The sequence below is a fragment of the Mytilus edulis genome, chromosome 7 (genome assembly GCF_963676685.1).
Source record: "Mytilus edulis chromosome 7, xbMytEdul2.2, whole genome shotgun sequence".
NCBI classification, from domain to species: Eukaryota; Metazoa; Mollusca; class Bivalvia; order Mytilida; family Mytilidae; genus Mytilus; species Mytilus edulis.
Genome location: NC_092350.1, coordinates 86,213,295 through 86,285,383, shown reverse-complemented (window position 1 = coordinate 86,285,383; position 72,089 = coordinate 86,213,295). Strand labels below are relative to the sequence as shown.

General features: G+C 33.3%; 3 protein-coding genes across 3 annotated transcripts; 1 reads left to right on the top strand and 2 right to left on the bottom strand.

Annotated features, from left to right (window-relative positions):
* Window positions 1–31,257: 31,257 nt before the first annotated feature.
* LOC139483471 (uncharacterized) lies at window positions 31,258–31,869 on the bottom strand. Its single transcript, XM_071267493.1, has one exon. The coding sequence runs from the start codon at window positions 31,867–31,869 to the stop codon at window positions 31,258–31,260; it is 612 nt and encodes a 203-aa protein (XP_071123594.1).
* A 146-nt stretch (window positions 31,870–32,015) lies between these two features.
* On the bottom strand, window positions 32,016–33,830 carry LOC139483470 (uncharacterized). Its single transcript, XM_071267492.1, has 3 exons — window positions 33,590–33,830; window positions 32,906–33,364; window positions 32,016–32,332 (listed from the first exon to the last, which is right to left on the bottom strand). Exons 1-3 carry the CDS (start codon window positions 33,828–33,830, stop codon window positions 32,016–32,018), a joined length of 1,017 nt encoding a protein of 338 aa, XP_071123593.1.
* Window positions 33,831–46,817: 12,987 nt separating this feature from the next.
* LOC139483469 (uncharacterized) lies at window positions 46,818–59,693 on the top strand. Its single transcript, XM_071267491.1, has 5 exons — window positions 46,818–47,930; window positions 48,407–48,437; window positions 51,604–51,878; window positions 52,161–52,188; window positions 55,699–59,693. The coding sequence occupies exons 1-5, from the start codon at window positions 46,818–46,820 to the stop codon at window positions 56,007–56,009; spliced, it is 1,758 nt and encodes a 585-aa protein (XP_071123592.1). The 3' UTR covers window positions 56,010–59,693.
* The last annotated feature ends 12,396 nt before the right edge of the window (window positions 59,694–72,089 follow it).

Below are 72,089 nucleotides of genomic sequence, written 5' to 3'. Positions count from 1 at the left end.
AATTTGAAGATGATGGCTGATTTAACTTACGTTTTGTAATGTTTGTAAAAACACAATTGCAAATTTAAAAAAAAAAGTGTTCTTAGTTTAAACTGAAACTGTTATTTGATAGGTATAAAGGTTTAGGTATAACTATAAAACTACATAGTTTCTAAATATAGAATATCTCAACAATGTATAGAAACTTTGAAAATGCAAATATTCCTATCCGGGTTTCAATTAAGGACCAACACAATTATGTTTGAGACAAAGTGTAGTTGTTATATTCATACTCAACTCATACACCTGTGAAAATGAAGTATTTGTAGCCAAAATCAAAATTGCAAATCTTCTCAATTTATTGTTGAAATCTCATCCTGAAATCTGAACCTAAAAAACGGAGCATGAATTTCTTGTAAAATTAATATAATATTAGAATGTTTGAAGTACACTGTCTGTGATCAATCCAGTTATCAACTATTGAACTATCATATACCATGGCTGGCAAATAAAATAAGACTTAATCAAGTCAAAGGAATGTATTATTTAGATGAAGTCAAAATCTGTTCAAAATACTTTTGAATAAGAATACTAGTATATCAAAGACAGCAATTAACTGACAAGGTTAATGCCATACATCATCTTTTGAGTTGAAATTTTAAGAGATCAACCATATATTGTTTTAAAAACATATAGTTTTCATTGTGACGTTTTATAGACCTTTGTTTAGATGATGATTTTGAAAACAAGGGATGAAACTCTTTAAAACTTATCATTGATGGCTCTGTTTCCTTTAAACATAATCTCCCCAGCAAAATAAAATTGCAAGAAAAAAATCCGTGTTTAAATTAAGATGGACGATCAACAGCTTTACAAATGTTGTTAGGAAATACACTAATTTAAACATACCTAATGGACTTTCTTTCGTTTTCATTTTTGTATTGTGTTGTCGTTCAGTTTGTTTATGATTGGTGATTTCCCTTAAATACGTAAATTACAGTAGCATTATTTTCTATAAACCATTAAATGATTTAAGTCTTTTAAATTGTAAAATGAAAAAAAAAATTCGCACCTTTGGTCGGTTTCATAACCACTATCTGGCTTCAAATAAACAATCACTTACATTAAAACAATGATAATCAAACCAAAAACAAAATCATTTAGAAACATACAAAAATGTGGTAAAGGACTTTATAACTAAAATACATTCTTTTTCATCATAAGAAGAAGCAAGATTGAACTATACATTCAGATCACATTTCACCATTGCCATTTATGTTGCTTGTACAAAAATTATACAGATTCTCTCTAATATTGTGAACATTATTAAAGAAATATGCATGCTTTGTTGCGGTAATATTTTTCTATATTGGAAAGTATTCAATTTTTATCATCAGATGCTTTGCATACAGAATAAGAAAATTACTTTGTTTTGAAATAGGACATTTAATTGAATTATCAAGATTAGTTTGTTTTCCTATTCTGATCTAGGTGGACGATTTAGAGAATTAATACCTTATAATGTTAATATATTTTTGACTTAAATCTAAAATCTTAATTTAAAATCTTAAGATATTCTTTTTTTATTTTCATTTTCATAGATGTTGAATTCTGGCCAAAAGAAGAGAAAACAAGGAAAACCTTCAAAAAGATGTCTATAAATGGAATGATACAAAAATTAGACCTCTACCAGATTTGGGAGCAAGAAGAATTCCGTCAGATTTTACCATTTAAAGAGTACATATTTGATATGCTGATACACCTAGATATCGTATCTGAGCAGCGTAGATATGATTCAAAAAGAGGAAGTCGTCTACCAGTGGAACACTTCTTTGTACCCTGTATGCTAACACAAAGACACGATACAGATTACTTGACACACGAATGTACACCAGAGAGGACTCTCAGTTTAGCTTTTGTTTTCAAAGGAACCATCATACCTCCAGCCTTACCAAACCGTCTAATATGCGCATGTCTCAGTATGTGGACATTAAAACAATACCGTGGTAGGAAACTTATGTTTTCTGGGTTTGTTGGGTTATCAGTTGATAAAGAGCATGACATTGTTATCTGTGTAGAAGGAAACAAGATCTTATTGTACCTAGTCCACAAGCGCTCCAAGGGGTTGATAATACCTGAAATAGCCACTAGTGTCAGAGAATGCTTGTTTATTACTTTGGAGAGAATTTCAGAATTTTATCATTCCACTATTCATTGTAAAACTAGCAACAAGCTACCATTTCATACAGATTATTCCTGTTCAAAATTAAGCTGTTTCACTCCAGATGAAAAGATAGGTGTTGAAACAAAAGAATGTTTTTGCAAACATGGTGAAAACATAAAACACTATTGGAGTATCTGGAACCAGAAAGAGGTGAGTGGATCTGTAAGATAAGTAGCTACAGATACATCAACATGGCCAGCGTTATAAGCTGATTTTTAAAAAAAGTGGTTGCCCTTACTGACTGATAAAATTGAGAATGGAAATGGGGATGTGTCAAAGAGACAACAACCTGACCTTTCAGCAGACAACAGCTGAAGGCCACCAATGGAGCGAGAAAATCCTGCACCCGGAGGAGTCCTTCAGCTGGCCCCTAAACAAATATGTAACTAGTTCAGTGATAATAGACGTCATACTAAACTCCGAATTATACACAAGAAACTAAAATTAAAAATCATACAAGACTAACAAAGGCCAGAGGCTCCTGACCTGGGACAGGGGCAAAACGTGGAGGGGTTAAATTTACCTTATTTATTTGGCTCCATCACTTCAACTATAAAATCTAGAGAAAAAATTGAATTAGCATAACAGTAGTTAATTGATTTAAATTAGTAAGATGTTGATCTTACAGATTTTCAATGAATTCCAACTGAATAAAATGTTCACTTGCATATTTTCTTAGGTTTGGAAAAACGGCTGTTATGCCAGTTTTCAAATTGGTCCTAATATTGGTCCAAAATCAAGCTGTGTTTGATATGAGAAGAAATTGAATAATTGGGGTTCTTTGATATGATGAATATAGCCGCTGTTAATTTAGACTTTGGATATTTGACCATATTAGATATATACCAATTTCAAATTTTTCAGTTCTTAAACCCCATTCATTTTGTGTCAGAAACCTATGATGTGTCAAATAATTACTCACAATGCAAATTCAGAGCTGTATCAAGCTAATGAAGAGTTATACATAATTGTCTGTGTTTAGGGTTCAACCTCTGCGGTCGTATAAAGATGCGCCCTAGTAAACATTATAATAGTTTTAATAACAGTACCCTACATGACAAATGTAAAAAAGTGCAAACACAAGATAACATCGTGATTAATGTACATAACAATAAACCAAAACCACATATGATATACAGCACAAACAACAAACTATAAATTAATTCAAGGCTCCTGACTTGGGACAGAGTTTTCTGGGATTAAACATGTTTGCTGTTACCAAACTCTCCCAGTAACCTTGGATAGTTATGTAACAGTACAACATAATAACAAACTATCAAAATCAGTAGAAAAGGACTAAACTTGTCAAAGCAGTACAAAGGAGAAACACAACTAACAAAAACGCAGAGTGTAAAAAGAATATTTCTGGTTATATTAACACCTCTTTTCTAAATCGGAAAACTAGATGATGTGGTGATTTTGTTATTCACTAATCACTGTGAATGTGAAAATGAATTGTTATTACAAATACATTTAGTTTTTTTTCCTTTTGTGTTATAGGAACAAGTGCAGTGTGATTCTGATTGTCCAGGTAAACATTTAATTTGCTAATTTTGATCAACCACCGAAGACTACATAATTCATTTTATAGTCATATTAACTTTGGGAGGTCTGATTTCTGCAGAAGTAATATATAAAGTAAAATCACATTAATTTTACTTTCTAGTATACCTCCTTACTATTCATGCTATTTATGTTATTCTTTCTCACAAAAGTACACGTTTGTTTACACTTCATATTAAACAATTATTAACACAGTTTGTCATCCCTTTACATTGCTTCACTTGTCCAACAACATTTAAACGACCACTGATGATGATTCCGCAGATTAAGCAATTATTATACATCTGCCTCTTATGAACTTCAACACAATGTTATGGACCATAGAATACACGTCACTTTCGATTTGCTTGATTTTGACACCTACCTTTCAAGTGCTATGCCAACAGGTAATTGCCTCTGAAAAACCCTTTAATATAGGATAGGCTATATAAAGGAGGCCAGTTTTCCATGGCTAGTACATTGAATAGATTGATTGTTTGTTGATGTTTAACAATACCTTCACCACTCTTGGCTATATAAAGGAGGCCAGTTTTCCATTGCTAGTACATTGAATAGATTGATTGTTTGTTGATGTTTAACAATACCTTCACCACTCTTGGCTATATAAAGGAGGCCAGTTTTTCCATGGCTGGTACATTGAATAGATTGATTGTTTGTTGATGTTTAACTATACCTTCACCACTCTTGGCTATATAATGGAGGCCACTTTTCCATTGATAATACACTGAATAGATTGATTGTTTGTTGATGTTTAACAATACCTTCACCACTCTTGGCTATATAATGACGGCCAGTTTTACATTGGTAATACATTGAATAGATTGATTGTTTGTTGATGTTTAACAATACCTTCACCACACTTGGCTATATAAAGGAGGCATGTTTTTCCATGGCTGGTACATTGAATAGATTGACTGTTTGTTGATGTTTAACTATACCTTCACCACTCTTGGCTATATAATGGAGGCACTTTTCCATTGATAATACATTGAATAGATTGATTGTTTGTTGATGTTTAACAATACCTTCACCACACTTGGCTATATAAAGGAGGCCTGTTTTTCCATGGCTGGTTCATTGAATAGATTAATTGTTTGTTGATGTTTAACAATACCTTCACCACACTTGGCTATATAAAGGATGCCACTTTTTCCATGGCTAGTACATTGAATAGATTTATTGTTTGTTTGTTGATGTTAACAATACCTTCATCACACTTGAATAAAATACATTGAATAGATTGATTGTTTGTTGATGTTTAACAATACCTTCACCACTCCTGGTTATATAATGGATGCCAGTTTTTCTATGGCATTGCATTGGACACAACCTTTAATGTATCAGAGCAATGAAATTTAAAGTAAGCAAAAGTCGTACATAAAAATAGAGAATATAACTAATCCTTGATTACTGAAAACTGAGCATGCACATTAGTTATCAACCTTAACAGCCAAGCACTAAGAAACACATGCAAAGTTAACTTTTATATAATCTAATATCTAGTTCAAAAGTTTTTATAATAATTTTAGGTTTAAGTGTAGATGCTTTATGTCAGGCTCCAAGTAATCCAGAGTTGCTTCGTTTTTCTGTTAATTGCACTAAACGCATGATACATGATTTAGCGCTGCATCTTGGAATGGAAGAGATAGAATGGTGTGATATGGAAGACAACTACCCAGAGAATGCACAGATAGTCAAGTTTTTAACACTTGTAAATTTGAAAGAAAACTATTCAGCCAAGTTTGCAGACTTAGAGAAAGGTTTAAGAAAGTTAGAAATAACAACACACAAACTGTGTATGGTAAGCTATTAATACTATTGTTGCCTTGTACTTTTTATCAATTCATCTCTATGAGATTTTTCCTGTTTTTTATCCACGATTCATTCATATTTGCCTTTGGCAATTATGACTTCACATTTTGAGAAGGTTCATCTCATTTCACTATTATTAATTATTGAAAAAGTAGATTTGTAATATGAATATCATATATACAGCTTCCACAAAACCCCTAAAACCCAAACTGCTCCTAAATATATCATACACCCTTCAACAGTAGACAGATGTAGTAGACAGAGATGTGTATACAATATGACAGTAGTAATTGTAATTAGCAAAGCAAAAAAAGTGACAATGAAAAGACGAAGGAAAAGGAACGATAGTTAACAAATAGATATAAACGCACAGTCTACATAACAATTCCCCTTAAACTAAGCGACATGAATCCCAAAAAAACATGTGCGATCTCAGGTTCTCGTGAAAGAAGGGGCGAAAGATACCAAAGGGACAGTCAAACTGATAGATAAAAAATAAACTGACAACGCCATGTCTAAAAAACAAAAAAACACAAACAGACAAATAGTAGAACACAAGCCACAACATAGAAAACTAAAGACTAAGCAACACAAACTCCACCAAAACTGGGAAAGATCTCAGGTGCTCTGAAAGGGTAAACAGATCCTGCTCCACATGTGGCACCCGTCGTAATGCTTATGTTATTATATAGTCTAATTTGGTAGGTCATATTCGTGAAACGGGAAGGGAATTATAGTTATGACATAGGGAACATATCCGATATCATCTGTGAAACGGTTATTCCATAACGGTCAACCAACTCGTGAAGGCGTCCTAAAAATTTTACGAAAGAATGATTTCAATTTCATCATTTGGAATTCTTGGTTTGATAACTTCCTTGTAAGCAGCAACCCTCTTTCAAAAAAAACATGATAGGAAATCCAAGTGAAAGATTAGCAGATGCAGGTTTATTTGTATTCCCTTCATTTTGATGTTGCTAAGTACCAAATTGAAGATAAGACATTTGAAGAACAATGGCATACAATAACCAAACCAGAAAGCAGTTGATTATTAGCGATAATAGATATAGGGGGTTAACATAACAATGAAAGATAATTCATTTTACAATAATTTTGCCGCTTTGGTTATGGACCATTTTATGTTAATTCATTTATTTTCGTGGGTATCAACTCTTATAGATAGAGATACAAAGACGGTTCGTGGGATACGATAATTAGTGGATAGCTGTTTCAAAAATATCAAAAAAAGATGTATCAAGTACCTATTTTCTTGGATTTCTGTTTAAATGATGATATACAAAAGAGAGAAATCACTGTAAAGATTTTGAAATGTCAGATCCTGGCTTGGTAATTGCCAGTGAGAACAAAGTCAAATAGTTAGGTAAACAAAAACGCTTCTACAGCAATTTATTGAAATGTTGTTTGAAAAGCAATTTGTGTCCTAATTATCCTACCTTCTCCTACCTTAACCTACCTTATCCTACCATATCCTACCATATCCTACCTTATCCTACCTTATCCTACCGTATCCTACCTTATCCTACCTTATCCTACCTTATTAAAATTTTGTCAATAAATCAGAGTAATGAAAGGTATGATATTTAACAGGCAATGACTGGTTCTTATTTCTATTGGTATTTAATCAGCAAGCAAATTATGACACAGTAATAGACAGTTTGCGTTTAATATATACAATGAATGCATTCAAACAATTAAAAAAAAAATCTCACTGATATACTAAGAATTTGATCATTTTTTTATCAAAATATTACTATATTTTTATTTCAAAAACACGTTTTAACAACCATTTTGATTGCATGTCAACCAGATAAAATATCCAAGTCATTACAAAATTTTCGGTATTATTAAGTCTCCCAAACAAAGTTTGGAGACTTATTGTTTTTGCTCAGTTCTTATTATGTCACCCGATCGACAATGTCGGGTGACATATTGCTTTTCCTCTATTATTATTATTTTTCTTCCACCTAATTTTGTCCGGCAGTTTTCTCAGAGCCAAAGGAACCAATCTGAATGATAGTGCACTATAACAAGGAACCCTGACTTACCAGTTGCAGTGCAACTTTGGAACTAAAAAATGGCTGCCATCACCATGGAAACGAAAAAATGGTGAAAAAATATAATTTTGGAGTTAGGTGAATTGTTTGAGAATGCTTAACCTTAAAATCTTTAAATTTCAATACAATGTAGGTGCCCACTATATACTGCTTTGGGATGATTTTGGCAATCATTGGAACTGCTATGTTGCCATGGATGCTACACCAAAAATTTCCAAAATATGGAAATGCTCCAAATTTTATAAAACTTCACAGTAACGATGAGCAACATTGTAAGATGTGGAATTGGGCATTGGAATTTTGAAAATGTCTGCCGTTACCATGGAAACAATGCAAAACAGTCCAAAAACCTTAAAGTGGCAATAACTTTCTTAATATGGTAGGTCAAATGGATCGAAACTTTGATGGTATGGTCCCTCCCATGTACCAATGTGGTATATGCCATTAAATTTTGGGAATGGTCTCTGTTGCCATAGGAACCATCACAAATGTCAAAAATTTCAAAAATTTAAAAATGCTCCAAATTTGATGAAACTTTATACGATTGTAGACTGGCAAGTCTGGATGAGACTTTTGAAGTTGGAATTTCCAAAATGGCCACCGTTGCCATGGAAACTGCAAAAATGTCAAATATTTTCAAAATGCTCCAAACTTAATGAAACTTAATATTATTGTAAACTGGCATGTATAGATGAGACTTTTGAATTTGAAACTTTCAAAATGGCTGCCGTTGCAATGGAAACAGCAAAAATGTAATGTTTTTAAAAATGATCTAAATGTACTGAAAATTTACAGAAAAATGTATAGCCATGCAAATATGTCCATTCACTGTTAAAAGTTTTTGAAATGGCTGCCGCTAAGTGGCAATGGGGGGAAGGGTGACATCCGCTATTGCTTGCAATAGCAATTCTAGTTATTTTTATTATTATGTCACCCGATCGACAATGTCGGGTGACATATTGCTTTTCCTCTGTTTCTTTTTCTGTATTATTATTATTATTATTATACTTCCACCTATTTTGTCCGGCATGTTTTTTGGAGTGAAATGGAACCAATCTTAATGATAGTTCACTATAAGGTGGAACAAAAAATTTCGGGGTGCAGGTGGGTCTAAGACCATAAAAAATGGCTGCCGTTTCCATGGAAACAGAATAATTGTGAAAAATTCCAGTTTTTGGTTTTGGTGAATAATTTGGAGATTCTTAAACTCAGAATCATCATATTTTGATACAATGTAGGTGCCAGCCATATACTGGTTTTGGATGATTTTGGCAATCATTGGAACTACTATGTTGCCATGGAAACTGCACCAAAAATTTCAAAAATATCAAAATGCTCCAAATTTCTTGAAACTTCATTGTAACGATGAGCAACTTTGGTAGATGTGGAATCTGGCGTTGGAATTTCCAAAATGTCTGCCGTTACCATGGAAACAAGTCAAAAATGGTGAAAATGCTTCAAAAACCTTAAAGTGGCATTTACTTTCTTAAAATGGTAGGTCAAATCCATTGAAACTTTGATGGTATGTTCCCTCCCATGTACCAATGTGGTATCTGCCATTAGAAATTTGGAATGGTATCTGTTACCATAGAAACCAGCCAAAATGTCAAAAATTTCAAAAATTTCAAAATGCTCCAAAATTGATGAAACTTACTATATTTGTTGACTGTCAAGTCTACATGAGACTTTTGAAGTTGGAATTTCCAAAATGGCCACCGTTGCCATGGAAACTGCAGAAATGTCAAATATTTTCAAAATGCTTCAAACTTAATGAAACTTAATATTATTGTTAACTGGCATGTATAGATGAGACTTTTGACTTTGGAATTTTCAAAATGGCTGCCGTTGCCATGGAAACAGAAGAAATGTGAAACTTTTGACAATGCTCAAAATGTACTGAAAATTTACAGAAAGATAAATCGCAATGCGTTGATCTGCATTCACTGTTAAATTGTTTTCAAATGGCTGCCGCTTAGTGGCAATAGGGGAAGGGTGACATCCGCTATTGCTTGCAATGGCAATTCTAGTTCTTCTTCTTCTTCCTCTTCTTCCGCCACTTTAAAAATGAACTTGTCCGCAGCGTTTCTCCATAACCGCTTGTCAGATTGACCTAGAATTTCTTAAAATGGTAGACTAATATGTCTAGGTGAGCCATCAATCTTTCGTTTGTGCATTGGGGTCTATTAAGGGGTATTTTGGGGGATAGAAAGGAGGGAGGGGTTTACTATAGAACCCTATGGGATTTTATTTTCTAAAATTTTCAAATGAATATAACTTTAAAACTGTAAGTGATAGATACATGCAGTCTTCAGAATTGATTATAGGACAATTTCACAAATCACATGAAATATAGGGGGAGTCCCTGGGAGTTCATCCCCACCCCCTTTAATTTGAGAATATGCTTATATCTTGTAAATGGTCTAGATCCCCACCCCTAAACTATATATATTCTTAAATGGGACGATAAAACAAATCAAATGAAATTAAAGGGAGGTCCCCGGGGGTCATCCCCACCCCGTTCAATTTGAGAATGTACTATTATCTTGTAAACGGTCCAGATCCCCACCCCTAAACCATATATATTCTTGTAGGGGACAATAAAACAAATGAAATGAAATTAAAGGGAAGTCCCTAGGGGGTCACCCCACCCCCTCTTATTTGAAAACTTGTAAACGGTCAACATCCCCACCCCTAAACCATATATATTCTTGTAGGGGACAAAAAAACAAATGAAATGAAATTAAAGGGAAGTCCCTAGGGGGTCACCCCAACCCCTCCTGTTTCAAAACTTGTAATCGGTCAACATCCCCACCTCTAAACCATGTATATTATTGTAGGGGACAATAAAACAAATGAAATGAAATTAAAGGGAAGTCCCTAGGGGGTCACCCCACCCCCTCTTATTTGAAAACTTGTAAACGGTCAACATCCCCACCCCTAAACCATATATATTCTTGTAGGGAACAATAAAACAAATGAAATGAAATAAAAGGGAAGTCCGGAGGGGGTTACCCCACCCCCTCTTGTTTGAAAACTTGTAAACGGTCAACATCCCCACCCCTTAACCATATATATTCTTGTAGGGGACAATAAAACAAATGAAATGAAATAAGAGGGAAGTCCCAAGGGGGTCACCCCACCCCCTCTTGTTTTAAAACTTGTAAACGGTCAACATCCCCACCCCTAAACCATATATATTCTTGTATGGGACAATAAAGCTAATCAAATAAAATTAAAGGGAAGTTCCTGGGGGTAGCCCCACCCCGTTCAATTTGAGAATGTGCTATTATCTTGTAATCGGTCCAGATCCCCAACCTTAAACCATATACATTCTTGTAGGTCACAATAACACAAATCAAATGAAATGTAGGTAAATTTCCTGGGGGTCACCACCAACACCCCTTTCTGTTTGAATACTTGTAAATGGTGGAGATCCCTACTCGTAAGCCATATATATTCTTGTATGGGACAAAAAATCAAATCAAATGAACAAGGGACCATATGAATGGCGAGTTATGGGAGCTTTGTTTGGGAGACTTCGTAACAGCATCCTGTTACAATTACTTCTTGTTAAATTTGTGGTTTGCTGGGACTCAAGAAACCCACGAAAATTTGTATTATATTAGTACCATGAATAAAAATGAATCCACAGTATGGTATCGTTTGAATCTTGCCAATCTTGTTCAAAGACGGTTTTATTTGTCCTAAACAAATGGAGAAGGGGAAAGGGATAGGAATTCTTTATTTGAGTATTTTGTGATATGTTGTTAATCTAATTGGAATCTTTATTTTAGTACAAATTTCAATTTATACAACAATTGTCCTTAAAGTATTATGAAAAGTAGGTTCTGCTCGATCAAGTTCTGAAGATAACTAAAAAGTAAAATCATAAAAATCTGAGAAAATTTCAAAACGGAAAGTCCCTAATCAAATGGCAAAATCAAATCATATAACACATCAAACGAAACTAACCCAACAACTGTCATATTCCTGACTTGGTACAATGAAGCATGCACGCATTAATGTTTTGTATCACTTTATTTGCAGGTTAAGAGGAGAAAACGAGTAAAATCTAGTAAGTGTCTTATTTTTCATATAGTATTTCTAAATTATTCTGCCAAAGAATGCAAACTAACATAAAACATATATTAATTAATTAATTAATATAAACCCCTAACAGTTGAAAAGAGATATATAATTTTGTTTGCATGTTCCTTGTTTTAGGTGTTATCTTAATGCCCAGATCGATATTTAACAAACTGCAATTAAGACATTGTGAGTAAATGCATCATAAGTAATCACACCAATATTGTCTCCATGAAAGCATAAACAAACTTAGAGGTGTGTATACAGATTCATGTTCAACCTTTGTATCTACCAATTGTATTTGACAAGCATTTAGAATAATGTTTGAGTAGAATGAAAACATATCTACAAACATGATAATGTTATTTGGATACCAAACACTTGTGATACACCCATTGGCAAGTAAAACTATTATACTTTAAAACTGCATGTGTATCACCGTATATGACTTGATATATTCCCTGACATTTTGAGTATCATATTATGACTGTTAGAGATACTGTTTGATTTTTTCAATGTTGATAGTTATGCCTTATATTTGATGCCCCCTGCACAACGTGTTGCAGGTGGCATATACATTTCAGGCGTCCGTCTTTTCATCTGTCTGCATGTATGTTAGTGCGTATTTCTGTTTTGTCGTATGACAAATTCCTGTCTGATTTTTATCAAACATATATCATAGGTTTGTATCAGCAATTTCCCGTTAAAAGATCAGTGTCGATCCAATGCCCATTTGAAACATTAATTAGGTCTTTCCACTTTTCGTTGAAAGACCTTTTGTTTTTCTTCTGATTACACCTCATGTTTGCGGTATACCATCTTTTCCGCAAGTTTATTGTTTTCTGTATCAAATTAATTGACTTTTAAATCAGAAAATTTACTCTATTTTATAACATGTGTCAACTGTAAAGAAAACTACATAAGTTAAACGGGAAATAGTGTGAATTATTTTTTTTTTCTTCTTCTGCCGTCTGAGATGCTTTTTTGTCGTACAACATATCGAAAGGATTTTTTGGACAATAATGTTGTACAGTAATGGGGGTTTCAAAACTCACCCTGTGTGACCGAACACTTATTCTTATAGAAGTTATCTCCCCGCATCCCATTTGTCTTGTTATCGCTATATCTCTAAAACCGTAAAAGATTTTAGCAAACTGTTTTCACCAAATTGTTCGTCTACGCGTGAGAATGATTTGGTTTATTTTGACTTGAGTGATCGGAAGACATCTTATGGGAGTTATTTCCCTTTGAAAATTTAAGATAGGCGATTTGTTGGATAAATTCATACGTTATAAGTCGTAGAGGCCTACAGTCTTTTGATATGGAGACCTTGGTCCATTTGAAGGAACTTGAGGTCAAGGTCAAAGGTCAAGGTCATGTTATACATTTTTGAACTTTGCTTGTTATCGTTATTCAAAAGAAACTGTTACAGTTAATGATATGATTTGTTTGCCAAATTACTGTTTACAAAAAAGCGCAACTTCAACCTATTTCAGTTGAAGTGTTTTGGTTAACCCTAATAGGAGTTTTCTCCCCTTATGTATTTGAAATCATTATTTCTCCACAACCATACAAATGATTGACCTGGGGTCTTTTAATTTGAGATCACTGACCTATGACCTTGAAATTGAAGTCAAGGTCAAAGGTCAATTTGACGTTCTAGATGTTGACCTTTGCTAAACATTGTTTTCTATTCATAATAAAACAATTAAGTCTTCTGCATATATACCTATTAATCTTATTCTTTTATATCAATTTGAAGAACCAAATTACATCAACAAGGATTGATATTTTCTAACATCGTTTTTATACGACCGCAAAAATTTTAATTTTTTGGTCGTATATTGCTATCATGTTGGCGTCGTCGTCGTCGTCGTCATCGTCGTCGTCGTCGTCGTCGTCTGAATACGGTTAGTTTTCGCACTCTAACTTTAGTAAAAGTGAATAGAAATCAATGAAATTTTAACACAAGGTTTATTACCACAAAAGGAAGGTTGGGATTGATTTTGGGAGTTTTGGTCCCAACATTTTAGGAATTAGGGGCCAAAAAGGGCCCAAAGAAGCATTTTCTTGGTTTTCGCACTATAACTTTAGTTTGAGTAAATAGAAATCTATGAAATTTTGACACAAGGTTTATGACCACAAAAGGAAGGTTGGGATTGATTTTGGGAGTTTTGGTTCCAACAGTTTAGGAATTAAGGGCAAAAAAAGGGCCAAAATAAGCATTATTCTTGGTTTTCGCACAATAACTTTAGTATAAGTAAATAGAAATCAATGAAATTTTTACACAAGGTTTATGACCACAAAAGGAAGGTTGGGATTGATTTTTGGCGTTGAGGTCACAACAGTTTATGAATTAGGGGCCAAAAAGGGGCCAAAATAAGCATTATTCTTGGTTTTCGCACAATAACTTTAGTATAAGTTAATAGAAATCTATGAAATTTAAACACAAGGTTTATGACCATAAAAGGAAGGTTGGGTTTAATTTTGGGAGTTTTGGTCCTAACAGTTTAGGAATAAGGGGCCCGAAGGGTCCAAAATTGAACTTTGTGTGATTTCATCAAAAATTGAATAATTGGGGTTCTTTGATATGCCGAATCTAACTATATATGTAGATTCTTAATTTTTGGTCCCGTTTTCAAATTGGTCTACATTAAGGTCCAAAGGGTCCAAAATTAAACGTAGTTTGATTTTAACAAAAATTGAATCCTTGGGGTTCTTTGATATGCTGAATTTAAAAATGTACTTAGATTTTTAATTATTGGCCTAGTTTTCAAGTTGGTCCAAATGGGGGTCCAAAATTAAACTTTGTTTGATTTCATCAAAAATTGAATAAATGGGTTCTTTGATATGCCAAATCTAACTGTGTATGTAGATTCTTACTTTTTGGTCCAGTTTTTAAATTGGTCTACATTAAGGTCCAAAGGGTCCAAAATTAAACTAAGTTTGATTTCAACAAAAATTAAATTCTTGGGCTTATTTGATATGCTTTATCTAAATATGTACTTTGAGTTTTGATTATGGGCCCAGTTTTCAAGTTGGTCCAAATCAGGATTCCATATCAAGTATTGTGCAATAGCAAGAAATTTTCAATTGCACAGTATTGCACAATAGCAAGAAATATCTAATTGCACAATATTGTGCAATAGCAATTAATTTTCAATTGGAGTTATGTTTCTTTGTATAGAATAGTAGTTGATAATATATGTTGGAAATTTGCCAGACATGACTATGATGTCATTTTCTATTTTTATTTGCCAATAACTTTATGTAAATAACTTCATTGGAAATTTGCCAATATAAAATGTTGCTGATGAAGCTTTTTTTCCTTATCTTATCTAAAATGTTTTTAGATAGTGTATGTTGGACATTTGCCAGACATGACTATGATGTCATTTTCTATTTTTATTTGCCAATAACTTTATGTAAATAACTTCATTGGAAATTTGCCAATATAAAATGTTGCTGATGAAGTTTTTTTTATTGTTTTATACAATAAACAATGTATATTCACTTTTACTACCAACAAATCTTTACCATTCAGTGATAACAAGCACTTTATTTTACATTTTAATATTTTATGATGTATTTAAAAGAGTAGTTATTGTTGCAAACTCCATTAGAAATTTGAATTGATATCAGTTTTGGAAAAAGGGAAACGGGGATGTGAAAAAAAAAGGGGGGGGGGTTTAAATTTTTCTCATTTCAGATTTCATAAATAAAAAGAAAATGTCTTCAAACATTTTTTTGAGAGGATTAATATTCAACAGCATAGTGAATTGCTCAAAGGCAAAAAAAAAACTTTTAAGTTCATTAGACCACATTCATTCTGTGTCAGAAACCTATGCTGTGTCAACTATTTAATTTTAGATTTGAAAAGTTTGAAGAAGAAATCTTTAATTGATTTGTAAAATCTTGACACTTGTTTTGTGTAAAAAAAAACCATGTATTGTCAAAAATTTGATCACAATCCAAATTCAGAGCTGTATCACGCTTGAATGTTTTGTCCATACTTGCCCCAACTGTTCAGGGTTCGACCTCTGCGGTCGTATAAAGCTGCGCCCTGCGGAGCACCTGGTTTAAATTTCATTCTTATTATCGAGGTGGAAAGACCTTCAATTGTTCTCTGAAGAATTGGTTTTTAATTTTATGAAAAATTGCATCATTAGCGTTCTCATTTGTACACTTTTTGACAGATGACACTGATATTACAGCAGTGTGCCCTTTATGCAGAAAAGAGGGACGAAAGATACCAAAGGGACAGTCAAACTCATAAATCGAAAATAAACCGACAACGCCATGGCTAAAAATGAAAAAGACAAACAGAAAAACAATAGTACACATGACACAACATAGAAAACTAAAGAATAAACAACACGAACCCCACCAAAAACTAGGGGTGATCTCAGGTGCTCTGAAAAGTAAGCAGATCCTGCTCCACATGTGGCACCCGTCGTGTTGCTTATGTCATAACAAATCCGGTAAATAGTCTAATTCGGTAGGTCACATTCATGAAAGGGAAGGTGATTGTAGTTACGACGTAAGGAACATATCCGATATCATTTGTGAAACGGTTATTCCATAACGGTCAACCAAATCGAGATGGCGTCCGTAAAATTAACGAAGGGATGATTTCAACTTCACCAGTTGGAACTCTTGGTTTAATAGCTTCCTTATGAGCAGCAACCCTCTTTCAAGAAAATCATGATAGGAAATGCAAGCACGGGAATATCGTATCAATTTGGAGATATATACACCGTATTCAGGTGCTGCTGGAATGTTGCTACTTAAAAATGGAAAGTTCACAATTGGAAAGCTGAAATCATCTCTTTTGTCGTAAAGTTTTGTTTTCAACCGACCCTCATTGTCAATTTCTAAGTCAAGATATGAGGCCGACTTAACTGTATCTCTAGTATCCTTAATCTCTAGTTCGATGGGATAGAAACCGCCCTAACAGATTTATTAGGTAAAAGATAACAAATTACAGTCCGCAAATTTTATGGACACCATCACGAATTGGTTAATCTTTTACCACGTCTAAGATTGTGATTTGCAATGTATGTTGTCTAGTCTGCCTTGTACCAAAAAGGATTCTAAGTATGACTGTTTTGCTGAGTGTGAATTTGCATTGCTATACGACGTGTCTCTGTATTAATATCCAGCATCCATGTAACTATTTTTTTTATTTAGTTTTGATGTTTCTTTCTTGAAGTCCGATTAGATATTTTTGTATATCTTATGTTTGCTGTTAGAGATGATGTGGTTCAGTATTATTTATTTATCCCGCTTTTGGGGATTTTGTTGTTACTTTCTTATACGTCTAGGTCTGATAGGTTATTTCGTGCAGATATTTTGTCTTTTTTTTTTCTTGGTTTGAATTTAGTATTTGTGTTTCATTTTACATATGTCTTATTTGTCGGTATAGTCGAGTAACTCGTGGTTCCTCTTCGGTGTTGTGGGTTCAGGTTGTTTGTTTCCATGTAAATAAACTCATCATGGAAACCCGAATTGGAATTTTATATGTACGCCAGACACACGTTTCGTCTATAAAGGACTCATCAGTGACACTCTAATAAAAAAATGTTAAAAAGGACAAATAAAGTACGAAGTTAAAGAGCATTCAGGACCAAAAATTCCTAAAAGGTTTGCCAAATACTGCTAAGGTAATCTATTCGTGAGGTAGAAAAGCCCTAGCATTTCAAAAATTAAAAGTTTTGTTAACAGTAAATTTACAATTATGAACATATCAATGATAACTCAAGTCAACACAAAAGTGCTGACTACTGGGCTTGTGATACCCTCGGGGAATTAAAACTCCAACAGCAGTGGCATCAACCCAGTGGTTGTAAATAAACTCATCATAGATACCAGGATTGAATTTTTTATAAATTTCCTGTTTGGTCATACATGCTCAGCTACTTCATTTAAATGATTTTCGGTTTAGAACCACTATATGCTTAGGATGTTTTTGTTTGTTTATACACAGTTTTGAATTGGAAGAACAAGCAATTTGCAACATGGTTAGAAAATACAAATAATAACGTCATCACCAACACAATGATAATTTTAATATTATTGTAAAAAAAATATAATACTTATGAAAGTGTCTATAAAATAAAAACAAATCTACAATGTTTTTAAAAAAAAAAAATTCTTGGGGTAATAAAATCGTCACAAAAATTATTTCAGTATTTGTGGTGTTAATCTTTACATGTGACGCGCAGTTTATTTTTTGTTGTGGTGTCTTTGTAAATGAGTAATGCCCCTACAAAGGAAATTTTATTTCAATATACTCCTTAATATTGTGATGCCAAACTGCCAATAATACATTTCTTGATATATGTGCATGTTGCTTGTATTACTCTCATGAACAGGAGTATACCATGATATTCCCCTAATATTTAGATATGACATTTTACTTCATACATGTCATATTTTCAACAATAAAAAAATCATACTTAAGATTAATTTCTAATAAAAAGAATAATGACATTTCATGTTTTGATACTGACTTCATCAGCTGAAATGTCAGCTCACCCTAGCGAACACTAAATGCATTTAACTTTAGTGGAAGCTAAGATTTTAAACTTCTCCAACTGCTTGTCTGTCCTCATAAAATACTTTGAGATGTACCATGTGTATCTATTTGTTATTATGAACTATAAAATACTTTGAGATGTACAATGTGTATCTATTTGTTATGATGAACCATAATATACTTTGAGATGTACCATGTGTATCTATTTGTTATTATGAACTATAAAATACTTTGAGATGTACCATGTGTATCTATTTGTTATGATGAACCATAAAATACTTTGAGATGTACCATGTGTATCTATTTGTTATTATGAACCATAAAATACTTTGAGATGTACCATGTGTATCTATTTGTTATGATGAACCATAATATACCTTGAGATGTACCATGTGTATCTATTTGTTATGATGAACCATAATATACTTTGAGATGTACCATGTGTATCTATTTGTTATTATGAACTATAATTGTTCATAACACCGTAAAAGCATTCGAAATACTAAGATTGTCTTTCAGATTTTTCTTATATTTCGTCAATTTCTTTTTACGTCTATTATTTCAAAATTATTTGTTTGTGATCTTTGATGACTTTGTTATGTCCTCTCTTTAGAAATAATAAATCATTTAAGTAAACTATATACTTTCAATTAAACATCATGATACAGAAGTGTTATTATAGGTACTTGTATTATTTTCTTTGTGTGAAAACAATTTAACAAATCAATCAATAAGTTTTACACCTTTAATATTCAAGCTGGTCTGAATTTTTATTTGGAAATATTTTGAATATTTTTCTCTTGTAGGTATCCCTGGTGATATCTTAGATTGCATTCCTACAGATGAAATATTAGATAAAGTAGCACCATTGATTGGAAATATGGTCTTTCAGCTAGGAACAGAACTTGGATTGTTAATCACAGATATAGAGAACATAAAAGTGAAATACAATCGTGATTCGCCAGCCCAGAATAAAGAAGTATTATTTACTTGGAGGAAAGACAGAAGAGTGAAACCTATAATACGGGTGCTTGAAGAAGCTTTAGTAAATATTGGGAGAGGAGCAAACGGTTTAGAGAACGTTGTGAAGGATGTGGATCCAAAAACAATGAAAGATGTGGAAACTGTTACAGGTATTTAATAGTGGTATATAGTTGTGTCAAACTAATCATTCGGGAATTAACATCTATTAAGAGGATATTTAATAAATGATAGACTTAGAAATTAGATGCTTCCTACATTATCAAACTTGTACCAAACTTGGACAGAAGCTAGTTTATGATCAAAGCTAGTATCTAGAAGGAAATTTTGTAAAAAATAAATCCTTATTTTACTTTTAAATGGACTTAGATTTTCTGCCAGGAAACAACACATTCACTCTGTGGTTAAAGTTTTTGAAATTTTAATATCTTTCTCAAACTATCCTGGATTTTTACCAAACTTGGACAGAAGCTTGTTTATGATCATAAGATATCATCAAGATGTAAATTTTGTGAAAAAATAAATCCATTTTTTCCGTATTTTACTTTTGAATGGACTTAGATTTTCTGCCAGGAAACAACACATTCACTCTGTGGTTAAACTTTTTAAAATTTTAATAACCTTCTTATACTATTTTGGATTTGTACCAAACTTGGACAGAATCTTGTTTATGATCAAATACTAGTATCTAGAAGGAAATTTGTTTTATTCCAGTTAACATCACATTCATTCTGCAGTTAATGTTTTTAAACATTTATTAGATACATAAACTATCCTGGATTTTTACCAAACTTAGAAAGAATCTTCTAACAATCAAAAGATAGTATCAAGAGGAATATTTTAATTGATTTATTTCCTCATTTTTGTTGAACCTGCGATTAACAGAAAAAGTAGGCGAGACACTGGGTTCCGTGGAACACTTACAAATTTTTACGTTTAATACAAATAGTGGATTATTACTTACAGATCATTTTTCCTTTTCTTCATGTGAAATGTTGGTATACAGGTTTGAAAAAATCAAAAGTTTTGATGAAACTATGATATTTGAGATGAATCAAGTAAGAATGTTATTCAATTCCAATGCAAGATGGGAGACAAATAACAAACTGAACATTGGAATAAGTATCTGTTGTCATAGATGTTCAGGTGTATAGTATTATAATTTCAGTGGAATATTTAAAATATTTCAAGTTATTCTGGGCATTTTTACATAACAGTCATTACGAAGGTTACAGTACTTTTTATTTATTTATTTCAGATAAAATCAGAGATAATGCAGACAGAATCATACAGGATATACAAACCAGCCAGATTTTAGATCACATGATGACCCAATTGGTGATATCAGTAGATGACAGACGCCGTATTGAACGACATGCTGGACAAGATGATCAGAATAAAGCATTGCTTGATATTGTTATTAAAAGGGGAGAACCCGCTTACAGTGTGTTTGTTGTTGGATTACTTATTTATGGATACGAAGACATCGCTAATGATTTGAAGTGTGATTCATACGAAATCAGTCCAAGTCCAACATCGGCATCTGCTGATACTGAAGGTATGACTGGAGGGTTTATTATAAACACAAGCAAAGAAGGTTGTATACTGAATAATTATTAAATCTTTTTATACGACCGCAAAAATTTTAATGTTTTGGTCGTATATTGCTATCACGTTGGCGTCGTCGTCGTCGTCGTTGTCGTCGTCGTCCGAATACTTTTTGTTTTCGCACTCTAACTTTAGTAAAAGTGAATAGAAATCAATGAAATTTTAACACAAGGTTTATGACCACAAAAGGAAGGTTTGGATTGATTTTGGGAGTTTTGGTCCCAACATTTTAGGAATAAGGGGCCAAAAAGGGCCCAAATAAGCATTTTCTTGGTTTTCACACTATAACTTTAGTTTAAGTAAATAGAAATCTATGAAATTTTGACACAAGGTTTATAACCACAAAAGGAAGGTTGTGATTGATTTTGGGAGTTTTGGTCACAACAGTTAGGAATTAAGGGCCAAAAAAGGGCCCAAATAAGCATTATTCTTGGTTTTCGCACAATAACTTTAGTATAAGTAAATAGAAATCTATGAAATTTTAACACAAGGTTTATGACCACAAAAGGAAGGTTGGGATTGATTTTGGGAGTTGAGGTCTGAACAGTTTAGGAATTAGGGGCCAAAAAGGGGCCCAAGTAAGCATTATTCTTGGTTTTCGCACCATAACTTTAGTATAAGTAAATAGAAATCTTTGAAATTTAAACACAAGGTTTATGACCATAAAAGGAAGGTTGGGTTTGATTTTGGGAGTTTTGGTCCCAACAGGTTTTTAGGAATAAGGGGCCCAAAGGATCCAAAATTGAACTTTGTTTGATTTCATCAAAAATTGAATAATTGGGGTTCTTTGATATGCCGGATCTAACTGTGTATGTAGATTCTTAATTTTTGGTCCCGTTTTCTAATTGGTCTACATTACGGTCCAAAGGGTCCAAAATTAAACTTAGTTTGATTTTAACAAAAATTGAATCCTTGGGGTTCTTTGATATGCTGAATCTAAAAATGTACTTAGATTTTTGATTATTGGCCCAGTTTTCAAGTTGGTCCAAATTGGGGTCCAAACTTAAACTTTGTTTGATTTCATCAAAATTTGAATAAATGGGTTCTTTGATATGCCAAATCTAACTGTGTATGTAGATTCTTAATTTTTGGTCCAGTTTTTAAATTGGTCTACATTAAGGTCCAAAGGGTCCAAAATTAAACTAAGTTTGATTTTAACAAAAATTAAATTCTTGGGCTTATTTGATATGCTTTATCTAAATATGTACTTTGCTTTTTGATTATGGGCCCAGTTTTCAAGTTGGTCCAAATCAGGATTCCATATCAAGTATTGTGCAATAGCAAGAAATTTTCAATTGCACAGTATTGCACAATAGCAAGAAATATCTAAGTGCACAATATTGTGCAATAGCAATTAATTTTCAATTGAAGTTATCTTTCTTTGTATAGAATAGTAGTTGATAATATATGTTGGAAATTTGCCAGACATGACTATGATGTCATTTTCTATTTTTATTTGCCAATAACTTTATGTAAATAACTTCATTGAAAATTTGCCAATATAAAATGTTGCTGATGAAGCTTTTTTTCCTTATCTTATCTAAAATGTTTTTAGATAATGTATGTTGGACATTTGCCAGACATGACTATGATGTCATTTTCTATTTTTATTTGCCAATAACTTTATGTAAATAACTTCATTGAAAATTTGCCAATATAAAATGTTGCTGATGAAGCTTTTTTTCCTTATCTTATCTAAAATGTTTTTAGATAATGTATGTTGGACATTTGCCAGACATGACTATGATGTCATTTTCTATTTTTATTTGCCAATAACTTTATGTAAATAACTTCATTGGAAATTTGCCAATATAAAATGTTGCTGATGAAGTTTTTTTTATTGTTTTATACAATAAACAATGTATATTCACTTTTACTACCAACCAATCTTTACCATTCAGTGATAACAAGCACTTTATTTTACATTTTAATATTTTATGATGTATTTAAAAGAGTAGTTATTGTTGCAAACTCCATAAGAAATTTGAATTGATATCAGTTTTGGAAAAAGGGAAACGGGGATGTGAAAAAAAGGGGGGGGTTTAAATTTTTCTCATTTCAGATTTCATAAATAAAAAGAAAATGTCTTCAAACATTTTTTTGAGAGGATTAATATTCAACAGCATAGTGAATTGCTCAAAGGCAAAAAAAAAACTTTTAAGTTCATTAGACCACATTCATTCTGTGTCAGAAACCTATGCTGTGTCAACTATTTAATTTTAGATTTAAAAAGTTTGAAGAAGAAATCTTTAATTGATTTGTAAAATCTTGACATTTGTTTTGTGTAAAAAAAAAACCATGTAATGTCAAAAATTTGATCACAATCCAAATTCAGAGCTGTATCACGCTTGAATGTTTTGTCCATACTTGCCCCAACTGTTCAGGGTTTGACCTCTGCGGTCGTATAAAGCTGCGCCCTGCGGAGCACCTGGTTACATATTCATTCAAAATAGACATACTGTATTAAGGTAACCTTAGCCATATTTGGCACAACTTTTTTTTTTAATTTTGGGTCCTCAATGCTCTTCAATAAAAAAAAAATACCAATTTTCTTGCACCAGATGCACATTTCGACAATACATGTCTCGTCAGTGATGCTCGTGGACAAAATATTTGAAATCCAAAGCTTATATAAAAGATGAAGAGCTATAATCCAAAAGGTCCAAAAAGTATAGCCAAATCCGTGAAATTAATCAGAGCTTTGCATGAGGGAAATACATTCCTTAATTTATAATAATTTCTATTATTTTGTAACAGAAAATTTTAATAACACAAAAAATCCGTATTTTCATGCCAGTACCGAAGTACTGGCTACTAGGCTGGTGATACCCTTGGGGACTAATAGTCCACCAGCAGAGCTAGCTGCAACGACCTAGTGGTAGTAATAAAATAAACGGTCCCAATTTTCTTGCACCAGATACGCATTTCGACAATACATGTCTCTTCAGTGATGCTCGTGGCCAAAATTTTGAAATCCAAAGCTTATATAAAAGATGAAGAGCTATAATCCAAAAGGTCCAAAAAAAACTATAGCCAAATCCGTGAAATTAATCAGAGCTTTGCATGAGGGAGATACTTTTCTTAATTTATAATAATTTCTATCATTTTGTAACAGCAAATTTTAATAACACAAAAAATCCGTATTTTCATGCCAGTACTGAAGTACTGGCTACTAGGCTGGTGATACCCTCGGGGACTAATAATCCACCAGCAGAGGCATCGACCCAGTGGTAGTAATAAAATTAACGGTACCAATTTTCTTGCACCAGATGCGCATTTCGACAATACATGTCTCTTCAGTGATGATCGTGGCCAACATATTTGAAATCCAAAGCTTATATAAAAGATGAAGAGCTATAATCCAAAAGGTCCAAAAAGTATAGCCAAATCAGTTATAGGAATCAGAGCTTTGCATGAGGGAGGTACATTCCTTAATTTATAATAATTTCTATCGTTTTGTAACTGTTACAGCAAATTTTAAAAACACAAAAAATCCGTATTTTCATGCCAGTACCGAATTTTGTACTTGTTTGGCTTTACAACTATTTCGATCTGAGCATCACTGATGATTCATTTGTAGACGTAACGCGCGTCTGGCATATTAAATTATAATCCTGGTACCTTTGATAACTATTTACACCACTGGGTCGATGCCACCTGCTGGTGGACGTTTTTCCCCGAGTGTATCACCAGCTCAGTAGTCAGCACTTTGGTGTTGACAAGAATATCGTTTATATTGTCATTTTCATACGACCGCAAAAATTGAAAATGTTTTGGTCGTATATTGGTATCACGTTGGCGGTGTCGTCATCGTTCGCAAACATTTGGTTTTAGTACTCTTAACTTTAGTAAAAGTAAAATAGAAATCCATGAAATTTAAACACAAGGTTTATGACCACAAAAGGAAGGTTGGGATTGATTTTGGGTGTTTTGGTCCAAACAGTTTAGGAATTAGGGGCCAAAAAGGGCCAAAATAAGCATTTTTCTTGGTTTCGCACAATAACTTTAGAATAAGTAAACAGAAAACTATAAAATTTCAACATAAGGTCTATGACCACAAAAGGAAGGTTGGAATTGATTTTGGGAGTTTAAAGTCCCAACAGTTTAGGAATTAGGGGCCAAAAAGGGCCCAAAATAAGCATTTTTCTTGGTTTTTGCACAATAACTTTAGTATAAGTTAATAGAAATCTATGAAATTTTAACACAAGGTTTATGACCACAAAAGGAAGGTTTGGATTGATTTTGGGAGTTTTGTTCCCAACAAATAAGGGGACAAAAGGGTCCAAAATTAAACTTTGTTTGATTTCATCAAAAATTGAACTATTGGGGTTCTTTGATATACCGAATCTAACCATGCATTTAGATTCTTAATTTTTGGTCCCATTTTCAAATAAGTATACATTAAGGTCCAAAGGATCCAAAATTAAACTTAGTTTGTTTTTAACAAAAAATGAATTCTTGGGGTTCTTTGATATGCTGAATCTAAACATGTAGTCTACTTACTTTTTTTATTATGGGCCCAGTTTACAAGTTGGTCCAAATCAGGGTCCAAAATTAAACTTTTGTTTGATTTCAACAAAAATTCAATATATGGAGTTCTTCAATATGCTGAATCTAACCATGTATTTAGATTTTTAATATTTAGGACCGATTATCAAATTGGTCCACATTGAGGTCTAAAGGGTCCAAAATTGAATTTTTTTTGATTTCATCAAAAATTGAATTCTTGGGGTTCTTTGATATGATGAATCCAACCATGTATTAAGATTTTGGATATTGGAATACCACAAATGGATGGTAAGAAGTCTTTGGAAGTCATGGCTCAAACCGTTAAGGAATAAGGTGCTAAAAAGGGGGGAAAAGGGTTTCCATGTTAATGGACAATTACTTAAGTACAACACATAATTTAAAAGCAGTGTAAGGTTGGTAATTGAAACTCATTTGAATAGCTCACCTTAACTGCTCTTAAATTATGTATATTGGAAATTTGCCAAAAACTTTGTCATAAATAAATTCCATTGGAAATTTGCCAAAAACCTTAGTTTAATGAACTTCATTGGAAATTTGCCTATATAAAATGTTGCATTGGAGTTATCTTTCTTTGTCCATAATAGTAGTTAAACCAACTTAAATCATGACTGTATGACATTTTATATTTTATGATGTATTTAAATGAGTAGTTATTGTTGAAAACTCCATTAGAAATGAATTGAGATCATTTTTGGAATAAGGGAAAAGGGGGGGGGGGGGGGGTGAAAAAAAATTGGTGGGGTTCAATTTTTATACGATCGCAAATTTTAATTTTTCGTCGTATATTGCTATCACGTTGGCGTCATCGTCGTCGTCTTGCGTCTTCGTCGTCCGAATACTTTTAGTGTTCGCACTCTAACTTTAGTAAAAATGAATAGAAATCTATGAAATTTTAACACAAGGTTTATAACCACAAAAGGAAGGTTGGGATTGATTTTGGGAGTTTTAGTTCAAACAGTTTAGGAATTAGGGGCCAACAAAGGCCCCAAATAAGCATTATTCTTGGTTTTCGCACAATAACTTTAGTATAAGAAAATGGAAATCAATGAAATTTAAACACAAGGTTTATGACCACAAAAGAAAGGTTGGGATTGATTTTGGGAGTTGAGGTCTGAACAGTTTAGGAATTAGGGGCCAAAAAGGGGCCCAAGTAAGCATTATTCTTGGTTTTCGCACCATAACTTTAGTATAAGTAAATAGAAATCTTTGAAATTTAAACACAAGTTTTATGACCATAAAAGGAAGGTTGGGTTTGATTTTGGGAGTTTTGGTCCCAACAGGTTTTTAGGAATAAGGGGCCCAAAGGATCCAAAATTGAACTTTGTTTGATTTCATCAAAAATTGAATAATTGGGGTTCTTTGATATGCCGGATCTAACTGTGTATGTAGATTCTTAATTTTTGGTCCCGTTTTCTAATTGGTCTACATTACGGTCCAAAGGGTCCAAAATTAAACTTAGTTTGATTTTAACAAAAATTGAATCCTTGGGGTTCTTTGATATGCTGAATCTAAAAATGTACTTAGATTTTTGATTATTGGCCCAGTTTTCAAGTTGGTCCAAATTGGGGTCCAAACTTAAACTTTGTTTGATTTCATCAAAATTTGAATAATTGGGGTTCTTTGATATGCCAAATCTAACTGTGTATGTAGATTCTTAATTTTTAGTCCCGTTTTCAAATTGGTCTACATTAAATACCAAAGGGTCCAAAATTAAACTAAGTTTGATTTTAATAAAAATTGAATTCTTTGGCTTTTTTGATATGCTGAATTTAATATGTACTTAGATTTTTGATTATGGGCCCAGTTTTCAAGTTGGTTAAAATCAGGATCCAAAATTATTATATTAAGTATTGTGCAATAGCAAGAAATTTTCAATTGCACAGTATTCAGCAATAGCAAGAAATCTTCAATTGCACAGTATTGTGCAATAGCAAAAAATGTTCAATTGCACAGTATTGTGCAATAGCAAGAAATCTTCAATTGCACAGTATTGTGCAATAGCAAATATTTTCAATTGCACAGTATTGTGCAATAGCAAGAAATATCTAATTGCACAATATTGTGCAATAGCAAGAAATTTTCAATTCATTGGAGTTATCTTTCTTTGTCCAGAATAGTAGTTGAATCAACTTAAATCATTGTTTTATACAATGCACAATGTATATTAACTTTTACTACCAACTGATAAATTAAAACACTCTTTACCATTCAGTGATAACAAGCACTTTTTGTTACATTTTAATATTTTATGATGTATTTAAATGAGTAGTTATTGTTGCAAACTCCATTAGAAATTTGATTTGAGATCAGTTTTGAAAAAAGGGAAAGGGGGATGTGAAAAAAAATGGTGGGGGGGGGGTTATTTTTTCTCATTTCAGATTTCATATATAAAAAGAAAATTTCTTCAAACATTTTTTTTAGAGGATTAATATTAAACAGCATAGTGATTGCTCAAAGACAAAAAAAATATTTTAAGTTCATTAGACCACATTCATTCTGTGTCAGAAACGTATGCTGTGTCAACTATTTAATCACAATCCAAATTTAGAGCTGAATCCAGCTTGAATGTTGTGTCCATACTTGCCCCAACCGTTCAGGGTTCAACTTATGCGGTCGTATAAAGCTACGCCCTGCGGAGCATCTGGTTCTTATTTCAGATTTCAGAAATGAAAAAGAAAATTTCTTAAAATATCAAAGGATTAATATTCAACAGCATAGTGAATTGCTCAAAAGCAAAAAAAAACATTTTAAGTTCATTAGACCACATTCATTCTGTGTCAGAAACCTATGCTGTGTCAACTATTTAATCACAATCCAAATTCAGAGCTGTGTCCAGTTTGAATGTTGTGTCCAAACTAGCCCGAACAGTTTAGGGTTCGACCTCTGCGGTCGTATTAAGTTGCGCCCTAAGGAGCATCTGGTTATAAATGTTCTGTTACAAAACTTTGAATTTTTCAAAAAACTGAGGATTTTCTTATCCCAGGAATAGATTACCTTAGCCGTATTTGGCACAACTTTTTTTGGAATTTTGGGTCCTCAATGCTTCAACTTTGTACTTGTTTGGCCTTACAACTAGTTTGATCTGAGCGTCACTGATGAGTCTTATGTGGACAAAACGCGCGTCTGGTGTACTAAATTATAATCTTGTACCTTTGACAACTATTTGATTCTAAAGACTATCTACCAGATCATTGGCGTCGTATTTAATTTATCATAAGTATACTACTTTTCTTGCATACCAAAGTAGGTCACTATGATGAGTCTTTTATTACAAATTTCAGTTTGTGTTAAGTTACTATGATCTTAGACATTGTGACATTGACAATAATTTGAACGCATAATCTCAATTCAATATATGCAATTTGTTTGAAAAAAAAATCTATCAATATTATATTCTATTAAGGTATTCAACTTATAAAGGACGAATTTCAGTTTGTGTTAAGCAACTATTATCTAAGACATTGTGATATTGAGTAATTATGATTGCATTTTGATCAAGATTCTTTTCTACAGTTATAATGAAGTCATGTGGAAAAGTATCGTGAAATTATAAATTGCAAAGGCATAAGTTTTGGTCAACTATAACAACAAATCAAAGTGAGAGAAAATAGAATAACAAACAAATTGACAATTAACTATAAATTGTGAATATGTATGTTTACCAGCTCTCTTTAAAATGTCAAATGCTTATCATATGTGTTTGATAAATTAAGAGCATACATCTCAATTCAATCTATGCAAGTTGTTTGAAGAAATGTAAGATCTATCAATAATAAATTCTATGTAGGCATATAGCTTATTCCTGAAACATTAGATTAAAGGCAATGATAAATAAAACCGAAACAGTAGAAGTACGTACCTAAAAAGGACCTACAAAATAGCCAAAACCATCTAAGGCCAACTTTTTCTGACTGAGTTGAAATTGTAGTTTCTTCATAATTCTAAAATTTATCAAAAAATATTGAGAAAGGTTGTTATAAATCATGTCAGTACCGAAGTAATAACTATTGAGCTGATGATACCCTCGGGATCTGATAGTCCAGCTGAGGTATCCTTCCTGTGCTGTAAAAAATGAATACAGCATGTTACAAATTGTATGTGTCCGATTCGTATTTCTGTATATGTATTTACCTTCATTAGTCATGAAAGGTCAATAGTTAAGAAAAAAATCTCTTGATATTTTGTAGGCTTATCAGACTGGAATGTTCCATTGTATAAATGTCGACTACAGAAGAATTACCTCAAGGTTATCACTGATATACAACATGAGAGCATAGTAGATCATCTAATATCAAGAGAGGTAGTGTCGGTTGATGATGGGAAGAAGATAGAGTCTGGTAAAACCCCACAGGAAAAGAACAGGAATTTAATGGACATGATGTTGCGTAAAAATGAAATGAGTTTTAATGAATTTATCAAAGCCCTACGAAAAGACTCAGTTTATGCAGATCTAGCAGATCAAATAGAAAAGACTGACGTAACGAGCAGAGATATGGCAACCCTTCGTAAATGCTTGAAATAATATAAATGTAATATCTTTCAGAAAAAAACCAACTGTACAAGACAAGGTAAAGACAGCTTTGACAAACACCAGTAAACAATGAATATAAGAAGGTACTAGAACACACCCGTGATATCACGGGTCCGTGACTGAATTAAAGTATCTAACTATTTGTATGCCTTATTTTAGTATTAGTATTGTCATCTGATAAAGTCATGCCGATTATAAGATACACAGTTTTTCTCTGCTTTCAAGTCTTTCTGTTTGAACCCGTCGAACTGAAACAATAATATTAATTATTTGGAAAACAAAAGGTCCTGGAATGGAGTATTTTTTAATCAACAGCATTGTCCTATATAAGTTATAAATAAAGTTGAATTCTTTGCTTCGCTGTTTTACGTCATGCCCACTAACAAATTGAAAATTGTACCTATACGCCTTATTTTTAGTCCAGATTTTTAGTATTCGTATTGTTATCTTAGAAAGTCTTACTGATTAAAATACTACAATAGGTAACAATTTGACAATTTAGTAGTGTCAACCCTGTGGTTATGACCTGTGTATATAGCATATTAATCCTGAATACAACGTTTGGTGGTGCGCCTGTCAGATGCGGAACGTACAGATAAGGTACAATGTAATAAGTAACAGGTGAATATACTATTGGTATCGGTAGCGGACTCGACCCGGAACTTCTTAATTATTGTTAATATTAATTACGTGGAAAACAAAAGGGCCTGGAGTGGTGCAATTTTTAATCTACACCTTTGTACTATATTAGTTATATATAAAGTTGAATTCTGTGATTCGTCGTTTTTACGTGATGACGGCTGACAAATTGGACCTCGTAATTTTAGTATTATAGATAGTCAATCCAATGTTCAAAGATTTGGTCATTTAAACCATCAATGTGAATGAATCACAACATACTAGTGATAACAATCTTTTATATTATATTATGTATGTTAGTGTTTGTTTTTGTTTCAGTCCAGTGTTACTGTTGTTCTGTTGTTTTCCTCTTATACCTGATGTGTTTCCCTCAGTTCTAGTTTGTAACTCAGATTGATTTTCTCTAAATCAATGTATGACTTGTGGACAGCAGTATACTACTGTTGCCTTCATTTATATTAAATATATTTCAAATGTGAGACTAGTGTCATGCATGGCAAGGAAAAGGCTAACATTTGTACCAACTAAACATTTTCTTAGATATAGTAGTTAAACTCAATAATGAGTACTCAATACTGGTTCGTTACGTAGGTGTTGGTAATGTCTATTTACAATAAAAGATCAAAGATAAAAAAAAAAGAAAATACGGTGCTTGCTGTACAGTTGGTGCAGGATAAAAACATTCCACCATCTAGGTAACCAGTGTCTTGAAAGCTTCGATTTTGGGAGCTTTCACTTTCGATTCCGGTAATTTATTCCAGGCTATTACTGTTCTTGGAAAGAATGAGAATTTGTAGTATACATGTCTTGGGCTAAAGATGGTGTATGCCATTGTATTGTAGTGTCTTGATGTTCTATTTTGTGGAATGAGGTAAGTATCTGTTGGAATTGCTACTAGTCCATTTACAATTTTGTAAAATAGGCATAATCTGATGTTCACTCTTCGTTGGTAGAGAGGTATCCAGTTAAGCTTGCTTATCATGCTTGTTACACTCGATTCGTTACTGTAGTTGTTGAAAATATAGCGAGCTGCTCTTCTTTGTACCCGCTCTATTTTGTCAGTATTTTCTTGTGTATGGGGATCCCATATGGCTGCGCTATATTCCACTCTTGGTCGTAAGTGCGTTGACAGTATTGGTGTTAGTTTGTTGCGTAGCTTTTGTATGTTTCTGCTGAGCATCCCTTGTGCTTGGTTTGCACTGGCTACAATGTTGTTTATGTGAAGGTTCCAGCTAAGGTCATCTGTGATGGTAATTCCCAAGTAGTTCGTGTCTGTGACTGCTTCTAGTTGTTTCCCATGCATGCACTAGGGTTCTTTTATGTTTTTTTTTTAGATCTTGTTAGGTGCATCACGTTGCATTTGCTGACATTAAATTCCATTTTCCATTTCTGTTCCCATTTCGTCAGTGTAGTCAGATCTTTTTGAAGCATGGCTTGAACTTTGGTAGTTCAAATTGGCCGGTAGATGGTGCAATCATCAGCCAACAGACGAATTGTTGACTGTATATCATCAGTGGTGTCATTAATGAAAATAAGGAAAAGGACAGGTCCAAGTACACTGCTTTGGGGTACTCCAGATGTTACTCCCACTTTGTCTGAATACTTATTTTCAAGTACAACTGCCTGTGTTCTGTTGTCTAAAAATGCTGTGATCCATTTGTGATTTTTCCTTCTTATCCCGTAGTGTCTGAGCTTGTGTAGCAGGCGTGGGTGACTGACTTTATCAATGCCTTTACAAAGTCCAGGACTGTCATGTCTGTTTGTGTCTTTAAGTACATCGTACATGTTATATCAGACCTATGAGTTATGTCTCGTACGATCTCTTACTTCTAAAGCCGTGTTGGAATTCGGATAGTATTTTATTAGTTTTTAGATGTTTCATGACGTTTTTACCACGATGTGCTCCATAAGCTGGTAAAGGATACAGGTTAATGAGACAGGCCTGTAGTTTACCGGTTCATGGCGTGGCCGTTTCTTGTAGATTGGACAAACAAATGCGTGTTTTCCCTAGAAACATAGAAACATAGATTTATTGAACAAGAAAGTGACTGTTGCAGTTAATTTAGGACGGAGTTCTTTCAGTATTCTTGGGGTGAGATGGTCTGGCCCACTTGCTTTGTTAGGGTTTAGTTCTTTCAGTATTCTTGGGGTGAGATGGTCTGTCCCACTTGCTTTGTTAGGGTTGAGTTCTTTCAGTATTCTTGGGGTGAGTTGGTCTGGCCCACTTGTTTTGTTAGGGTTGAGTTCTTTCAGTATTCTTGGGGTGAGATGGTCTGGCCCACTTGCTTTGTTAGGGTTGAGTTCTTTCAGTATTCTTGGGGTGAGTTGGTCTGGCCCACTTGCTTTGTTAGGGTTGAGTTCTTTCAGTATTCTTGGGGTGAGATGGTCTGTCCCACTTGTTTTGTTAGGGTTGAGTTCTTTCAGTATTCTTGGGGTGAGATGGTCTGGCCCACTTGCTTTGTTAGGGTTGAGTTCTTTCAGTATACTTGGGGTGAGTTGGTCTGTCCCACTTGCTTTGTTAGGGTTGAGTTCTTTCAGTATTCTTGGGGTGAGATGGTCTGGCCCACTTGCTTTGTTAGGGTTCAGTTCTTTCAGTATACTTGGGGTGAGTTGGTCTGTCCCACTTGCTTTGTTAGGGTTGAGTTCTTTCAGTATTCTTGAGGTGAGATGGTCTGGCCCACTTGCTTTGTTAGGGTTGAGTTCTTTCAGTATACTTGGGGTGAGTTGGTCTGTCCCACTTGCTTTGTTAGGGTTGAGTTCTTTCAGTATTCTTGGGGTGAGATGGTCTGGCCCACTTGCTTTGTTAGGGTTGAGTTCTTTCAGTATTCTTGGGGTGAGATGGTCTGGCCCACTTGCGTTGTTAGGGTTGAGTTCTTTCAGTATTCTTGGGGTGAGATGGTCTGGCCCACTTGCTTTGTTAGGGTTGAGTTCTTTCAGTATTCTTGGGGTGAGATGGTCTGGCCCACTTGCGTTGTTAGGGTTGAGTTCTTTCAGTATTCTTGGGGTGAGATGGTCTGGCCCACTTGCGTTGTTAGGGTTGAGTTCTTTCAGTATTCTTGGGGTGAGTTGGTCTGTCCCACTTGCTTTGTTAGGGTTGAGTTCTTTCAGTATTCTTGGGGTGAGATGGTCTGGCCCACTTGCTTTGTTAGGGTTGAGTTCTTTCAGTATTCTTGGGGTGAGTTGGTCTGGCCCACTTGCTTTGTTAGGGTTGAGTTTTTTCAGCAGCTTTTCTACTCCATTTATTGTGATGTTGATGTCATTCATGGTGTTGAATTATTTATTTCCAATATTTGGCATTTCAGTTTTGTTGTCTTCAGTAAACACTGATTGGAACTGGTGGTTTAATGTGTTTGCTTTGTCAACTGTGTCATTTGATATTTCAATGGTGGGACTCCAGCTGTTTCTTTCCTCATGCATTTTAAAAAAGAAAAACATGTCTATGTATTTGTTTTATCACCCTTTTAACAATATATCACATTTTAAAACATAAATCCCCTTTATGAGTTCGTTCCTCTACAGATATGATAATGATGAAACAATAATGACATATTTTGTCGAAGAAAATAATTTTAATGGTATTTTAATAGAATCATTGGAAACGGGTAATAACCGCAGTTTAGTAAGGCCACATAGACCCGTTGATTATACAAAAACTCGTAAAATATACTTAGTTTATAATTTGTTATGCAAGTGGGAAATCACCTGCGTTCAGAAATCAATTACATTTAAGATAATATTTTTTTACAGAATTAATTTATTAATACCATTTAGATGTCAGGAAGAGACCAACCTGATAAACTACTAGATTGCATTTGTTTGCCAATTGGTGGTTATCATTATTTTCTTCCTGTAAAGTGCATACAAGTATCCATTTATATATTTTTTTCTCCATTTACAAATGTTGAAGTATTGTAAATTTAGACAATACAATTTACCATATAAACTTCTTTTCCAGCTTATATTGTACAACTTTTACTATTTTTCGTAAACAATTATATCCAAAACTGGAAAGTTTATATGCACTACTATTTTTTTTCAAAGCTCTAAACATAGGGTAGTGTGGCATATTTTCAACATTTATATACCCCAAACTTATATTATAATTATGTACTTCCTCTCCCTTCACATTTGGTCCCATTCAAAAATTAATTTGGCCGCTATCCATGTGTATTTATACTGGTCAAGATGTGTCTCTTTGATATGGAACACCGGGGAACCAGTAAGTAAACAACTCAAAATATCAATTGTATGTATATCCCAAGAAGGGCGTAGTTTGTGAAATAGCTGGAAATTTCATAATTATATACAAAATACTATATGTACTATTTTGATAAATTTTGAATAACTTACATAGTTGCAATTAGGTTATTACTAATTTCATGTCAGTCATAACTTTGTATGTTAATCTCTTAAAGGTGTTAAATCGTAACTAATTCAGAGATCGAATCTTGTCAGTAGGTGTTTCTGAATTTTTCGACTGTAGCTTGTTGTATATGGGGTTGATCAGACAGCTACTTTAATTGTACATTTGTAAATAATGTATTATGAAAAAGGACTTCAATGTTTTTTTTGTGTATTTTAAATTGTATTTTGCAAGAATTTTAACATGCCACTGAAAATATGGCTACATGTATTTTAGAACAACTACACAGCTTGGTGTGTTAGCTTTCTTTTATTCTAAGCGTGTGCATTCAACATCATATCATTGATATTACTTTCAAACTTTCTGTTCGTCTCCTGTGATACTTCATCCATTGTTGTTATGTGTGACGCCATAACGTAGAGTAATTTCGGACCGGAACAGCTTCTAAATTTATTTATATTGCTTTATATAGACCCTTAAAATACATATGAATAGAAATTTTGCGTCAATACACTTAAAAATAGAAACATAGCGTCAAACATAAAAATAGAAACAAGACATCAGATATATAAAATTTCCCTTGTAGCACGTGATTGTAATATCCAATGAAAACAGGAGAATGCTAAAGCATATGTAATATTTTCAAATATTTAAAAGCAAATGTTTTGTCTGTTCGAAGTCAGGCTACCTGCACCATGTGTTGTTTGGTGGTGTTTCACGCATTGCTATACAAGTGAACGTTCTTCTTGATAAGCCATTTTAACATTTGTATTCAATCGTCGCGCACTGATGAGTCTTTTGCTAAAATACAAATAATCCACAAAATTGGAGTTATATGAACTACAAATAAGCCACAAAACTTGAGCTACAAATAAGCTGCAAAATTAGAACTACAAATAAGCCACCAAATAAGAGCTTCAAATAAGTCCTCAAAGACCTTGTGAATAAATATTCTTTAGCAACTTCACCAATTATACATGATGGTCTTTCAGTATAGTTTTAGTGATTGACGTCGTTTATCACCCTAATTACGTGTTATAGTATCTTTGTAAATTACTATTACTGTTTAGTCCTTTTTTTGTAATACCCTTTTTTGCTCATTATTTTAACATCCCGCAATTGTGGTATTGTGCAATGGTCATTTTTGTACTCTTGTCTTTTAACTTTGCCTATTTGCTTTGGTTTAGTATGCCATTTTGTTTTCTTTGTTGAAATGTTTGTCTTTTTTTTATTGTAATAAAGATTATAACACAATGTTGACTGCTGTACCTCTTTTTGTTGACTTTTTATCTATCATGTCTGTTTGTTTTTTTCACACATTGTTGTCAATATATGTGACTGCCGTACAAGTGAGAGGTTAGGTTAGCTATTCAACCAGGTTTATTTCTTAATTTTCTACATAAGGAAATGCCTGAAACAAGTCAGGCATATGACATTTGTTTCCACTTTTTAAGTGTTTCCATTTGACAAGGGAATTTTTCGTTCTGAATTTTCCTATGAGTTTGGTACATTTTTTATAAACAAAGAATACAATGACGTTCACAATAATAAGCCTGAAATCTTTCATGAGATATGTTTATGTTGTACGTCTGTTTTATTTAGAGCAGTCGATTGTGTTAAATTTGTGACAGTTTTACAAAATTTAACCCCTTTTCCTTTCATCGCCTATATCAAAATGTTTATAAAAATAAGGAGATTGATACGATTGGATAGTTGTTTAAACTATCAACCAAAGTTAAAATAAAGTGGATGCAATTAATTATAGGCAACTGTACGGCCTTTAACAATGAGAAAACCTAAACCGTGTAGTCGTCCCCGACATGACAAATATGAAATAATGCAGTTGAGAAAACCAACGGCCTAAATTATATGTTGTGTCTTGTGTACTATTATGTGTCTGTTTGTCTATATATTTTTTAGCGATGGCGTTATCAGTTTATTTTCAATCTATGAGTTTGACTGTCCATCTGGTATCTTTCGCCCCTCTTTTATAAAAAAAAAACAATTTGCGAAAAACAAATATGACGACGACCACTGAATTACAGGCTCCTGACTTTGGTCAGGCACAAACAGAATGTGGCGGGGTTAAACATGTTTTTGAGTGCTCACTCCTCCCCTTACCTAGGACAGTGTTTTATCAGTTATTTTAGTTTCTTCCACATATTTTTTTACTCCATTATTAACTATTTCGATTATTTTATGTAAACGTGTTTATATATTCAGTAATAGTCAATAGTGATTAGATTTTTTGAGGCCCATAATGGGGGTGATTAAGTGACCACATCAACTGAAATGTGTTGCCAAGATAATCACAGAATCATTAATTATTTTTCTAAACAAGATAATTAAATAATCAAAAATCCATCCTAGATTATCAATTAATCAAATAGTCGTGAAATATTTGTTCTGGTAACCAAATAATCATTGTAAAAATAGCTAAGTAATCACATAATCATCCCCCATGAGAAGGATCTTTTGTCAGATATAATTTTGCAACAATAATATTAATCTAACTTCGTGCTTCAGAATTTTATCCTTGTACTCAATCACTCCAAACGTGTATATAAAGTCATTATATTTTGTCAACCTTTTTCAATTCTTATACACTTTGCCTTCCAATGGTTTGTATTAGCGCAACTGTTTTATTTTAAATACCTAGAAACTTTATAATTTACAAGTTTAATATGATACAGTTGTGTTATTTTGTTGTCGATGTTATTATTGTAGCACTATATGTTTTAAGTAGTGTCTAATACTTTTGTATATGTATAAAGGTAAAATCAAAACGAAATAATGTGCCACGAAATAAAAGAAGCATCGACACAGTGAGCCTGACAGTCCAACCATTCACAAAAACAGAAACTAGTTAAAAAATACAAAAGTCATATTCAAACTCATAAGTCAAAGACAAGCTGAAAATGCCATTGCAAAAATATATGCGACCAAAAGATAAACAACAGTTTACAAAATGCAACATAAAAACTAGACTGAGCAGCACAAAGCCTACCAAAAAAACCGGTAGCTGGAAGCTCTTTTTTGAACAATGAAAGTTTTATACTTTGGTTACCCCATGTTTATCAGTAGAAACATTCATTTAAAGATAAAGAAGACCTGATGAAAATAAAGGTTCCTTTGCGGTGACAAAATATCATTGTATATTTTTACAAGTCCTTAATCAAACAATCGTCCAAGGTAATGTTTTAAATCAACAGTCAGAGCATGAGCAAATGTACAAAATGCCTTCCAGAATATATCCACACGACTATCTATTAAAAAGCGGCGAAAGATACCAGAGGGACAGTCAAACTCATAAATCGAAAATAACCTGAAAACGTCATGGCTAAAAAATATAAAGACAAACATATTTGTCACACAAAACCCCGTTTCCGTTGCATTGGAGCCCACGTAGGGACCCCATCTTTACTAGAATTAGGACCTTTTCATTTCATTTTCGAACTCCCGCACCTTATTCCTTTGATTTTTTTTTATCACGAGAAAATCGGTGGCGACAGTGGAGGGCTGAGCTTGTAATATAATTAATATAATGTAATAAACCGGTTGTGTAACATAAAGATGTTATTATTTCATTTCATAGATATAGGAAGATGTGGTGTGAGTGCCAATGAGACCACTCTCCATCTAAAGAACAATTTAAAAAACGGTAAACCATTATAGGTCAATGTACGGCCTTCAACACGGAGCCTTGGCTCACACCGAACAACAAGCTATAAAGGGCTCCAAAATTACTAGTGTAAAACCATTCAAACGAGAAAACCAACGGTCTAATCTATATAAAAAAAAACGAGAAACGAGAAACACGTGTAAATTACATAAAAAAACGACAACTACTGTACAATAGATTCCTGACTTAGGACAGGTGCAAACATTTGCAGCGGGATTAAACGTGTTCATAAAAAAAAGGATGCATAAAAGAATTAAAAAAAAAAGTTTATTTCATAATGATTTTTTTACCTTGCCGACAGTGTATGTATTTGTCGTGCCCCCTTATCTGCGAAGTATAACTATAGTCGAACGTTTCTATTGATGGATTTATTCTGTATGTTGAAAGGTTGGTTCTGACACTCGACCACTGTCAGAGCAAACCCATGTGAATTATATTCTTGACTGCAGCAAGGATGCGTTATGCTGAAGAACTATTTTATATATGTGCGGAATAACGGAATTCGGATTATTAAGTCATTGTGAGGCATGAACTGATACTTCGATAAGATAGGGGTACGAAATCTTTGGTTGTTTTTGTAATTTGGCAAATTTGATTATTTGTGGATTGTTTTAAAGGGATAATTCGCGAGTTTTTACTTATAACCTAATTATGTTCATAATACCATACAAACATATTCACCAAGTTCTATTTTGATATGTAAAGTAATAAAGAAGAAAATCGGGAATTATTAGTTTAATTTCTTCAAACTTCCTGACTTATGTGACGTAGTTTAAGTCTTGTTGCATGTCGGGAGTGAAATTAATCGCATTAAAGTCTTGTTCGTTAACCATCTAATAACGCTATTTAAAGCACATCGACGACTTTTGGTGAAGCTATTAACCAACGAAAAGTGAGTGATAGCCATGCAACTTTTAAAATTAGATTGTAGGCTTTATGTGTGGATTTTTTTATACGAATTTTAGTAATTAAAATAAATAATACAATAGAACATTTTTATGATTTTTTTCTACAAAAACTTTAAACAAACATATGAAACTGACATGATCGATAGTGTATTAAAAGCACGCCTAACGCTGATAATTTTAAAGTAAAAGATTTATAGGAACCGAGTTGTATGACCAAAAAAAAGGACCTTAATAAATAGCTGAATCCACCTGAGTTCAATTTTGTCTGAGGGAGTTGAAACTTAGCTTCTCCATAATTTTTACAATTTATAAATTGACAATTTAGGAAAGGTTTGATTTAATCATGTCGGTACATAAGTACTAGCTATCAAGCTGATGATACCCTTGGTGACAGATAGTCTACCAGTTTTATAAACTTCATGTGTCCGACCCATTTTTCCGAATTTACCTTCAACTGGAACCCCAAAGGCCGAATATTTGAATATTTAAGCCAAAGACTTGAGAGCTGTTTGACGAAATAGGACCTAGATAAATAGCAAATAAAAAACCTACTTTCGACTTCACCTGAAGTAGCTTCTTTATGATTTAAAAATCTTCAAGCGGACAATTTTAGAAAGCTTTGTTCTGAATCATGTCAGTAACGAATAACTGACAAATGGGCTGATTAAAACACTCAAGGACAGCGGTAACTACCTATTGCTGCAAAAAATATAACAACACTTAATAAAATGTATGTGTCCGAAGCGTTGTTCTAAATTAACCGTCATCAGGAACGCTCGAGGATAAATTTGAAAGCGTATGAATTATAAGATTCGAAAAGAAGTATTCTTCCAAAGATGCAAACATTTTATTTGGAAGTTTTCTGTACCTATATCCCATGTATGTTATAATGATTTTGACCCGTCTGTCCGTCTGTCAGTCCATCATTCCGTCAGTCGGTTTGTCCTTCAGTCTTGTTCTTGTCATCGCAACTCCTCTGAAACCACACAACATAATTCATGAAACTTTATAGATGATAAGGACATACTATGTAGATGTGCATCGACAGAAAATTACGATTAATTTTTTTATACGACTGCAAAAAAATGTTTGCATTCGTATAATGCTATCATGTCGTCGGCTGCGTCGTCCGAAGACACATTTGGTTTCCGGACAATCACTTGAGTTTTAGTATATGGATCTGTATGATATATTACCAGAAGGTTCAAAACCACAAAAGAAAGGTTGGGTTCGATTTTGGGGATATTTGCCCGAACAGTTTAGGAATTAGGGGCACACAAATGGACCAAAACAAGTAGTTTCTAGACAATAACTTGTGTGTGAGTGTATGGATCTCTCTGACATTGTAAAAGATCCTATATCACAAAGGGAAGGCTGGGATAGAGTTTGGGGGTAATCGTCCAAACCGTTTATGAATAAGGGGCAACAAAGGTGCCAAATCAAGCATGTTTCTAGTTTTTAGACGATAGCGTGTGTTAAAGTGAATGGATCTTTCTAATATTGTACTACAGATTTCATACCATAAAAGGAAGCTGTGATTGAGTTAAGGGATAATTACCCCAGGGGGGGATTCAAAGTTTTTTTTGGGGGGTTCCATTTTTTTGCGGGGTTTATATTTGCACAATAGCACAATATTGTGCAGTAGCAAGAACTCTTCAATTGTACAGTATTGCGCAATAGCACAGTGTTGCACAATAGCACAGTATTGGGCAATAGCAATAGTATTGCGCAATAGCACAGTTTCGAGCAACAGCACAGTAATGCACAGTAGCACATTATTGCATATAAATAACACAATATTGCGCAATAGCAAGAAATCGTCAATTGAAAAAAAATACAAATTTTTAACTAATTTCAATGGGATTGACGTACAGTCTTTAATGTTTTGGTCTTCTAATCTTGTATTACTATTTTGAACATTAGACCCCATTTTTTTTACATTGAGGTCAAAAGGGTCCAAAATTAAACTTTCAAAAACTGAATTATTGCGGCTGTATGATATGCTGAATCTTATAGTGCATTTACCTTTTAGCTCACCTGGCCCAAAGGGTCAAGTGAGCTTTTCTCATCACTTGGCGTCCGTCGTCCAGCGTCCGTCGTCCGGAAGCTTTTACCAAAATGACCAGTTGACCCCTTACAGAGTTATTGCCCTTTATAGTCAATTTTTAACAATTTTTGTTTAATTTTTGTGATCTTTTATAAAAATCTTCTCCTCTGAAACTGCTAAGACAAATTTATCCAAACTTTTCCACAATCATCATTAGGTATCTTGTTTAAAAAATGTGTCCAATGACCCCGCCTGCGAACCAAGATGGCTGACCTGGCTAAAAATAATACAAAGGGTAAAATGTAGATTTTGGCTTATATCTCTGCAAACAAGCATTTAGAGCAAATCTGACAGGGAACATTGTTTATCAAGTAAAGATCTATCTGCCCTGAAATTTTAAGACGAATCGGACAACCCGTTGTTGGGTTGCTGCCCCTGAATTGGTAATTTTAAGGAAATTTTGCCGTTTTTGGTTATTATTTTCAATATTATTATAGAAAGAGATAAACTGCAAAAAAGCAATAATGTTCAGCAAAGTAGGATCTAAAAAAAAGTATGCATGACCAAAATGGTCACTTGATCCCTTAAGGAGTTAATGCCCTTTATAGTAAATTTTTCGTAACTTTTTGTAATCTTTTACAAACATCTTTTCCTCTGAAACTATAAAGACAAATTTAACGAAACTTGTCCACAATCATCATAAGGGTATCTAGTTTTAAAAAAAATGTGTCCGATGACCCCGACCGCGAACCAAGCTGGCCGACATGGCTGAAAGTAATGCTTAGGGTAAAATGCAGTTGTTGGCTCATATTTCCGAAACCAAAGCATTTAGAGCAAATCTGACAGATAAAATTGTTCATTAGGTCAAGATCTGTCTGCCCTGAAATTTTCAGACCTATCAGGCAAACCGTTGTTGGGTGGCTGCCCCTGAAATGGTAATTTTAAGAAAATTTTGCAGCTTTTGGTTATTATCTTGAATATTATTATAGATAGAGATCACTGAAAACAGCAATAATGTACAGTATAGTAAGACCTACAAATAAGTCAACATGATCAAAATGGTCAATTGACCCTTTAAGGAGTTATTGCTCTTTATAGTCAATTTTTAACAATTTTCGTAAATATTGTAAATTTTGGTAAATTTTTACAAAATATTTTCCACTGTAACTACTTGGCCAAGTTTATTATAGATAGAGATAATTGTAAGTTGCATGAATGCTCAGTAACTTAAGATCTACAAAAACACCACCATCACCAAAACACAATTTTGTCATGAATGTCAATCCATCTGTGTCCTTTGTTTAATATGTACATAGACCAATGTGAGGGACACAGGCTCTTTAGAGCCTCTAGTTTTTATATTTTAGCCCCTGTTTTCAGATTAGTCCATATTATGTTTAATATCAACTAAAATAAAATTTATGGTGTTTTTATACATGTATGCTAAATCTAACCATGTTGTTAGATTTTGGATATCAGACCATTCTTTGTAAATTGAATGTCCCGTTTTAATTTTTTAAGATCGTTGACCACATTCAGTTTGTTTTAGAAACCTATAGTATTTCAAATTTGTAATCACAATCCATATTCTAACAATATCAAGCTTGAATACTGTGTCCAAACTTGCCCCAACTGTTCAGGGTTCGACCTTTGCGGTCGTATCAGGCTGCGCTCAGCGAAGCATTCATTTCTTAGAGTCATGCCCCTTTAAACTGATAATTTTGGCCTAATTATACTACTGCAACAGTTTGTGATTGCAACTCCTCTGAACCCACACAACTTTATTCTAGTAAATTGTGTAGATAGTTAGGACTTAATATGTTGATGTGCATATCGAGAGGAAGTTATGATTACATTTTTTAAAGAGGAGGAATGCCCCTTTGAACTTTTGGTCAGAATATTCTTCTGCATCAATTTGTCAAATGACACAACTGATTTTCATAAAACTTTTTTATAGATAATTAGGACATAATATGTAAATGTGCATATCCACAAGAAGTTTTTATAGGTTGACTTTTAAAGGAGTTAGGAGTCTTTGAACTTTGAAAGCTGATGAGATTGTGTTTGCCCAGTGACAATATGGGGCCAAGGAGTATGTGAGCTGGTTCTTTAATTGCCAACAGGATAGCCGTCCTCATTTTAACAGTGATGTTGATTACCAAACCTGTAAATTTAGATACAATTCTTTAAATAAAATTATCCAAGAGGGTTATTAATTCAACACTGAAAATAGATCTTTGAACATTGTTTTCCAGTAGAAATATTGATTTTAAAATCATTTAAGTAAAGCAAAACTCATTATCATTTTATACCCATTCATGATCCTATAATCGTCAATACCTTTGACATTGTGCAAGGTCATATTTTTCTCTCACGTCCTTACACGAAATCCATTTGATATTAGATGTGTAGTAATTGATATTTTAGTTTTAGATACATGATTTGTTGTTTGGTTATCATTGGTTTGCAACTAGCTTTCAGTAACTGCGAATACTTTCAGATCTGTTCTTGAGTCTTTTGTGTTTTTGTAAGTTTTTTTTTGTGTGATTTGTATCGATCTAATGAGTTAAGCCGTTTTCAACTGTTTTTGTTTAGCCTGCGACTTCTGTCGCCGAAAGCAAGATAGATGGATAGAGATCTGACAGCGGTGTTAACTTACTTTTCAAAAGCTTAATATTTAAGAAGGTAGAAGACCAGAATGCTTCATACTTTGTATATAAATGCCTAACGTTATAAATTGTTTGTCGTCATCTGTTTATTGTCATTGACCTCATTTTTATGGTTCAGTGAATACATGAAAAAAAGTTCAGCTTTTTTGTAACTTAAATTTCTTTCTTATTATAAGTACATTGTAATAGGATAACTATATTTTTATGTGTGTAACTTGCAAGGTCCTCGTGGCTGTCAGACAGTTTTCACTTGACCTTGTCCTCATTTCATGGATCAGTGAACAAGGTTATCTTTTCGTGGTCAAGTCCTTGTCTCAGATACTTTAAGCAATAGGTCTACTATATTTGGTGTATGGAATGATTGTAAGGTGTTCATATCCAACTGACTGGTGTCATCTGACCTTGACCTCATTTTCATGGGTCAGTTGTTAAAGTTATTGTTTTGGTGTTTTGGTCTGTTTTCTAATACTGTACACAATAAGTCAACTATATTTGGTGTATGGAAATATTTTACGATGTACATTTCAGGCAGGTACGTTTTATTTCACCTTGACCTCTTTTTCATGGTTCATTGCTCAATGTTAAGTGTTTGTGCTTTGTTCTGTTTTTCTTCAACTATAACAAGTATAATCAATTGGTCAACTATATTTGTGTATGGAATGATTACTATGTGTATATGTTTGACTGGCATGTATCATCTGACCTTGACATCATTTGCATGTTAAATTTTCCTGGTTAATTTTGATTCGTAGTTACTTTATGCAATATGTCAACTACAAATGTATATATGTGATGCATTTAATGATTGTAAGGTTTACATGTCTGTCTGGTACGGTTCATCTGACCTTGACCTCATTTTCATGGTTCATAGGTCAGTATAAAATTTCAAGGGTTTGGTTTATTTCTTGTATATATACTATCAGCAATACGTCAACTACATTCGGGGTATAGAATGATTGTAAGGTGTGCATGTATTTCTAGCTAGGTTTATCTGACTTTTACCGCATTTTCTTGGACAATGTTGGATCATGTTAAGTTTATATGATACTTGTAGTACAGATTTATATTTAGGACTATCAACAAGTGGTTGTCTATTGTCGCTGTATATCACATCTGTTTTTCGTTAAATATTTTGTACATAAATCAGGCCGTTTGTCGTTTTAGGGCCTTTCATAGCTAACTATGTAGTATATGTTTTGCTCATTGTTGAAGGCAGTGAAGATACATGGTTTGACTAATATGTAAAAGTTTACTTGGGTTATTTCTTTGAATTACTTGTGAGACTTGCACCTACTTATAATACTTGAAATTACAAAGACTATTACTCGTAATTACTGATTTGCGTATTACTAGAAATTATTAATATTGATTACTCAAAATTACTGAAATAGACTACTTGAAAGTTGAACGAATTTCTCAGAAATAAATTACTAGTTTCTGCCAGTCATTACTTATAATTACTACTGACGATCAATAGTTTTGACAAATTCAATTAATTGAATGGATTAATTTTATTATTTATTTTTTTGGGGTAATTCTAAGAAAAAGTAAAACAACAAATATACTGAACTACAAAGAAAAATCAAAACAGAAAGTCCCTTTACGATTGGCAAAATCAAAAGATCAAACACATCAAATGAATATAAAACAACTGTCATCTTTCTAACTTGGTACAAGTTTAATAATTGTATTTGTGGTCAATTTGAGATATGCAGGAGAGCAATGCAAAAAAATAAGACTTTAACTTAAACAAAATATCATCCTTTTTACTTTTCATTTTTTTTTTTAGAAATGTTAGACTGCCTAAATGATTATCCATAAAAGATAAAAATACATGGACATTCTTTCACTAATTGTTGTTATTTATACAACATCTTTCTTTTAGACTACCTCAGATTTTGGATAAACACCATAGTCACATACTGTAAAGGAAATGGACCAGGATTTCCTAAAATCATGATTGTTCTAACTCACAAGGATAAATTGAGAGCTGTAAGTTTGTTAACAGAAATCTATTTTTTTAGTTTAGATGTTAAATGACATGATTTTATCTGTGTTGTTGATTTGCTGTCTCAAATGCATATGTTTGCCTTATATCTCATTTTGTTAAATACGAAACTATAGTGATAGTATTTGCTAGAAGCTAGTATCATTTTCTTTTCCGTCAGGAAACTACTTATTGCTCTTTCTTGTCATTTTGTAAGACTTTTGACAGACAGGCAAAATGTGGAACAATATTTGAAAATGTGTTTACATGAAAAAGGTAAAATCATGCATCATGAAACAAGTGCTCAAATTTCATTAAATAAAAGTAAAAGAAACTGACAAGTTATCACTTCTGCCTCTGCCATTTATATACACTTTTTTGGGGGAGGACAAGCACTTGAATAATAGTATTTATACAAGCAAAAGCTAATTCACAAGATTCAAGATAAGATGTTTATTTACAGATGGAAGTTGAACCCAGACGTCAACAATTATTCCATGCTATAGAAGAGATGTTTTCTGGAAGTCCCTTGCTGTCCCATTTTGTCATTAAAGACCAAATTTTTGTAAATGCAAGGGACAAATCTGATCCAGAAATGGCGAAGATTAAAAAGAACATTATCGAACAAGCCATAGTGCAACCAACATGGGGTCAAGAACTTCCAAAATGTTTTATTCCTCTCGAACTCGAATTTGACTCACTTTTAAACCGCAACATTCCTTTAATAACCATGGACCATATGGTGAAGATAAATTCTGCTCAGCCCGTTCGACCACTGACAGATGAAGAATTGAAAGTATTTCTCAAGTTTCAGCATTCTGTAGGACGTATCTTGTATTTTGATGAATCAGGCTTGGATCAACACATCATTCTTTCACCGACGCACCTGATTGATGCCTTTAAGTCAATCGTTACTGATAGAAGATTCTGTGAAGGTGACACACTTAGACAGGTATCATGGGAATTAATGAGTCAGACGGGTGTAATAGCAAAAAAGTCAGTAGCCGATATCTGGCAGAAGAAAAAATACAAGTCTTTTCAAAAACATAAAGATTATTTACTGGGAGTCATGACACATCTTGATATACTGGTTGAACCAAGGCGATATGACAAGACACACAAACGTATACCAGCTGAATTCTACTACGTTGCTAGCATGGTTAGAACCAATGATACAACTGGGTATCTTAAATCCACTAATTTCGTTCAGAGAAATATCGCAATAGCATTCAGCTCATCTTCGTCAATGATTCCCCCAGCGTTGTCCTTTAGATTCATCAGTTACTGCTTGAGCATATTTGCAGTGACAACATACGGACAGCAAAACGATGAAATGCTGTTCCATAGGTCAGCGGTTTTTAATATAGACCCATCTCTAGATATGTGCGTTAACTGTGATGATGAGATGATTGTTGTTCGTCTTGTTCACCTAACGAATAGAAAACTTATAATGAGAGATCTAGCATCGTGTATTAGGGAATGTTTAGCTATTGCACTCGAGAAAATTAGTCAGCTTTACGTCAAGACAAGCAGTACAGGATCTGTTATAAATGAAGGCTCTTTTAATCTGAGTTTGTGTTGCAGTTCACCGGAAAATCCTTGTCTTCTGCCAATGTCAGAACATCAAGAACAAGATGGTTCATGGATATGTCCAGAACACAGAATTGAGCACACCAATGAGATCTTATCTTCCTGGGCCTTACAAAAGGTAAATAGCAGTAAAGGACAAAAATATAGTTATGTTGTAGTTTAACTGATATTTTATTATTTAATAATTTATTTTGTGTAGCATTTCCTTAAATGCAGCTTCTATTACCTTCATGTAGTCTACAAAATGACAAAAATAAGCATTGTAAAGCGATAAATATTTAGGTATCAATATATATCAATTATGAAATGATAAAAAGCAAATTTTAATCTTTGTTATACAGTTTGACAATGAAATGTAAACACAACATTTTAAGAACAAAACTTGCAGGCATTTTCGGAAACTTATCAGAAAACTGATTACATAAAAAACAAAAACATTATAATGAAAATATGATAATAACACTTAGCACAAGATACCAAAACTAGAACAATAGCAATCGTTCATCAAATGCTAAAAAAAGTATGTGGACGTATTTCAAGCAAACTTTTTTTTTCTTTTTTTTTCGATTAACTTATATTCTGATAACTTTTCAGGCAGAGATTACATGTGGAGTAGCATGCCCAGGTAATGTATACATTATTGTATATTTATCAGAAATTATTATGAGTTTTTTATTAATTAAAAATGCGACTGATTGAGTATCGCAATAATAAAAAGTCGCATTGTGATATCTAATACAAAATACTGTATGCAGATTTTCCTAAAATCGCAATGATTAATCTCGCACTATTGTCCATTTTTTTTCATAAGTTCAGAATTGACAATAGCTGAGTTCATGCATATAGTACCTCCTAGGTTTAAGCTCCCACATCCATAACACGATGCAACATGAAACCATATACTTAATACACCATACACTTTAACCATATACATAATGTACAGTTACACCATTACACTATCATAATGGACAACATTACATAATATACAATTCCGCCAAACACTTTTAAACCATACATCATTCCCTTTCCAATTTACCCATCCCCATTTGAATCAATCATGAACAGTCTCATTCTATAAACTTATCATATGTGTTCAGGCCTGTCATGAATCTTGCTTTCACGAGACAAATTAATGTTGCATGTTGTCGTCAGTATTGGTGTCCATGTCGGCAATAGGTGAGTACAGTCTGTTGCTAATGCGTTTAAGGTATCAATAACTTTGTCATACATCGGCGGTATTTAAGGATGTTGAATAGAAGCTTTTTTGATGATCAAGCGACAGTTTCTAGAGCAAAGTTAAGCAACCTTTTTAACTAAATTCTGTTCACTATTCTGTTTGTTTAAATCTATAGACAGACATAGTTTTAGCCAGTTAACATTGTTGATTACATTGATAGCTATTCCATTCTCAATTACTTTTTAAGATAGAGTCAATGTTTATTATTCTCCCAAAGAAGCGGAGGGGGCATTACATCTTACCCTTGTCCATCTATATGTCAGTCCGTCCGTATGTCCCAAAATATGTTATCGTTCTCTAACTTTATTTTGCTTCAAACAAATGTTATGAAACTTATACACAAAGCTTATTACTACAAAACACAGATCAAGTCTGAATTTTGGTGGCATCACTTTTTACTGTTCTAGATTTATGACCCTTTACAAATGAAATAAATGAATGTTTTGTTTCCATTATCTAAATTTAGTTTGCCTCAACCGAATGTTATGAAACTTACACATAATGCTTATTACCCCATAACACAGATAAAATTTGAATTTGGTTGAGTCACTTTTACCGTTCTAGAGTTATGCCCCTGTACAAATGAAAAAATGCTGAATTTTTCGTTTCCGTTCTCTATATGTCTAAAGTTAGTTTGTCTTAACCAAATGTTATGAAACTTATACACAATGGTTATTACCACACAACAAAAATCAAGTTTGAATGTTGGTGGCATCACTTATACTGTTTAAGAATTATGACCTTTACACATGGAAATATTGCTGAATTTTTCGTTTATATATTCTCTCACTTAAGTTTGCCTAAACCAAATGTTAGGAAACTTATACATGTTATACACAAGGCTTATTACCACAAAACGTAAACCAGGTACAAACTTGGGTAGCGTCACTCTTACTGTTCTGGATTTATGTGTCCCGTTATAATGTTTAATGCAAGCAGGGGGATCATCTGTGTCCCATGGACACATTTTCTATTTATTTTTAGAATAATATAGAAGAGGATTTCATTTGAATAAATAATTCATAGTCAATATAAATGTATTGAATCATATTCAAACTAGTTAACAAGTAATTAAAGTCTGTCATTTGTAATTGTTGATACTAAGATCTGTCCTTTTATTACATATATTGGAGTTGGTTTGCAATGAGCAGTTTAAAAACCAGAACATTGTGGTTTGTCTTCCAGCACAGACTGATGATTCTTTAACTTACAAAATGCATATTTACCTGTGACGTCACTTTTTGTGGCGTTAATGCACTCGTCTGATGCACAGTTCATAATTATATTGTGCTGGACTTGTGTACTGTTGTAAATTTATATGAGGTGTTCGTTGTTATTTTGAGGTTTACATGTTCTAATGTACTATTATATTAGTTATTTATGTATTTCTCTGTCCTGAGTGTTCTTGCGTTCATTTGTACTGTATTCCTGTCACGTACAGTTGTTATTTCGTTGTATTTTTAATATTGTCATATACGCGGGAGGTTTTGCTAGCCATAATACCAGGTTCAACCCACCTTTTTTTAAAAGTGACCTGTACCAAGGCAGGAATATGTCAGTTGTTATCAAATAGTTCGTTTTTATGTATGTTGGCGTTTGTTTTAATAGCAGTTCATTGTTTCTGTTTTCCTCTTATAACTCATGTGTTTCTCTCGGTTTTGGTTTGTGACCCGTATTTGTTTCAGTTAAATCGATTTATGACTATTGAACAGCTTGAAGTGCATGAAAACTCAAAATTAAAACTTAACATCAACTGGATCAAAATAGTTGACCGCCATTAAAGTAACTAAAAGTATCAGTATATTCACTAACGAATCACTATATAGCTAGCTTAGGTTAAATGATTAGTAAAAGATGTTTTTTTCCCAACCTACAGTGTGATTTCAGAATAACTAGTTTTCAAATAAGGAAAACTATTTAACTAATGACAAAACAACACATTCATTGACGGTTTGATTTTTCGTAAGATAAGTTATTCATTTTATAATATTGGCTTTGAAGTGGATTTAGAATAAGTAATGCTAGGAACTATACTTGTCTTTGCATTCTCAGTTTAGTTTTATACAAGGTCAAGGCCAACGTCTGGACAACACCGGCATTATTGTATGACATAAGAGGAATGATTTCTCATTTTTTCCTTGGAAATAAATCACAGTATGTCAATGCAACTGATGTAACAAAATGTTATTATTCTTTTGATTTGGTAAAACTCCATTTTTTTCATTTTCCCTGTTTGTATTTTATTACGATTCGAAAAAAAAGCAAACTTTAACGTCATATAATCACATACACAACACCATTCCTCAATACAATATATGTCCATAGTCTGAAGGTACGTTGTCAACCTCCATTGCGTAGTTTGTATTAAAACTTCATGTGCACCCTACACCTATCTGCATTTGAACAAAACACCATTCCACCTGTCATGCTATTTTGGGAAATTAACAGCATTTAAGAAATAAATATTGATAACACAACTTCTGGCATAACCTTCAGTAAAGATTAAAATCTAACAAATTTTGAGAAAATTCAGAAACTTAATATTCTATTTCAGTGACGGACAACGAGTTCTTAAAGCAGACTCCAACAGATATTCACCTACGTCGATTGTCAATGGAGTACAGCATACACGAAACCAAAGAGTTATCTATTCATCTTGGAATGAAGTATAATATATGGGAGAGTTTGTATGATACATTAGGGGAAGAAGCAGAAAGATTAAATTTTGAAATACTGCATAGGTGTATTGACAGTTCTTCCATTACATTTGATGACATCAGGAAAGCTGCTGCAATCGGCAACATACAGAATCCACACACTCTTTGCAAAGTAAGGGGAATTTTAATTGTAAATTACTACTTCTTACACTTAAATGCTACGGTACACAATTCATTCTTATAACCAGACGATATAGTTCTTAATCTATATAAAGCTGGTTTGTATTCAGTATTAATCGATTTATAACCAGACGATATAGTTCTTAATCTATATAAAGCTGGTTTGTATTCAGTATTAATCGTATGTTTTTTTCTGATTGCTCTGACCTTTTAAAATGCCTTGAAAATATTTGCTTTACTTTCAATCAATTATTTTCATCATTATTCTTTTAAGGTGGTGAGAGACAAGCTAATTGACTTCGGTAAGTGCAACAATTAACATATTAGATATACAAATATATATAGAGATATTTACATTTATTATTTCCTTTTTTAGCTGACCTGGCCCGAAGGGCCAAGTGAGCTTTTCTTATCACTTTGCATCCATCGTCCGTCGTCGTGGTCGTTAACTTTTACAAAAATCTTCTCCTCTGAAACTACTGGGCCAAATTAAATCAAACTTGGCCACTTTCATCATTTGGTTATCTAGTTTAAAAAATGTATCCGGTGAAGCCATGGCTAAAAATAGAACATAGTTATATTTTTGTAATCTATTACAAAAATATTTTCCTCTGAAACTACTTAGACAAATTTAACCAAACTTGTCCACAATCATTATTAGGGTATCTTGTTTAAAAAATGTGTCCGGTGACTTCGCCCGCGAACCAAGATGGCCAACATGGCTTAAAATAGAACATAGAGTATAATGTAGATTTTTGGCTTATATCTCTGAAACCAAATAATTTAGATCAATCTGACATAGGTTACAATTGTTTATCAAGTTTAGATCTATCTGCCCTGAAACTTTCAGGTGAATCGGACAACCAGTTGTTGGGCTACTATCCCTTAATTGGTACTTTTAAAGAAATTTTGCCATTTTTATACGACCGGAAAAATTTTTGGTCGTATATTGGTATCACGTTTGCGTCGTCGTCGTCGTTGTAGTCTGAAGACTTTTGGTTTTCGCACTATAACTTTAGTTGAAGTAAATAGAAATCTATGAAATTTAAACACAAGGTTTATGACCACAAAAGGAAGGTTGGGATTGATTTTGGAAGTTTTGGTCTCAACAGTTTAGGAATTAGGGGCCAAAAAAAGGGCCCAAATAAGCATTTTATTGGTTTTCGCACAATAACTTTAGTATAAGTAAATAGAAATCTATGAAATTTAAACACAAGGTTTATGACCATAAAAGTTAGGTTGGGATTGATTTTGGGAGTTTTGATCCCAACAGTTTAGGAATAAGGGAGCCAAAGGGTCCAAAATTAAACTATTTTTGGTTTCATAAAAAAATGAATAATTGGGGTTCTTTGATATGACGAATCTAACTTTGTATGTAGTTCCTAATTTTTGGTCCCGTTTTCAAAATGGTCTACATTAAGGTTCAAAGGGTCCAAAATTAAACTGAGTTTGATTTTAACAAAAATTGAATCCTTGGGGTTCTTTGATTTGCTAAATCTAAAAATGTACTTACATTTTTGATTATTGGCCCAGTTTTAAGGTTGTACCAAATCGGGGTCCAAAATTAAACTTTGTTTGATTTCACCAAAATTTGAATAATTGGGGTTCTTTGATATGCCAAATCTAACTGTGTATATAGATTCTTAATTTTTGATCCCGTTTTCAAATTGGTATACATTAAAGTCCAAAGGGTCCAAAATTACACTAAGTTTGATTTTAACAAAATTTGAATTCTTGCGCTCCTTTGATATCCTGAACCTAAACATGCACTTAGATTTTTGATTATGGGCCCAGTTTTCAAGTTGGTCCAAATCAGGATCCAAAATTATTATATTAAGTATTGTGCAATAGCAAGAAATTTTCAAATGCACAGTATTCAGCAATAGCAAGAAATCTTCAATTGCACAGTATTGTGCAATAGCAAGACATTTTCAATTGCACAGTATTGCGCAATAGCAAGAAATCTTCAATTGGAATTATCTTTCTTTGTCCAGAATAGTAGTTGAATCAACTTAAATCATTGTTTTATACAATATACAATGTATATTCACTTTTACTACCAACTGATAAATTGATAAATTAAAACAATCTTTACTACTCAGTGATAACAAACACTTTTTTTACATTTTAATATTTTATGATGTATTTAAATGAGTAGTTATTGTTGCAAACTCCATTCGAAATTTGAATTGAGATCAGTTTTTGAATAAGGGAAAGGGGGATGTGAAAAAGAATTAAGGGGGGGGGGGGGGGGGGTTAAATTTTGTCATTTCAGATTTCATATATAGAAAGAAAATTTCTTCAAACATTTTTTTGTGAGGATTAATATTCAACAGCTTAGTGAATTGCACAAAAAACAAATTTTAAGTTTATTAGCCCACATTCATTCTGTGTCAGAAACCTTTGCTGTGTCAACTATTTAATCACAATCCAAATTTAGAACTGAATCCAGCTTGAATGTTGTGTCCATACTTGCCCCAACCGTTCAGGGTTCAACCTCTGCGGTCGTATAAAGCTGCGCCCTGTGGAGCATCTGGTTGGTTATTATCTTGAACATTATTATAGATAGAGATAAACTGTCAACAGCAATAATGTTCGGCAAAGTATGATCTACAAATAAGTAAAATGACCAAAATGGTCAGTTGACCCCTTCAGGAGTTATTGAACTGTATAGTCAATTTTACCAATTTTTCTTAAATTTTTGTAATCTTTTACAAAAATCTTCTCCTCTGAAACTATTAAGACAAAATGTAACCAAACTTGTCCACTATCATCATAAGAGTATCTAAGTTTAAAAAATGTGTCCGATGACCCTGCCTGCGAACCAAGATGGCAGACATGGCTAAAAATAGTACATAGGGTAAAATGAAGTTTTTGGTTTATATCTCAGAAACTGAAGCATTTAGAGCAAATCTGACAGGTGGCAAAAATGTTCATCTGATTTCGCTATATCGGCCCTGAAATTTTCAGACAAATCCGACAACCAGTTGTTGGGTTGCTGCCCCTGAGTTAGTAATTTTATGGAAATTATGCAGTTTTTTGCTATTATCTTAGATATTATTATAGTATATAACAATATCTTATACTATAAATTATGATTTAAACCTTATTTTACATGATTTCCAAAGCATCAGTAAATACAGGTGAGCGACACATGCTCTTTAGAGCCTCTAGTTTAATATTGGTGTTGTCTTGTACACTTTTTTAGGCGTATACATATACACGTCTAAACATGTGACATTCTCAATCGGATAGCACTGGTTATACAGGTCTAACACTATAATAAAAATATATATATTTATATAAATATATAAGTGCCTATAAGTAGCATCATATGACTTACAAGTCTATGGGAGTTTGGATTAATCAGTTTAGAGAACAATACAATTACACAAATAAAATTATAGATTGCCTTATGTAATCTTAACACATTATTTAGTAAACTATTTTAAACATTCTAATATTTACATACTAAATAATGTATAATTTATATATATATATTATATATAAGGAAGTCTAAAAGGGTACAACAGCACAAAAAAACATGAACTCATATACAAATGTTAAATATTTTAGATAACTTATATCCTTCATCAGTAGGATGTCCAATTATACATATATATGTTTTGTTGAACTTTGTTCACAATCAGTGTAAACTGCAGTAACATGTAACTACTTTCATATACACAGCCTTTTCTTTAAATGAAAAAGTTGTAAAGGTTAAAATACAATTCAATAAAAGTACATGTTATTTAAGGCAAATAATTAATATAAACAAAACCCAAAAATAACAATTTGCTTTTTTGCATTAGACCAGGAACCAGAAATTTGGGACTATGAACCTTCAGAAGAACACTTCGACAGACTCGCCCCGTTTGTAGGAAACAACTCGCTGCCATTTCTTATTGAGCTTGGAATGGAATTCAAAACCTGGGAGCAGATTCGATTCCGACAAAAGGAAAGAGATTTGGTGAAACTTAACCGAGACATTATGCAAGAGTGGAAGTCTACATTCTGTAATCTTCATGCTATCAGACCATCTCTGAGACATATTGGTCAGGCGTTCAACAACATTGGTAAAAATATAAAAATCATCGAAAATGTTTTGGCAGACTTCTCTTGAATAATGTTGACTAGTTTGGTGTTTTGAAGTTTGACAACCTAGAAAATTTTTTGAACAATTAGTGAAAATACATTTGCATTTACATTTAAAATGAAAACGATCACTTGTATATTGTCCCATTTTCAGTGCAATTCGTATTGATTTTTTTTAATACTTCTATCTGCTTAGGGTAACGTAGCATTTTTAAAATTACCTTCCTAATGGTTTTTGGAAGAAAAAAGTAATTGTAAATACGTTTACATAAATTTGTAAATATTTCGAAATACATTATTTAACTGTATGCATCTTTGGTAGAATTTTGCTTTGTCAAAAAAACTCTTTTATTTATAACGTCTAAGAACATAGTTGATTAAGGATGTACTTAGGTGAAATTAAAAAAATCTGGAAATTTCAAATTGATATAATTAGTCAAAAGAGCATTAGTTTAGGATCCAAATAGGAGCTAAAAATAGTGATAGGTTATGAAACTCCTTTTTGAGATATTTGGTTTTGAAAAAATGTCGGGAAACGTCTGACTCGGACTTATATTTAGCATTGGAATTATTTGGGTCTCAAATCATAAGAAAAGAAATCCAGAATCTGATTAAATATTGGTAAGTGACCTTTTATGAGCTATTGAAGTCTTATATGAAGAAAAATAAACTCATCATAGACACCAGGATTGAAAAAGTGGGTGTTATGAGCAAAATATTTTACCCTTTATTGGAGGAAAAAACCCAACAAGTCCGAACATTTGACCAATTTTCTTAAACCTGACATCAGCACATCCTTAACTTTTTTCAATTGTTTACACGATGAACTGATTTTTTTTTATGGAATTTTTTACCAAAGTTTGTCTTTGTTTAACATGTTATGGTTACTCTGTTTGTATGCCACATCTGTCCAGGTTATTGTATATCAATAACTATGAAATGGTATGTCGACATGAATTGTAAATGATTTATTGCTATTAATCATATTTGTTTAGCAGTTTCATTAAACTGGTCTCCTTTTTTTGTCATAACTTTCCAGGAATGATTTTGATATTTCCTGTTTCTTAACAGTTAGTTGTGTTGCTCAAAATGCTGATATGAGACTTTTTTTCAATTTTATTGTAACATTTAGTTGAATGATATTTAAAGATGATTTTATGTGTGATGAAATAGAGGCGGAATACAAATGACACAATCAAAGTCATAAGTCGAAGAAAAAAACGGGCAACACCATGGCAAAAAAATGAAACATAACGGAAAGAGGAACAAGTCAACAAAAAACACTACATAGAAAACTGATGACTCAGCTTATGTGAATTTTATATACATTTTGTATTTCATACATGTTACCCCTAGTTTTGGTGGGGTTTGTGGTGCTCAAGTTAAAGCTTTCTATTGCTTGTATACAACATGAGGTTGCATGCTTGGTGCGCTTTTTAGGTTATTTCGTTGTTTTCCTCTTACAGTTGATGTGTTTCCCTCTGTTTTAGTTTGTAGCCCAGATTTGTTTTCTCTAAATCGATTTATGACTTTTGAACAGCGGTATACTACTATTGCCTTTATTAATACACGTTATTAAATATTAGTATTTGATGGTGTAGTTTGTAAATAATGTTTAATTGCATATATTGCTTAAGTCAATTCTATAGTGTTATATGCATGATGTATTCATATTATTTTTCTACTTCTTTAATTTGTATGTAATATAAGATATGAATAAAAAGTAGAATAAAAAAAATTACCAAACCCCAGGGAAAATTCAAAACGGAAAGTCCTTTATCAAATGGCAAAATCAAAAGCTCAAACACATCAAACGAATAGAAAACAATTGTCATTTTTTCCTGACTTAGTACAGGCATTTCCAAGTGTAGAGAAATGGTGGATTAAACCTGGTTTTATTCTTTTTTTTAAAGATAACAGGAAGAAGAAATGTACTTTTATTTCTTTCCACAACTGTCTTCTCTGGGTTTTTTTTTCTTTTTTTTTTTTTGTACCATTGAATTGCAATATTAAAAGAAAAACCCATCATGTCTCCTCTTTTATGGAAGGATTCGGCAAAACATTTCTCAATTTGAGAAGTCTTTATACGTTGAACAAAAATAAAGTGTGTATACATCAGCTTCGGGATCAGCGTGTGCAGTTGTGTATGTAACTATTTACTAGTACACCCATTGACAGACTTGTTAAGATCACAGTCAATTGAAGAAAAATCATGCTTATTACTGTTGTTAATGTTGATGGTACTAAATTTTTTTAGATATATTTTTATTCTAATTTTGCATATTCAATAGTCTTAAAAACTTGTAATAATCAACATAATTGTTTTATAATGTATAACCATCCATATCAATTTAAGGTGATACTTTGGTTAAAATTCAAATATTTTATATTAAAAACAATATTAGATTTCTATATAAAATGTAAATATAAAAAAAAAATGAAATAAATGTCTCATCTTGTAAAAATTTATTCGTTTAAGGCAAACTTTTTTATTTCCCACCTTTTATATTATTAAAAAAATTATAAACATTTATGAATTACACTGAATTCATATATATTTTTATTTTTATTCCTTGTAAATATTTTTTATATTGGGGCCCGATCGTCTTTAAATATGGGACTAGATAGATTTGGGCCGGATCGACATAGGACGTTGGGACGGATCGACTTGGGGCCGGATCATCATGAAAGCTTTTTGTCTAATAGTGATTCCATTTACATTGAACACAATTTATATAAATACTGTTTAATCATTTTTTTTTAAATTTTATAACGTTAAGAATCAATGTGCATCAAACCCAGTTGGCCTTTGAAGTTTTAAAAGTGTTCATTCTTCTATGGCTTGTCTGCATGTCATTGGTTTATGTTTATCGGTCTTCTAAAATATTTCCATTGCTTTCAAATATAAAAGATCTTCAATGAAAATGCCTCATACAAAGGGAATGTGGTAAGCTGGACCTTCAATTCAAATTATTGCTTTCTTTTTTTTTTTTTAGAAAATTGATCTAAGCATACATTTCTATACAAAGTCAAAACATTTAAACGTACGCAAACATGTCTTATCTTAAAGTTTTTAAAAAGGAATTTATATTGCCACATAACGCATGATACATGTTTGTCGAGCATGCAACATTTTGTAGCCAAATTGATACATGATTCTCTAATCTGTCGTCCGTCGCATCAACGTATTTGTTTAGTCTGTGGTTAAAATGTTGTCAAACTTTCTAAGAATTTACTAAAACTAGTACAGAGCTTTCTTACGATCAAATGACAGCATCCAGTGTAAGATTTCGCAGGTATTTGTTTTCATTTTTCCGAATTTTACTGAGAAAGGACTGTCTTTTTTAGCAGTTAGGATTAATATGTAATGTATAGTCTGCTACTATTTACTTTTGTGTGATGTGTACTTATTTTATACTACCTAATAAGTAAATGTTATAGTTGTATGTATATTGCACTTGATACAAGTTAGTATTTACTGTTGTGGTGTGTAATTATTTGATAGTAGTTTATATTGCATATGTAAATGTTATAGTGGTGTGAGTAGTGCCCTTGATAAAAGTTAGTGTTTACTGGTGCGATGTGTACTCATTTAGACTAGTTTATATTGTATATGTAAATTTTAAAGGTGTATGCATAATGTTCTTGATAGGTGATATATCTAATGGTTTTTTTCTACATCAAATTTAATTAATTAAAGATACGAAAGTTATGTTTTGCATGTGTTTCATTCAATGATTATGCCATAACAAATCTCTATAAAAAGCAATCTTGATATTTCCCTAAATGAAATATAAAGTACTCAATTTTGAATCTCCTGCAACCAATCTTTATAAAAAAACATTTGACCTTATACGTTTAGTCTGTATGCTTCTTTGAATATTCTGCCTTTTATTTGTTTATTTTTTTGTAAATGTCTATAAACGTTAAAAATCAAAGTTTGTCAATGTAATTGCCTCAAACAAAGCGAATTAGGTCTGTTGGACTCTCAATTCAAATTTTTGTTATCTTTTTAATAAGTTCAATATGTGTGACTCTCGGCAACTTTTTTTTTTAAGTCAAAACTTTCTTTAACATATACAAAAATGTCTTATCTTTCTTAAAAGTATTGATTATTGACATATAATGCAAGATACATTTGTTGAGCCTGCGACAATTTGTCCCGAAAGCGAGACATAGCGATTCAACATTCCATCTACAGCATCAACACTTAGGTTCAGAATTTCGTTTAGACGTCAAAACTTTAACCCAAACCTTCTTGGGATAGAACTACACACCAACAAGCTGTATATGATCAGAAGACAGTATCCATCTGTATATCACTGATAAATGGACGTAGTTATCATTCGCAGTTAACATTACGATACAGTTTAAGATTAAAGTAGGATTTAAACCATAACATACATCACATTTCTTGCTGTGTTGAAGACCCATTGGTGGCCTTCGGCTGTGTTTTATTCTTTGGTCGGGTTGCTGTCTTTTGGACACATTCCACATGTCCATACTCTATTTAATCAGCATATGCACATCATTATTCAAACAGAAAATACATTTCATCGTTGAGGAACCCCAAGGGTGACTGAGGAATATAAGCATGGTCATTCTTGGTCTCTTACCAACCGACAGAAAAACCATTGCTAAAGCGACATCGAATCTGAATTGGGACGTTAAATATGATGCATGGTGTAAAAAGTGTGCAGGGCTCTCTGCACGTTATGAACCCTTGCAACAACTCTCTGAGGTGTCGGTAGATGGCCTGTTGCAAAGTAAGTCCAGAAATGAGACAGATTTAACGGTATCAGTCAACTGAAGTCTTTATCCCAAGTTCGATGAGATGTATGGGTTCAACATAGTCACAACATTTTGAATTATTTAGCGAGAGATCATCATCTATATAGGGGAGAGTGAAGTTAAAGGAGACTGCTGGTGTAATAATACCTAATCATAGTACGTCACATCCGGTTGCATACGAAAAAGGTTAAAAAAAAAAATATTCCCTTGAATTTGACAGTTGTAGGTAATTAATCTTGCCTTTCATTGCAGTAAAAAATTTCTTGGTCATAAACATATATCTTGGGTGTTTCAAAGCAACCATTGTTTTTTTATTTGGTGTTTCTATATAGAATTTTTTGGAAACTTGAGGTTACATGGTTACTAAAGCTCACAGGCAAAAAAGAGGTGAACATTTGATTTGTTAACTTCCAGTGATTGTTATTTTCTGATATGCAATGGAATATTATATGAGCCTTTGTCTATAGTAATGCACATGATACAACTTTATTCATGCCAAGTATTTCTTTATTTAAAAAAAAGATGAATTCTGCAGAATTTTTTGAAAAGTGCAAATTTAGCAAAGACTAAAAGGGGAAAATCAATGATGGTATTACACCTGCTTATTTCTTTTCTTTTTAACTCAGCCAGTCGCATTATTCGAATTAACAAAAACCTCGCAATAATATCAGAATTTACAGTAGTCAATGTCCTCATTTATTATCACGGTTTCCATGTTAACTTTCATTAAAAAAAAAGTACCAAAAAGAGGGGGACAGTCGTTCCCATAGCTCCTATACTCCTGAACTATGTTTTGGGTTTTAGTCTGGGACTATACTAATTATGTTATCAAAGTAAGTCACCTGGTCAAAGGGAATCTTTAAAGAAATATGTAATTGCTTTCTTTCCCAGTAGACTAGTAGGTTGTTTTTTTGGCATCAGTCTACACAAACATTTTCCTACTACTAGTCCCAGACTAATATTCTGACATTTTTCTTCTCATTTGTCGAAACAAATTTCTGCAAATACTTGCTTTTCAAGGACAAGTGGCTTACAGTGCAATAATAAAAACTCGCATTCACAATTTCAGTAATGATTTTCCTGAGCAAAATGTTTGCAATTAATAAGTCTTCACGTTTTACAAGTAATCAGTGATATGCAAGAATAAATGCACATATTAGGTCTGAATTTACAGCATTGGCCTTTAAATGTCTTATGGTAATTTTTATTCTTAGGCTGATGTATAACCCACATCTCTTTTTATTCATGTACATGTATATACAAGTTATTTTTTACAACCCCTGCATTTCTTCTCAATTGTCTAATAATTATCAAGGTCTGTAATAGGTTGTCAAAAGCTAACACAGCCGCCAGATTTAAATCCCTATGTCTCCCATTCTGAGCGAGATAATCAGGAATTTATAGAAAGATAAACATGTTACAATGTACTACAAGGAATGTTGACCTAAATAGTAGTCGTTATTGCACGTGCTGAAATGTCTCTGCTTTACTGACCATTGATTGTATGTTAAAAGATAAGGTTTTACAGTGAAACTTTTACTACAAGTATATATATACGAGTAGTTGCCATGGTAACGGACACTCTATTGTTTGGTTGTAAAGCATAGTAAAATCTTTCAAAAATCAACTAAATCACTACAATTCAGAGCCTGACTATAAATAGAATCAATCATTTTTTATTAATTTTCATATATAAGATTGATACAACTTGATTTAAGCTTCATTTTAGTTAATATTGCATGGAAACCAAATTTGTAAATTTGTAAAAATGCATATTTTCAACTTTTCTGAATTTCGGATTTTTACGAAATTATCAAATTTTCTTCGGTGTTTTTTTTAGAAAAGTGCAAATGTGTACAGCATAGTTAGCACTGTAGTTATGAAGTTCGGATACTTCTTTAGCAAATTAAATAGAAAAATGCGTGGGACTTTCTTCAGTTCTATCACCATAGCAACCGATTTTTCCCTTGGATACGAATTTTTTATTGCAGAATATTGCAGTTTTAGAGCTTAAATGTACTGAATTCTGATAAGAAAATACAAATAAGCATAAGTTAACTCTAAATTACCATCGTTAAGAGTTGCTGACTTCATTAGTTACCATGGAAATACATATTACCCATAACAACATATATTTTAAAATGTATCAATAGAAATTTATGTAAAAAATACAAATATAGAGGGTGTTTATATTCAAATTGGAATATGACTGCATGTTATGCTTCAGTCACAGTCTTGTCTGTTCTTTTCAGAAGGTTCAACAAATGTAATATATAATGTAACATTGGGGTTGGAACCGAAGGTTTGAAAAAAAGGGGGGAGGAGTTTGTTTAAAAAAAAGATATCATACATGTAGATTCTTGAAAAGATAACGTTTGGTCGGAGAGCCTGATTATGAATAGAATCAATTTTTTTTCAAGAAATTTCATAAATAACATCGATATTACTTGGTTCTAGCTTCAGAGCTTACTTAATATTGCAGTTTAACCCCGACTTTTTGTTTTTTTGTTAAAATGTACAAAAAAAACATTAATTTTTAGCTCACCTGGTCCGAAGGGCTTAGTAAGCTTTTCTCATCACTTTGCGTCCGGCGTCCGGCGTCGTCCATCGTCGTCGTCGTCGTCGTCCGTCGTTAGCTTTTACAAAAATCTTCTCCTCTGAAACTACTGTGCCAAATTAAACCAAACTTGGCCACAATCATCACTGGGGTATCTAGTTTTAAAAATGTGTGGCGTGACCCGGCCAACCAACCAAGATGGTCGCCATGGCTAAAAATAGAACATAGGGGTAAAATGTAGATTTTGGCTTATAAAGGAAAAATTAAAAGGAAATTATACCGTTTTTTGGCTATTATCTTGAATATTATTATAGATAGAGACAAACTGTAAACAGCAATAATTTTCAGTAAAGTAAGATCCACAAATAAGGCAAATGACTAAAAAGGTCAGTTGACCCCTTAAGGAGTTATAGCCCTTTAAAGTCAATTTTTAATAATTTTGTAAATTTTGTAAATTTTTGTAAATTTTATCAAAATATTTTCTTCTGTAACTAATGGGCCAAGTTCATTATAAATTGAGATAATTGTAAGAAGCAAGAATGTTCAGTAAAGTAAGATCTACAAACACATCACCATCACCAACACACAATTTTGTCATGAATCCATCTGTGTCGCACATAGACCAAGGTGAGCGACACAGGCTCTTCAGAGCCTCTAGTTTCTGAATCATGAAGTTTTGTGAAATTATCAAATTTTCTCGTTTGTTTTTCCGAAAAATGAAAATATGTAAAGCATAGCTAGCATTGTACTAACAAAGTTTGAATACTACCTGACCAAAATAAATAAAACATTGCGTGGGGCTCTCTTGAATTTTATCACCATGTTAAGGTATTTTCCCCTTGGAAACAGAGTTGTTATTTGTTGAATTCTGCAGTATAGGGAATTCAATGTTCTCAATTGTTTCCAAACGTTTATGAAAATACATAGAAGCATATATAAACTCTAAATACAATCGTTAAGTATTCTTACAACAGTTGCCATGGTAACAAATATCACCCATAATAGCCAATCAAATGATATATAATATAATTTTATGTAAAAAAATACATATGATTATGTTAATAATGTTCATTTTTCTAATGGGAATATAACTGCATGCTTTGCTTTGTTTCACTCTCAGCATTGTCATGGCTGTCGTTGCTCCTTGACAAGACTGAACCAATTTAAAAATATGCACTGTAGCATTTTGGGGGAGGAGTGGAGGTTGGGAATTTTTTCTTTGAATCGTTCTTAGATCCTTATAAGGAACATTGAGAGGTTTAGCTATAAAACCAGGTTTAAAGAGGCACTAGCTGTCAACTTCGACATGTTCACCGATTTTAGTCTAATTTCCAATATTTGATTTATAACAATGTAAAATATTTACCCAAACTATTAAAAAGTCTAAAATAAACAAAAAACTGGGCACTGGCATGAAAATACGTAGCTTCGTTTCGTGTTTATTTGAGTGTAGCACATTCTAGCTATTGTCAAGGTACATATAATTTTTGAAAGTATTGCTCTGACAATATAATGTCATTTACCACTGGTAAGAAATTAAGAAATGTTGGCAAAGTTCTAATTTTCCTAGCGCAATAACTCCCACAAGTTTAATCCAAACAGAAGAGACTCAACTTGAAAGATCACTTATAAATATAAGCTTACAAACCATTAATAGAAACATTTGGTTTAAGCATTTCTAACTGAAACTGAAGTGACAAGGACAAACAGATGGACAGACAGATGGACAGACAGACCCAACAAAAAACATATAAAGTCATGGTGTTTTAAGAACACTTCACACATAACAAGGGTAAAATCTCTTTGTTATTACTGTGCTACAATCAGGATAATGCACAGCTAAGGTGTACATTAACTACCTCAGATATACTTCACAGTTCAAATGTACTCTTACCTTTAGGGGCTGATCCTAGACTTTGAAAGGGGTGTAATTCCATAAAATAAAAATAAACAGCTGCGCCATGAGCGCATGTCACGCCCGTCAATTTTTCAAAGAATAAGTTTAATAAATTCTCAATGTCAAATCACAAATTCATGAAAAACTAAAGGGAGGTAATGTTAATAGATATAAACCCGTCACCAAAGTTTCATAACTGCTCAAAGCATTGTCTAAAAACTGGAATATCCCTCCCCCTTTTTTTATGAATAAAATCACATTTCTCCGTAACCTAAAACGTATACAAATTTAAAGTGAGCTCCCGTCAAAAAATATAAACAATTCACCAAAGTTTTATGAAAACTGCTAAAAACATTTTTGAGTTATTGAACGATAAATGGAAAAAATAGGGAGAATTTAAGATTGGAAAGTGAAACCTTTTTTTCTGTTTCTTTAACTTTCTAAATTGAGGTACATTTCTCCTTGGTTCATCTTTCTCTAAGCATATTATTGAGGGAAAGAAAAGCAATAAATCTATATTCAGTTATGATTTTTCATACACCTATTTGAAAGTACACCAAAACGGAACTAAAACTGTATGAGATGTATGTTATACGTCAATAACACAGCAATCAAACGACAGAAATAACTTATGACATTTAGCAGGCAACATACAGATTTCAACAATACTAGAAGTTATAGGTGTATACACAATATGTCAAATTCTTAATCATTACTAATTTGTCTATATGAAGATTTACTTGAGAATGAATTATTTATAGTTGGGATCCTGCTAACATAATTAACACCGCTACATTCTCTACATGTATGTGCCTGTCCCAAGTCAGGAGCCTGTAATTCAGTTGTTGTCGTCTGTGTATGTGTTACGTATTTGTTTTTCATTCACTTTTTGTACATAAATTAGGCCGCTAGGTTTTCTTGTTTGAATTGTTTTACATTGTCATTTCGGGATCTTTTACAGCTGACTATGCGGCATGGGCTTTGCTCATTGTTGAAGACCGTATGATACTCTATAATTGTTAATTTCTGTGTCATTTTGGTCTCTTGTGACGAGTTGTCTCATTGGCAATTATACCATATCTTCTTTTTTTAAAATTACCAGAAATGATAAAAAAAAATCTACATGAAAGTCGAAAAATATTCTATGGTATGTATAACAGAAAAAAGGGCTCCAGAAAGGATTTCCTAAGATCAAGTGGTCACTTTTAGAAATTTATTAAGTTAACCAGGCTATTTAAGACAAACTATACTGTTTTTAACTGATCTGGTTCTCGGTTTTAACCATTTCTAAAGTAAAGCAAAACGGGCATAACTCGGTAACAGGTAAAGTGACGCCATCAAAATTCAAACTTGATCTCTGTTTTGTGGTAATAAGCATTGTGTATATGTTTTATAACATTCGGTTGAGGCAAACTAAAATTAGAAAATGGAAACCAACTTCGTGACGACTAACGTACTGCCGGGTGTTGCTAAACGACGGAAACAGAAAACGGAACGGAAACGGAAAGAAATATTTTTATGGACGGATTTAAGGGGGAAAATGGAAAGAACTACGAAAATCAATAACGACTGATGTAACGAAATCACATGTAAGACTTATGTTGACAATAGAATAGGAGCTCGATATAAAAAAAAATAGCAAACAGTTTTGGAAATACATAACAGCTACTAAAAAAAACCACAAGGCTCTAAAAAGCACGTGCCATTCAGCTAGGTTTATGTGCATTTAAACAATAGGAACCCTCCAATATTAAAGACTTGAATAGTTCATGAGAAAAATCACTCTATCTTTTTTGAGTTTTTAACCCAAAACACAAGAGAGGATAAAAAAAGTCGTCATTTAAGGGCAATCATTACTTAAAAAGTCTACTTACTATAACGGAAATTTTGACTAGTAGATCTTATCTTGCTGATCATTTTTTGTTTGAAAGTTTCTTGCTATATTCTTCTATAATAAAAAGAAAGAGTCCTTTAAAAGCAAAAATTACAATCAAGACAAGATCTACAAAGAGATCAAAATGTCCGGCGAAATTGTTAGTCGACTCGTTATTGGAGTTTTTGCTCTTAATGATTGTACCAATCTTTGGTGTTTTTGCCAATTAACTCGAAAGCTATATTTCAATATAATAGGCAATCATGGAATGTGGTAAAATTCGTTATATCAGGGCGATAACTCCTATAAGAAACCATTTGACCGTTTTGACGTGAATGGACATTAGGTAGAGCTCAACATTCTAAACATGTCTTTCACATCAGGTTTTAACTATTCATAGCGGTTTTCGATAGACAGCACTCGCATTTTATCCCTATGTTTTAATTATAGCATGTCGGCTATCTTGGCTGGCAGCAGTGGCAGGCAGGGTTATCCAGCACACTTTTTAAACTAGATACACAGTAACACCAAAGATGATTGTTGCCAAGTTTAACCAAAGCTGTCAGACGACTTCCTTTAAGACAAGTGTTCGGTAACATTTGGCCCAGTAATTTCAGAGAAGATTTTTGAAAAGTTAATTAAGACAAAAACGGAAGAGTGACGAGTGACGAGAAAAGCTCAGACCGGGTCAGCTCATGAAAAAGAACTTTCAAAGTATACCACAACTAAACACTGAAGCAAATATAAAAAAAGATGTGGTATGATTCCCAATGAGTCAAATCTCCATGAGAGACCAAATGACACAGAAATTAACAACTATAGGTCACTGTACGACCTTAAACAATGAGCAAAGCCCATACCGCATAGTCAGCTATAAAAGGCCCCGAAATGACAATGTAAAACAATTTATACGAGAAAACTAACGGTCTAATTCATGTACAAAAAATGAACGAAAAACAATTATGTAACACTTAAACAAACGACAACCACTGAATTACAGACTACTGACTTCGGACAGGCACATATATACAGAATGTGGCGGGGTTAAACATGTTAGCGGGATCCCAATCCTCCCCCTAACCTGGGACAATGGTGTAACAGTACAACATAAGAACGAACGATAAAAATCAGTTAAAAAAGGCTTAACTCATTAGATGGATAAAAATAAAAATACTAAAAATACAAGTGGACGTGGCCGGGTAAGTCCACCAGCAGAAAACGACCATGACAGAGCAGAAACATTGAATGAACAATTCACTATTATTGTATTGTAGCGGGTGGAGGGTTGGTAGCGTTTCTTTATTGTCTGTTGCCTGGTATTTCAGATACTGTGACTGCTATGCGGAGGTCAATATATACTATTGGACTGCTGGTAAACAGTTGTCTCACTAATCGATTAATATTCAGCTCAACTGCCGCCGTGGTCTTGTTTGTATAGGTAACGATAGCAGAAAGGGGGTGGGGTGGGTAGCCTAACTAGCTGTATTAATAGCGGTTTGGCATTTCAATAAATACAAAGTCGTATCTCGAACTTAATATGTGTAATTTAATAAGTAAGACTGACGAATTATTCAGCATTACATATTTATATGATTTATATAATCAATAAGTTTAACAAATATCTATATTATAACAAGACTCTGTTATAGCTACAACTGTATACAGGACCGAAATATATAGTCAATGACAACTGGTTACTTCTCTGGTACCTGTGATAGTTACAAAAGGGGGCAGTGGGGTTGGGGCTGGGATAGCTCTGGTTCAAAATGGGTAAGTGGACTGGTAATAACCAAAAGTACTTAATAAATAATCAAAGCATATAATCCTTACAGATCCTTACACATTTTAGCATAAATTGAACACTTAAGTTAATATATTTGAGGAATATTGTAGAAAATATTTAACAGTTTATAGTTAAATATGACGGTTTCCGCGGTGTTCCGCAATCGGCGGTTCTGTATAAATATTCACAAGGAACTTTCTTATTTAGCTAGTGTGATCCTAATAAGCCTTTATAATAAAAAGATCTAGAATAAATATTAGCAATAATCCTCAAAATCCTGAATTATTAGAACCTAACCTTAACGAAATAACTGGATATATATAAATTCTCTATTTCTGTTAGTTTGTTTATAATTTAACAATACGGCTGCCCAGGAGGAACAAGACTGAATAAGAGAGAATGTCGCGCATAAATTTATAGTACACGACACACTTTGGACACGATTTGAACACACTTTTGACGTTTCTAACGTCAAATGACGTCACGACACAAACTGCACTGTAAACATACGGGAACTTTTATAAGAACTTTGTAAATAAACAATGGCGGCCCCCAGGGTTGAAGTGACCATGTTAAAAAAAAGGGATAAAAGCTACATGTCTCGGAGACTTATGATCGTTGATGCAGGTATAACTACAACAAGGAACCAGAGAATCACGTTAGTTTTACTTGACTGTAAGTTAAATGTACAACTCGTACATTAAAATAGTAAATTCTACACTTGTCACCTACATCATACAATTATAAAAATATATAGTCTTTGGATTTGTCCCCATTTCCCGTATCATTTGCCTTTCCATCTATAATAGTATTTACATTTCATTACACAATATAAAGAACGTGACCCACAAAAGACATGATCAAACATGAATAAGTTAGAATTACAAATCCGTAACATTACCTCCACCTTTGAAAAACTGTTCGTCCTCGAACATGAATACTTTATCTTTACCTAAGAAATTTCATCTATATGTTTCATGTCTTTTAAAATACCCTATATATTAACAATAAAATTACATTTCAAACTGAAAATAATTTCCTTAATACATTTATTATAATCTAAAAAGAAGTTCCTGTAATATGTTGCACTGTGTACTGGTGTCTTCTGTGATGACTGTCGCCTGGACCCCATTGTCTCTGATTTCCCTGTTCTCTATTACTGCTTCGAGTTGGTTGGTATCTTCTTCTGTCTGAGTTGCTGTATTTCGTCTTCTTGTTACTGACGGGTCGGGTATCCATGTACTTTTAAGTATGTATACGGTGCCATCTGGAAGCACGGCCTTCTCTTCCTTCAGTAATCCAAGGTATCCGTCAGGTACGACACGGGCATCAATCTCTGCTGTCCTAGCCCTAGATCGAATTATCCTTATTAATTCAGCATCTTCGCCCGACAGGTAGCTTGATGGAGGGGCAGCATAACTGGAACCTTGGGTCATTTAATGTCTCTTGAGTGGGAACTCCCAGGTGGCTCTAGTCATACAGCCTCCCTCTACCTGTGGCTGTCATCTGAATTCTTCTTGGAGGGTAGAAATCAATTTCTTCGCAAATTCCACCCGTCTCTTGTCCCCATCCATCCACGGCCTCTCTGGATCATACCCCTCGACATTGGGAGGAGGGCTGGATGGTGCTTCTAGAACCCTTGAATGGTCCGAAGTTGGTATGTCGTCCTTCTCCATGGTACTTGGATTGATTGTCACTGGTACTTGTTGCGTTAACTGTGTTGTTGACTGTAAAGCCGTCGGTTGTGGAGCTACAGTCTCTGTTAAGAATGGCTGCCAAAGAGAACTTGGACTGATGGTCACCGGCAATGGCTGAGTTTTCTGTGAACTGGGAAGTACCAAAGAACTTGGGGTGCTGATCTCCGGCAATGGCTGAAGTGATAATGACTGTGAAGTTGGCTGTACCATAGAACTTGGGCTGCTGATAACCGGCAGTGGCTGAGTTGACTGTGAAATGGCCTGTACTACAGCTGGTTGTCGAGTCCCTGTTAAATATGGCTGCGTGACATAATTTGGGGTGATGGTCACTGACAACGGCTGAAGTGACAATGACTGTGAAGTGGGCTGTAATGCAGCTGGTTGCGGAGTCGCTGTGAAATATGCCTGCATCAGAGAACTTGGGGTCATGGTCACTGGCAATGGTTGAGTTGTCTGTGAAGTGGCCTGTACTGCAGCTGGTTGCACTAAAACGTCTGGAACTGGAACAGGAGCGGTGGTTGTCTGGGGAGCCGTCAGTGGACTCGGAACTGTCTGGTTCGGTCTAGGTCTATCTAACAATTTACAAAAATACCATTAATTTTTATCTTAAAGTATAAACTATCAGTTATGTCATTATTTAATTGACACTTTTTGTGTGGCCCGTCATTTAAAAAAACATCGGCTAAAGGAGGGCCCGACTCTTTAGCCATGAACAGTTTCCCGACTTAAAGTTCTCTGTCTGTGTATCCTGGGACCATTTTGAAGTTTCAAACCTGTTGTTTGGCAAGTATTTGCCATTTTTCTGCATGTCTAGAAACTTTCTGCAATCTCTCTTAAAATGACCCGCTTTTCCGCAGAAGTAGCACAAAAAGTATGTCTTTTGTGATTGATTAGGACCTCGATTACTTTCTATCTTGGCTATTCTATCCATTATGCTGTTCATCTGTTGATAATCATCTTGTACATCTACATCTATCATTCCCGTTTGCATTCGTAATCCAGCGCGATTATTAAATTTACGTCTGTGTCCGTTGGCAAACGCCTCAAATTCAAGTCATATCCTAACACTGTCATTTATTGAAATAGGCTTTCCCTGAAATATGGCCCACTCTAAATCTGCGTCATTTAGAGAATCTATGAAACAGTCACGGGCAAGCTGCTCACGAACTTCCATAGGGGCAGTCGGATATGCTAACCGTGTTAACTTTTTGATGTCCTGAGCGAGTTCCGGAAATGATTGTTTTTTTTTCGAGTTGTACTCGTCATCTGCGCTCTATATAGTTCAGCCTGATTGCTCGGTTGAAATCTTGAAGCAAGGGCAGTGACTAAATGAGTGAAGCTTCTCCTGAGATCTGGTCTTAGGTCACTAAGAATAGCCTGTGCTGAACCCCGTAAACATGTTGCCAATTCTAGCGCTTTTGCTATATTGTCCCAGCCATTAATTTCCGCTACCATCTCAAAATGTACAAGATAATCTTGCCAGCTACTGGTTCCGTCGAAAGTTGCTGGT

Bases quoted from the DNA above. Each gene is read 5' to 3' on its own strand.
- LOC139483471 (XM_071267493.1), bottom strand. From the start codon at position 31,869: ATGCATGGGAAACAACTAGAAGCAGTCACAGACACGAACTACTTGGGA.
- LOC139483469 (XM_071267491.1), top strand. From the start codon at position 46,818: ATGGCGAAGATTAAAAAGAACATTATCGAACAAGCCATAGTGCAACCA. The intron at 48,438-51,603 runs GTAATGTATACA...ATTCTATTTCAG, and splicing joins ATGTGGAGTAGCATGCCCAG to TGACGGACAACGAGTTCTTA. The intron at 52,189-55,698 runs GTAAGTGCAACA...TTTTTGCATTAG, and splicing joins AGACAAGCTAATTGACTTCG to ACCAGGAACCAGAAATTTGG.
- LOC139483470 (XM_071267492.1), bottom strand. From the start codon at position 33,830: ATGAATGACATCAACATCACAATAAATGGAGTAGAAAAGCTGCTGAAA. The intron at 33,365-33,589 runs GTGGGCCAGACC...ACCCTAACAAAG, and splicing joins ACTCAACCCTAACAACGCAA to CAAGTGGGCCAGACCATCTC. The intron at 32,333-32,905 runs GTGGGCCAGACC...ATGTACTTAAAG, and splicing joins ACTCAACCCTAACAAAGCAA to ACACAAACAGACATGACAGT.